The 50,589-nt window shown below is 37.8% G+C and overlaps 1 protein-coding gene across 1 annotated transcript; it reads right to left on the bottom strand.

The window, feature by feature from the left end:
• Positions 1 to 315: 315 nt before the first annotated feature.
• On the bottom strand, positions 316 to 32,589 carry LOC143271027 (killer cell immunoglobulin-like receptor 3DL1). The gene is made up of 7 exons (XM_076562950.1): positions 32,460 to 32,589; positions 23,722 to 24,006; positions 22,266 to 22,571; positions 20,286 to 20,579; positions 4,062 to 4,184; positions 2,431 to 2,736; positions 316 to 614 (listed from the first exon to the last, which is right to left on the bottom strand). Exons 1-7 carry the CDS (start codon positions 32,587 to 32,589, stop codon positions 316 to 318), a joined length of 1,743 nt encoding a protein of 580 aa, XP_076419065.1.
• Positions 32,590 to 50,589: the final 18,000 nt, after the last annotated feature.

The following is a 50,589-nucleotide window of genomic DNA, read 5'->3' as shown; positions in this document are numbered from 1 at the left end:
CTGAAAATTATTGTTATGTATATGTCTAAAGATATGCATGTTCACATGTATATGTACACATGTCATATATACACACACATATATATTTATATACATACATGTGAATATATACATATCACATATGTATACACACATATAAATAACACATACACACACACACACACACACACACACACACACGACATTAGCACTCACTGCAGTCCTTCCCTGTAGCTCCCAGTGCTACTTTCTCTCTATTATCAATTGGAAGATTCTGAGACATGGCTTCAGTATTTAATTAGTCACAAGATATGAGATATATATATATAAAGTTCTCTAACCTGTGACAAGAAGGTACAAGGCATCACTTGGGGATGACCACAAATGGGAAGTGTTCCTGAAAGAGCCATAGCATCTATAATTCCCTGCCTGGACCACAGGACCAAGAAGGAAGTTGGCCTGGAATGTCCCATTGTTGTTCTGCACTGAAGGCAGCTCATGTCGCTTGGTTAACCCTTCCCTGGACAGATGGAACATGTCAAACTCAAGGTCAGAGGTACAGGTCAAGGTCATGTTCTCTCCTGACATCACCACAGGACCCATCAGGGCTGACAGAGAAGGTTTCTTGTATAAACCTGGAAGAAAAGAGCCAGAGACAGTTAGATAGTTACCAGTGTTCATTCACTCCTCAGTGTTCCCTCTACATGCATCTATTTCTTTGATTTCTCTGCCTCATTCCATCTCCCTCTATCTATTTCTCCCTTTCTCCTCTCCTCTCTTTCTCTCCTTCTCTTTCTTTATTTCTATGTTACCATCTTTAATCTATGACCTCACTCTGTCATAGACTATTTTTTCCCAATTTTTGCTTAATGGCATTTTCTACCTCTATTTGCATGGGTTCTTTCCATCTGTCTTTTAAACTTTATTTTTGTGAGCATAATTAATTTTATCTAGGACTCAATTTCATTATGAAATATTCCTATGAAAACATAATATATTTTTTTTTTTCTTTTTCTTTTTTTTTTTTGGTTTTTCGAGACAGGGTTTCTCTGTGTAGATTTGCGCCTTTCCTGGAACTCACTTGGTAACCCAGGCTGGCCTCGAACTCACAGAGATCCACCTGCCTCTGCCTCCTGAGTGCTGGGATTAAAGGTGTGCACCACCACTGTCCGGCTAATATATTTTTATGCTTGTTTTAAGTTTTGAAATTGAACTATATATCATTTAATATTTTTAAAAATTATAGTTACATATATAATTATAGATGTACAATATTAACAATATTAAGGCTAGTATTCTTTATTGCACTTCTACTTCTAATAATTACATTCATTTATTTTAACAATTTGTCTTCTCTATATTTCAATTTTTCCAATTGTTTTGCAAGTCAATGGGTTCAATTAGAGTTAATAATGATTTTGTTTTAATTGGCATATCAAGTAAAATTCTTCATTATAACATTCTCATACAGCTCCTTTTGTTAATTTTTCTCCTCTTCCCTCCCTTGTACCAGATTTACTGATCTCTTTACTCCTCTCATTTCCTCCTCCATGCCCATACATCTTTCATCATGACCTATAATATTGCCATCCTATATATAATAAAATTCTAGAACCTAGTAACTTTCATTTTTCTTTGTAGGTCTTGTATCTGTTTACATATCTGTGTTAATTAATCTCTCTTTTCAAAGTACAGAATATTCCACAAATATCTATATTTCTCTTGAACAATGGCCATGGTGATTTTCCCTCTATTGTTACTCTTAGTGTGTGTACTGCTCAAGTGTGATCTGTCATCTACTTCTCAAGCACTTAGTTAAGAATTTGTTTTTTGCTTCTACCTTTATAATACTTCTACCAAGAGAGCCAGGCATATCATGTGTCAGAGAAGCTCTGTCTTGACATATTTAATATCTGCTATAATTTTTCCATCTCTGCTTTCAAAGTTTCCATTTGGGCTTCTGTCTTTTGTAGTTTTTCTCTTAGCACACATTCCATGTTTACTAATTCACAGTCTTTTCTGGTTTCCACCTGTGTGAAGGCATAAGGATTCATTAATAACCAGCCCAATTATGTATTTGGACTCAGGTCAGACACATGATCTGTCTGTCTCTCTTGACAGACTTCTTATTGAGGTAGAAGTAAAAAAATTTCTGAATGTTAGTAGAAAGACTTCATTCTCTCTGGTTCATATTATGCTCACCTAATTGCCTTTTTCTGTTTACCTCTACTTATGACTCATTTGCACCTCCCTGTATCTATGCTTTATGTTATAACCAAGGGTCTGTTCTTGTGTATTTCTGTTCATTCTCTATATCAGTAAAATATTCACCAAGGTTGCCTTCATGTAAATTTCCCACACTCATTTTCTTGAGACCTCCCACAGCTCTTAGTGTATAGAATATTTTTCTGTATCACAAAGAGAATGAAAAGAGTGTATGCACCCTCTTACCTGTGATCTTTATATCAATGGGGTCACTAGAGTCTGACCACTCATATGGTGAGTGATTGTAAGAACCATAGCATTTGTAAGTTCCAGCATGGTCAGGTATCACAGGACCTATTGTGAAGTTGGCCTGGTACCCCCCAAGATGATGTTCTACAGAAAGCTTGAAAGAGTCCTTGATTGTTCCATTTTTATGTGAAGTCAAAACGAAGGTGTCAAACATAATCTCTGATCGACACTCCAGTGTCACCTTCTCTCCTAAATTCACCAGGGGAGGTTGTAAGGCCAAAAGGAAAGGCTTCCTGTAGATGCCTAGGAATAAAGAAATTGTATGAACCTGATCATAATCCCTGTGTCCCTGAAGACCTATGGTTCTCCCTCAATTGGTCTGTGCTCCCTGTTAGTGCTCCAGGGCACTTGTTCTTGTCTATTTCAACTTTCGACACAGACTCCTCCAACTTTGTGTCCATATCCTCCTTATCTGACTCTAGGATTGCCACAATATTTTCCCACTGGCTTGTTGTGAGAATGTGTCTTTTGAACCCTACTTCCATAGGCCCTATTGTCTTTTTCTAAGACGGTAAAGTGCAGGAAACATGGCAATTTTCACACCAGGCTGCTCTATGTGTCCTTTCTATGCAACTTTGGATAAAGTATAATCCTTGGCAGAATGAAGGAATTAGTAGTGAACATGGTTATCAGGGAAACACTTCTACCCCTATGCTTGGTTCAAACCGCTATAAGGCATTCCTGATCCAGAATCAAAAGCATTGTTTCCTCCCAACATGTTGATGGATTAGCATCCTGACCTTACTGCTCTCAGAGCATCCCTTCCATGCTTCTAAAATTGTTCTTGACATGAGGTCCTATATTACTTTCCAAATGCTAACATAACAAATTACCACAAATTTCATTCTTAAAATGAATACAAGTATTGTGGAGATCAGAATTCTGAAAAGCCCAAATGGCATAAATCAGGTTTCTTCAGGGATAGTAACTACTGAAATCCCTAGGAAAGTATCCATTTTTTGTCTTCTAGCTTCTAGAGCCTCATGCATTTTTTTGCACTTGTACCCTTCCTCCATGTTCAGAGTTTGGGACACAGTGTCTCCCTCATGATGCTTGTTTTTCCCACAAATGGATTTTCCCCTATTTTCTTATATCAACACTTATAGTTCTACAGACCTGAAATAATTCAGGATATTCTTGCATCCTGATATCAACTTGTTAAGATCTGAGTTCCATTTTCCAGCCCAATTTTTTTTGACATATTTAACACACAGGAAGCCTTAGGGACTAGAAAAAATGCATGAACTTTTATATTTTATTCATATTTTATTATGCCTAGAACATTATATATTTCTCTGTGTTGAATATTCCTTTATAAGTCCAAACTTCTTACTAACACTGTTTCTGAAAATTCCAGGGTTGGGAGATTTGGGGAAATGAAAGGCACTCAAAACATCATTTCTAACCTGAAATTATGATCTTCAGAGGGTCACTTTTGTCTGAAATTTTAATAGGGTAATGAAAATTCAAACCATAGCATCTGTATGTCCCTGCATGTGCTGATGTCACAGGATTCAATAAAATTTTCTTCTGGAATGATCTTCCATGGATCTGAGGGATAGGATTACCATTTTCTTTGTACACCTTGAATTTGTAATAGGCACTATGAGAGTCACATCGAAGTTCCACATGCTGTCCCAAAGGAACAATATGGCTTGGCCAGGCAGAGAGTATAGGCTTGTCATGATATCCTGCAGAAGGATGCACAGAGAAAATATTTAATGATACTCCTTCATCCCTGAGAGCTGAGACTCAAATTTTCTCTTCTTTGGGTTCCTTTGTATAACATTTTTCTCTGAATTGACACATCCCTGCTTCAATGTAAGAGGCTGAAATTTTCAGGAGATCCAGAAAGTAAACAAACTTTCTCTGTCATGCAATGGTGAAACATTCAACGTTCATCAGTTGTCCTTCTCAGCTCTATAGAAAGAGTGAGACACTGGACCAGCTGAGTTCTGCATGCTAAATTTGAAGACCTGTTTGGCTGCCTGCAAGTTGTACACTGAGCTCCAGGGTTTTGGCTTCATGAAAATCACACATATTGGGGAGTGCTTTCAGTGAGGTTTCAGTCACACTTGCTTCTGTGAGTATCCCCTAATCTACAATGTTATGAGTAATAGAGTAAATCTATAGATTCACAGAGTTGTGCTTTGGTGCAATTATTGCTTGGTCTGTCATGGATTTCTTTCATGAGTTGAGTAGATTTGTATGTGTTGTACTCAACAGAGTCATTTTAAAATGGTGAGTGTAAAAGACTGTGGTTTTTTGAATAGTTATGGTCCACATAGACTCTTCTGTTTAATTACATGGCACATAGGGAATATCACTAGTAGGATGCATGGCCTCATTGGAGTAGGTGTGGCCTTATTGGAGGAAGTGTGTCACTGTGGAGACACACTTTGTGGTCTGTTTGCTCAAGCTATTAACAGTGTGAAACACAGTCTCCTTCTTCTGCCAGTGGATCAAAATGAAGAAATCTCTGCTCCTTCTCTAGCATCATCATCCTGACTGCTTGGTTTTCTACCGAGATTTTAATTGAGAAAAACTCTGAACTGTATGTCAGCCTCAATCAGATGTTTTCCTTTCTTAGAATTTCCATGGTCATGGTGTCTCTTCAGAGCAATAGAAACCCTAAGACAAAGACTGTAGGTGTTATCCAACATACTATATATATATATATATATATATATATATATATATATATGATATATCTTTCATGTTAAGATATTCTAGCTGAGAATTTTGAGTTTTGAATAATGAAGCAAATTTCATCATGAAAATAATATAATTTAAAAAGAAATTACAACTGAAGTGTAGAAGGAAAGATGAATGTGATTGAGATGAGAGATCAGAATTGATGCCATCAAGGGATCAGAAAATGACAGTTCTTGATGCACCAACTCCAGAATTCTAACAATATTCCAGTGAGAAGTATATCGTGAATGTTCTTAAACTCATGGATGAGGGAGAGATAGCCAACAGGACCACAGAATTGAGAAGATCTATAACAATGATGAGGAATGAGTCTTTTGAACTAATTTGCCTGTTATGTACTTTTCTAAAAGTTTTCAGTTAATGAGGTTATACAGGATCATGTTTATACACTAAGCATGATAAACTAGAGGCTGATATATACATAGTTCCTCCATCATTTCAAGGCTCCTTTTATGTGAAATATTGGGAGTCTAGTACTGCTCAGCACCTTGTTTATGTATATTTAGAATGGATTTGGACTGATAATTGCCAGCTCATGAAACTTGTTAATTTATCTGCATCCAACTTGTAGATACTCCTGAGGAAGGAGACAACAGCTACTCTCTGTATTCACAACTATGTAGACTCCAAGCTATACTGCCAGTCAGCTCTGGTGCACATCTTGTAACACTGGCCACCCAGCAGCCAACATAGACCCTAGCCAGAGACTGTTCTTTATTTCAGAGTGTTTTCAGGCCTCTTAAAGCACCAGGAAGTACATCCAGCAACAGCATCTGATCTCAAAATACAGGAAGGAACCTAGCCGAACTATAGAAGCTGACACCAAATTCATTCAATCCAGGGTTGCAACAAGTTTACCTGACTACTATCACCAGTAATACTAAATAGTAAAGGACTATTTAGCAACATTGAACTCCTCTACATAGTAGAGGAGTTCATTATTATTAGTGCACAGACCCAAGTGTAAGAGCGTAAGCATTAAAATCAGAGATGTAAAACATTGCAGAGAACAATGGTGAGACTCAAGAAGAAAACACAAAAAAGGGAGACCTATAAACCTCATGATGAATGATTCCCAGAGTGTTTTTAATTAAGTTACAGAAGTATAAGAAACCACCACCAAAACATGAGCATATATTTGCTGCTCATGGACAGGCCAGAACAGTCAGAAGAACAGGTGAAGACTCCACCAGCATGAAGAGCAGATAGGCTGCACTCCACCACATGTAGTTCTCTAACTCAGTAGGTTCAGTTTCCCAAGATACAATATGCTGCCACTGTTCTTGACCTACCATCCAACAAAACTTTCAATCACCATATATGGGAAAAGCAACATATTCCAAGATAAAATCCAATTTGAACAAAATCTGTCTCGAGATCCAGCCCTACAGATATACTAGAAAGACATCTTCATCCCAATAATATTAACTACACCGATCTAAAAACAGGAAATAAATAATTTCACACTAATAAAGGCAAATAATGGAAGAACATGTATGTTCATGTACTTGCCAACATACATACACATACACACATACACACACACACAGAGAAAGAGAGAGAGAGAGAGAGAGAGAGAGAGAGAGAGAGAGAGAGAGAGAGAGAACCACTACCCCCACCAAAATAACAGGAATTAGCAATCATCGGTCACTAATATTTTTCAATATCAATGGACACAATTCCTTAATAAAAAGATCCAGACTAGCAAAATAGTGTGAAAACAGGACCCATCCTTTTGTTCCATATAAGAAACACCCCTAATATTGAAGGTAAACATCAACTCATTATCTCAGAATAAAGCACTGGTCCAAGAATTTCTAAGCAAATGGATATAAGAAGCAGGTTGGTTTTTCCATTCTAATATCTAACAAAATAGACTTCTGTGGTGAATTGAAAAGCAATGGCCTGAAAGGGAGTGGGCTATTAGGAGGAGTGGCCTTGTTGGGGTTGCTGTGGTCTTGTTGGAGGAAAGTAAACAGAGAAACACTGGACCTAAGAGACATGGTGTCCCAAATGAACATAATAGCTATCTACATCACATATCACCCAAATGCTAAAGAATGTACCTTCTTCTCAGCAACTCATGAATTTTTTTTTCCAAAAATTGACCACATACTCTTTCACAGAGCGAGCTTCTACAGATACAAGAAACATTAAATAACGCCTGTATTATATCAGACCACATTCCAGATTGAAGCTGGAATTCTAGGAAACAGAAATAAAAAAGCCTACAAACTCATAGAAAGTTAAGAATGCTAGGCTGAAAGAAAACTGGGCCAAGACCAACATAATAAAGAAATGAAAAACATTACAGAGTTCAATGAAAATGAATGCACAACATACCCACCCCAATGGGACACAATGAGAACAGTGCTAAGAGAAAAGTTCATAACTTTATGTGCCTACATATATAAATTAAAGAGATCTCATATTAGCAACTTAACAGCACACCTGAAAGATCTAGAACCAAAAATAGCAAACACATCCAAGACAGCAGGAAATAATCTAACTGAGGGCTGACATCAAGAAAGGAGAAACAAAGAAAATAATATAAAGAATCAGTAAAATGAAGAGTTCATTCTTTGAGAAAATCAACAGACTTGACACCACCTTGCTGTGTGATGTTCTGTATGCTGTGAATATTGTTGCTCCAACTGGTTGATAATTAAAATGCTGATTGGCCAGTGGCCAGGCAGGAAGTATAGGCAGGATAACCAGACAATGATATTTTGGGGAAGAGGAAAGCTGAGTCAGGAGATGACAGCCTGCAGTCCAGGAAGCAGCATGTAATTGCACACAGGTAAAGCCACAGTGCACATGGCGACAAAAAGATGAACAGAAATGGGCTGAGTTTCCATGATTAATTTATAATCTGCTGTGGGGTCTGTGGGTTTGGGCAGGACCAGGGAAAACTTTCAGCTACACCACCTAATTCGTACTAACTAAAAGGCAGGCAGAAAATACACAAATTAACAAAATCAGAAATGAAATGTGGGACATAACAAGAGACATCTAAGACAACAAAGGCATCACTAGGGTACACATTAAAAAACTGTAATCCACAAAACTGAAAAATCTAAAAAAATGAATTATTTTCTCATTAGCTACCACTTTCAAAAGTAAATCAAGGTCAGATAAACAATATAAATAGCCCTATAACCCCTAAGGAAACAGAAGTTCTCCATAAAAGTTTCCCAAAGAAAAAAGTACAGAGTCAGTAGATTCTAGTGAAGAATTCTTACAGACTTAAGAAGAGATAATGCCAATATTCCTCAAATTATTCTTAGAAACAGAAGTTACATTGCCTCATTTTATGAAAGCACAGTTACCTGATACCCAAATCATGCAATGTTCAATAAAAATATAATTACAGGCCAATATCTCTCATGAACACTGACGCAAACATATTCCATTAAACACTTGCAAAATACATCCAAGAACACATTAAAGGATTTCCACAGTGATCAAGGAGACTCCATCACAGAGATGTATGGGTATTTCAATATATGAAAATCTGTCAATGCAATCCACCATATACTCCTGAAAAAAAATCCACATAATTTTATATTAGATGCTGAAAAACTTTGAACTTAATCTAACATGGCTTAATGATAAAGGGATATGAGGGATACAAGGAACATACTTAAACATAACAAAAGCAATATACAGAAGTCCTTTAGTTAACATCAAACTAAAAGGAGAAAAACTCAAAGCAATTCCACTAAAATCAGGAAAAACACAAGGCTGTCGGCTTTCTCTGTATGTATGAAATTTGGCACCACAACTACACAAATAAACACTGTCTTAAAAAACCAAACCAAACCAAACCAAACCAAACCAAACCAAACCAAACCAAACAAACAAAAAAACCAGAAAACAGAGAGGTTGATCAATACAATGTAATTGAAGACAAAATGTCAATCAGCAAAGCTATGAACACCTGATTGTTGATAAAGAAGACAGAAATATACAATGGAAAAAACAAAGAATCTTCAACAAATGGTCTAACTGGATGTCAACACGCAGAAGAATGCAAATAGATGGCTATCTTTCACCATTCAAAACCATTGTCTAAGTGGATCCAAGACCACAATATCAAACTGGATATATCAACAGATGGCAGCTCATACAGAGATCCACAGCCAAACATTAGGCAGTATTTCTGGAAGCCCATGGAAGATGGGAAGAAGGGTTGCAGATGCCAGAGGGTTCAAGGGCATCATCAGAACATGACCTAAGGATTCAACTAGGATGAGCTCATGGTCTTCAGTTACAGAGACTGAAGAGTTCATCAGGGAACCTGTATGAGTCTAAGATAGGTACTCTGCACATGTGTTATGGATGTTTAGCTTGGTGTTCTTCTTGGACTCCTAGAATTGGGACTTGGTGCTGTCTCTGATTCTTATACCTCCACTTGGTATCCTGTTCCTCCTACAGAGTTTCCTTGTTTAGTGTTGATACAAGCATATGTGCTAGACTGAGTGTTACTTTTTGTGCTTTGATCTGTTGATATCCCAGGGAGCCTTGCTCTTTTCTGAAGGGAAATGAAGGAGGGGTGGATATGGGGAAGATAAGTAGTGTGTGTGTGTGTGTGTGTGTGTGTGTGCTGGAGAAGTGGAAGTAGGAGAATCTGTGGTAGGATATAATATATGAAAGAAGAATAAAAAATTCTTGTCAATTGTTAGGAAAATAAAACACACAAATAAAGCATTGGAGCTATCAGGCACAGACAAAAGAGAAAATATACCATTTGTTTTTCTGGGCCTGGGTTATCTTGTTCAGTATGAGATTTCCTAGTTCTATCTATGTCAATGCTAATTCCATTGTTTTTACCTTTGAACAGAATTCCACAGTAACATGTGTTAAAATTTCATTATCCATTCATCAGCTGAAGGACATTCAGGTTGTATACTTGTCCTGGCTATTGAAAATAGAGCAGCAAAGAACATAAGGTAATAAGCATTTATGTCATAGGACATCACGTTCTTTGGATACATTCCAAGGGTGGAAATGATGTAAACAGAATAGTTATGTATGGAAATCTCCATATAATTTACAATGAAAAATATCTTTTATAAAAGTAAAAATATGCAATCTAACTATTAAAAAAGAAACTCTGGGTAGAAAATGTTTTGAAATTTTGAAATGAATCACCAACAACATAAAAATTTTGTAAACCACCCCCACAGACAAAAAATCAGCTATTGAATTGGAACAATATATGGGCCAGCTTGATGTCTAAGTGGGCAAATGCTCTTTCTGCCAGTCTTGACTCTCTGAAAACCATTGCCAGGATGCATATATGCACATGGTAAAAAGAGAAAATTGATTCCAGCAGGTTTTCCTCTACCTCCACACTTGTGTCATGGTGAATGTACACACACACACACACACACACACACACACACACACACACACACACACATATACAAACTCACTCACTCACACTCACACATTCACCAAATAAATATAAACATTAAAAAGTTAAGAGAACATTCCAACAGTTTCCTTGATTATAATATAGGAAAGTGAGTGAGCTTAGATCGTGAATTACATGATCTGACATGTAAATACAAAACCTGAATGAAAATTCAATGAAAATAAATTGAAACCATTCAAATTCCAAATTGTATGTAATAAAAATTCAAGAAAGGATAAAGGAACATTGAGGTTTACTTGGGAGGATGGAGGTGGCATTTAGAATGAGTTTTTGGAGCAGAATGAATATTATTAAAATATTATATGAAATTCACAAAGAAATTTTATAATATTTACTGAAAGACAGAAAAATAAAGCTTAGAAAAAAGGAGAGAAAAACTTACTTAGAGAAAATTCTGTACAACTCTCTTGAGACATGAAGAAAACTGAAAATGGTCAGGCAAAAGATGGTCAAATGACATGAAACAAATTCAAATCCAATCATCAAGATCACCAAGCATATAATTGTCATGAGAGATCCTGACATCAGATTGACAAAGAGGAAAAGAACATGAGTGACTTCCAGTACAGCTAATGTCAGACTTTGGAGCAAACACCTGCAAGACACAGGAGACTATGATGACCAGCTGAGTGGAAAAAAGAAAAACTCTGCCTACAAATGTCAACAACAGTCTCCTTCAGAAATAATAAAAATTTTCTCAGAAAAACTGTAGCAGACAGAGTTCCTAACAATAAACTCAGGGAAGTGTGTGGAATCCCTCAAGCTGAAAGAGTGTCTGGTCATGAGTTACTGGGTGTTATGGCCCACACTTTTAATTGCAGCACTTGGGAGACAGAGGCAAGTGAATATCTGAGTTCATGGTAGCCTGGTCTACCAAGTAAATTCTAGGATAGGCAAGGCAACACAGAGAAACCCTGTGTTGAACAACCAGAAATTAAAAGTGTATCCAATAAAAGTTGAAGTCTGATTCAGCCAAGAACAGTATCTGGGACAATCTATGAAAGAACTGAGTGACAGGTTTTCAGAGTCCTAATTTCAAAATTCAGAAGGCTCACCAACAAGTCACTCACATAAGCCACCAGCCAACACCCTGTGATGCCTGCTCTCCTGTTAGAATGAAACCTATCTATTGCAATGGATAGTATCTCAATATTTAATTTTTTTTGGTTTTTTGACACAGGGTTTCTCTGTGTAGCTTTGCTCCTTTCCTGGAACTTTCTCTGTAGCCCAGTTTGGTGAACGCCTTTAATCTCAGCACTCAGGAGGCAGAGGTAGGCAGATCTCTGAGTATCTCGATATTTAAAGATGGACTCACCTTCTTGTGCCACTGTCCTCAGGAATAGCAAGAGACCTGGAAAGAAAAACTCATGATTAACTCATCTTTGTTTTTTCATTAGCCTGGCCATCTGACATCCCTGTCCCTGTTGGGCCTCTGTACATTAGAATGAGAGTTTACTTAGTTAAGATGAACTCATGCACTAATATAAAACATGGAAGCCAGTGTTTCTGCTGTAGTCAGATTCAGTCTCCCAGGATGATATTTCCACCCTGTTATTCCATGCCATCTATTCCCAGCAGGACTCACCAGTACAGATCAGCTTTAGGAGAACAGACAGCATGGTGCTGCTTTGGATGGCAAGTGGCAGAAGCAGAATAAAACATATTGGGTGTCGTTAGAGGTTTACGGTGTCTACCTGACCACAACACGGAGGGCATAACAAGAGAAACATCCGCCCTCGCTGCTACATTCATTATTTTTTTGGGTGACAGTCTTTCTCTGTTGCCATGGCTATACTGGATTGCACTTTGTAGACCAAGCTAGGTCGAATTTAGATTCATTTGCCTCCCAAGTGCTTTGATTAAAATGTATGTTTTCATACTAAGTTAAAAAATCTCTTTTGTCATTGACTTTGTGGATCATAACTTCTTGGAAATTGTTCAGACTAGCTTTTCATCAAAAGTAGTTATCATGTCTACAACTGAGCTGCATCTTGAACCCACTTCATTTATTCAAAATGGTTATATCTGATTATTGTACTAAAAGTTTTGACGTGTTCCTTTGCTTTTTAAATTCGAGACTCGGTGTTTTCTCTGGCATTCTATGCAACATGTCAAATAATTATTTTTCATATTGTAAGAACAGTCCTAATGTGTCAGTTGAAATGACTATACTGCTATTATTCCAGTTTCAGGTTATAGTTATTCATTTTCTTAATTAATCATGTAGTTATTTAGAATAATAAAATTCCACTTTTTAAAAATCAAACAAACAAAGCAAGTAAGTTTTTGCTGTATTTGAAATTTGGTTTTAGAAGTTGAAAAATATCAAAAGATGGAGAATCTCTCATGCTCATGTATCAGTAGGAATAGCATAGAAAACAAAGCCCATCCTATCAAAAGTAATCTAAAGAATCCCATCTACACAGTCACATCAAAATTTCAACACAATGCTACACAGATCCTAAAAAGACAATTTCTGGATTTAATGTAAACACACAGAGAAACTATCATGAACACTAACAGAACTGTTGGAGGTCTCACCACTCCTAACTTCAAGTCATACTATAGACCTATTTGAATAAACACACCACAGTGTTGGTGGAAAGGCAGACAGGTTCATCAAAGGAATCAATTTGAAGACCCAGACATAATTCCAGTCATCTTATATAGGATCATTGTCGAGAATAGTGTATGTCCTACTGAAATAAAGAGCAAGTGCTGTAGAGTCAGGAAAGAGCCGTGTAAAATAAAAATGTCTGAAAATTGGCAACAACAAGTTGTCAAATTGTACATATTAAACATTCTCAGATATCTCCATGTCAACCGTTCAACATTGAAGTGAAACAACACGACATAAAAATACATTTCTGGTGTCTTGGTAAAGAATGGTGAGTGTACAGGGCTAGAGAAATCACTTATCCATTAAGAGTGTGTTCTGAACTTGCAGAGGACCCAACTTCAGTTCCCAGTGCTCACAGCAGGAGGCTCACAACTGCCTGTGACTCCAGCTCCAGGGGATCCAATCAATGCCCTTTCTTCTCTTACAAGCACCAGAACTCACATGCACATATTCACACATCGTTTTATCAGTGTGTGCTCTCATACCTAGGTAAAAAAATTCCCTCTGTCTTTCTGTATATTCACAACATGTTTTCTCTTCAAAATAATCACAGTCTTGAGGGTTCAAATATTTTTTTTCTGTCCCTCAGTCTCTTCTCAATAATTTTCATTCACCCTGAAACCCAGAGAGTATGTCATTGGTTGAAGAGAGGCAGCCAAACCCCACAGCTCCAGACAGTTACAGTCACAATAGCAGAATGCTTAGGAGGTATTCCTTGCCTGCCACTAAAATAAGTTAGTCTTCCTGTTAAGAGAAAGTCTAGCTTTTGTGGGAGTTCTGTCTTCCTTGATAACTTGCTTTCATTTAGGACACACTGGGAACACAGGAAGGGTTTTTTTTTGTGGTTTTAAATGCTGATATAGCTGCAGTCCAGTTAGCTTTCTTTTTGTGTGCATTCAAAACCATAGGTAATTGTGACGTAGTAGGACCCACAGGATGTGTGAGGTCTCAGTTACTGACCACACTTTTCTAAATTTGTTACATCAAATGAAAAATAAGCAGTTCCTTTTTGAAATACTTAGTTGGTCTTGTGGGAAATTGCAGAAGAAACAAAGAATCCTTCTGTTTATATTTCCAACATGAAAGGAAGTTTTCCCTAAAAATGTTTAAGGTTGCTCAAATTTCTGTCTCTCTTTGCATCTTAAATTTCTTTTTATATTTTTTCCTGGCAGCCTATATTAAGCAGCCCAGGTTATACCAGAATTCAGTCATGAAGCCCGAGACTGGCCTCAAACTTGAGTTAATTCTTCTCCATCCTGCCCAATTCTGGGAATATTGGTGTTCACTACCACACCTGCCTGTAAACATTTTTATCTTTATATTTATTTTTGAAGGAGCAAAGTTTTGTTTCACTTGCAATTTCATCTTTGTGGATGAATCAAAAGTACTGTCACTCAAGAGACAGTGGTCACATTGTATCTACAAATAAAAATCTGATCAAGGAATGTATGCTTATACTCAACTTGCTTACTTGACTCTTAAAACTTTAAGGACTTTCTACTTAGGAAATTATGCCACTCACTATATATTGAGCAGATCTCTTTATACCAATTATACTGAATCAGAAAATTTTCCTGCAGGCATGCCAATATGCAAACTCTCTGTGGTTTATTCAACTCTTTGATATTTGAAATAATTGTGGATTCTGGCAAGTTGACATTTTAAATTAAGATTCACACTAGCAGATATATCAAGATAATACTGACATTTACAATTGCCTAAAACATTTAGAAACAAGATGTACACTTCTTTTCAGAATATTTATGAAGGACTGTAAGTTATCAGCACACCATGGATACAGTTGCACAATCATTTTGCTGATCCACGAGGTAGTTTTACAGCTGTGTTGCTTTCATTTGTATAACAGCTTTGTCATGTTCAGAGACCAGCCTCTCACTGTACTCCTTCCCATCTTCTATCTCTTATGCTCTCTTCAAAGCCTTCTTTTGTGATAATTCCTGAAGCCTGGAAGGGGTTGCTGTAGATGTTCCAATATGGCCGTTTGTCTCTATATAGTGTTTTAGGTCTGTGGGGCTGATGTGTCTGAGAAATGCCTGAATTTGTTCTTGGAAGACTTTAGATCACACCCATTGCTCCTGCTGGTTTTCTTTCTACTTCTAGCTTGGTCTCTCTTCTGCTTTCCTGTTACATGCACTTCTCACCCACCATCCTTTATTCTCCACCCTTTTTATTCTCCTCATCTTCTCTGTCACATCTGCCTCTACAATTCTCATGGATCATCATAAGAGACAGCAATGTTTCTCTCTCTCTTTCTCTCTGTCACACACAAACACAATACAGTATAATATATATATATATATATATATATATATATATATATATATATATGCCATAAGGAAATGCTATATTTTGTTAGGTAACATAAAAATTAATAATAATTAAAAATATAGAAGCATAATTTTTAATTTTATTTAACATAACGAAATATATGTTATTTTATCTCTCTGAAACTTGCTTATTATATTAAACTATGATTTCCAGTTGATTCCATTTTCCTGAAAACTTTCTATTTATTTTTTCATGATGAGTACATGTTAGGAAAACAAAATATTTGTGCCCAATGACCACTAGGGAAGCCAAGAAGTTCAAACATCCATGGTTGTCTTTTTCAAAAAACAGATGTGTAGCCTGATTTTTTTCCTTGACATCTAGAGATTAAAAATGATCAATAACCTTTTGATCTCTGTTGTCTGAAGGTTCAGAATCTATTAATCTCCTATAAGCAGGTCCAGAAGCAGCTAATAGTCTGTATAAACTCTGTTCTCTCTGAAGCCAGGCTATATCATGCTCCAAAATGAGGACTGCAGATGCTTAATAGTGTTTGAATCCTTTACAGTATCTGCATAGCCAGGTACTCCCTCAGGCTCCAAGAACCAGTTACAGAGTTGGTTAATAGTCCAATGATCACTAAGCTATTTGTGTAATAGAGAACACATAAGAGCCTACCCTAGACTCTTAAACTAATACAGGTAGCTTATCTCTACAGTCTATCTTTGGAACAAATTACATGTACAATGTTTTGGCTTTTGATGCCATTATACTTCCTTTTGCATTAGGCACTGCATTATATCGGGATACTTTTTTCCATTCAAATTATACTGTTTTTATGTGCTTGAAACAAACTGTTTGTTTTCAGACTCAAGAAGTTTGCACCAGTCAGGAAAACTAAGTCATGCTGAACTGTGTTTTCTACTTGTCTTTCAATGTTTATTTCTCTGATACCCATAGCATTTGCAAGGATCCCCACAGCTGACAACCAGTGTGAAGGGCTAAGTCCTCAGTGAAGGTTAGAACACTTTTCCATTGTAGCTTGAATCCTAATTGGTATGAAAATAAAGACTCAGAGCTAGATATCAGCCTAGATGCTGAAAGATCAGAGAGATAAAGGAGCTAGTCACATCATCTATCTCACCAAATCCACAGCCTGGATTGGGAGCCAAGTTCCTGTCTCCACCCCATCTTATCACTTCCTCTGTGAGTAGTTTCACTTCTTGCCAGGTCATCATAAATTTCAGAGTAATGCAGGCTGACCAAGTCATAAAGAACATTCAAGTATGTGGTGAAACTTCATTGCATCTGCTTCAGTTCTTTCATCCATGTTCCTGCCTTGGCTTCCCTCAATGGATTGTGACCTGGGATATTAAAAATATGTTAGCCAAATAAACCCTTTACCTCAATTCACTTTTGATCATGGGTTTTTATCACAGCAACCAAAAACATATTTAAGATTGTTAGTGTGTACAAAGGTTGTGTGAATCTTTCTGGTAAAACATGAGCATATATCTCTTGATTCTAGCAGATAGGGCACCAATGACAGATCCAATAAATTATCTAGACAGGTCTATTGTATTGAACTAAGAAGGTTATTATGATTACTTACAGGATCATGATGTTATGGGTGTGGGTCATTCAGAGATTCACCTCTCTGATCATTAATAAATTTCAAGAAAGCAAAGGCTTTTATTCACATGCTGACACCACATATATAGTTGAGTCTAGGGGCTCTCAAAGTCAGCCCCAAGATACTTCAATCAGGGGATTTTAAAGGCAGAGTACCTAACATTATATTCTATGTTCAAGCAAACAGAAGGTCATCTGGCACAAAACAAGCTTTAATTTACAGAAACATGCAAATAAGTTTTGTTAAAGTTGTGCAAGATTAGGAAAATACAAAATGAACCCTTAGCAGGCTTTAACATTTTAGGTCTAATTTCACTTTATAGTTTGATTTCTGTCCACAGGAAAATTGAGAACCATAACATTTAAATATAGAAAATCCACATTCAGATCCATTTCAGAACAATGACAGGTGGCACCAAACTTAGAGATTTCTATCTTATGATTTCAGGAATTGTTTCACTGCATCTATTCATTTTTGCTTCCAAAAGGGCTGTGGTCTTTACAGAAGAATTCCTGATATCTTTCTTTGAGTACTCATAGGGTACCAACAATCTATGATCTCAGCTCATCATTTCATAACTTCCATGCACACCCTGATATGTATGGAGGCTTGACTGGGCTGTGAGGAACTGGTCTTGATAAATTGCTGTTTGAAGATCCACTGATCAAATTCTGTGCGTGTCACATTCTCCGTTTATTTTCCTTCAGGGTCCTAAAAAGAGGCAAATGCTGAGTGCTTTTCTATGAACATATTCTTGTGCAGTATGAGGGGATGTAGGAAACCCTTTATGGGAAAGTGTGAGTTCATGAGGACCTATCTCTTCCAAATTCTTTTCACTTCAGACCCTTGGTCATTGGTGTTGCATTTTTAGAGGAGAGGAGTAATTAATAACACCTAAGAAAGCACTTCTGCATGATCATTTCAAATACCAATTTATTAATTAGAGATATGGTAAAACCCAAGGTTTCTCTTCTCCCACACATCAGAATCAGATGTTCTGTATCTCTATGTTCCAGCCCCATCTCTTTCTTCCTCTATGCTCCTAGTTCTCTCTTTAGTGCTCTGTCTTTCATAAAACCTTCATCTAGATATTAGTCTGCTTTGAATGTGAATATACAGTGAAGAATTAGTCACTGCTCTGAGAGCTGAGGGAAAGAACAAGGGCTCAGCTGTTCTCTCTGCAAAGACCCACATCAATGTCCCTGTCCTAGGTCAAGTAAATGAAGACCACACACCTGTATTCCTCCAGGTTCAGTTTCTCATGCTACTCAGATGACACTCACTGCCTTCTTGATGTACATTCCTTTTTGCATGGCACCAAGAATGGATGAGGAAAATGAGCAAAAAAACCATCATGTAGAATGACAGTCTAATCAGAATATACAGGAGCCCATGATTATCTGATGGAACATATGAATGCAATAAATAAGATGACAATCATAAATTTCCTGTAATAGATTGACTAACATTTATTGATAGATGGTTAACTAATAGAATATTAATCTTTAGGACAAGATTCTTGATGAAGAAACTACTATTCTCATTCTGTTAAATGCACACAGTATTAAACTGGCTCCTATGACATTCTTTTGGATCCCTATATTAATGCATCCCTCAAACTCAGCAGGGAAGTTTATATTTGCAATATATGGTGATCAATACAGGTACCCACAACAGGTACCAAAGTGCAGTGCAACATGAATCTTAAATAATCTTATTAATAAAAACAAGGGACAAGAGAGGGAGAAAGGTCATCAAGAGCCTGTCTGCCTTCATCTATGGAGTGTTTTTTGAGTTTGGACAGTGACCAGCACCTACTAAACCCCTTAGTGTGGAACCTTTAGAGTTATATGGTACCATTATGTGGTTTGCTTCTAGGTATAGACTCTCTCTTTGGATTTCAAGTTGTTATGATTCAAGAAGAATGTTTGTGTAGTGGCATTCCTACTGAGTTCCTGGCTTGGCTCCAGAGATTCCTAATCCTTTCTAATCCATCCTAGCCCTAATCCTTCCTTAGTTTAGCCACACCTTTTGTTTCTCTTACCTTTTGTTTCTCTTATTGCCCTATGTGAATCTTGTTTGAGAGTCAAGGATCAGAGAGTCCCCCAAGGATCAAAGGCCTATGCAAAACTTGGTCCAGGAAACCCGGAAAATCAAGGTACCTGATAGTTCAAGTATTTTGCACCTGGCATTTGGTCTCTGGGAGCTTCTTTTGGGTTTCTTTGAAGGTATGGAAATTTATTATCTAAACTGGAAAAAGGACAAATAAATTTGTCCTAGGTGAAGGGAAGAGTGCTTCAGTCCTTTGAGGCTAGACGCCCCTGCAGCCACGATAGGCTATATTCATTCATAAGATGCCTTTGTGTCTTCATTCCACGGACCCGTGTGAACCCACACACTCATGTAGGGACCACACACCTACAAGAATGCTATGGGGAGATCTGTGTAAGTGAGATTTCACGTGGGCTTCAACATTTCTGCTCTTCCCAAACTGATTTGAACTTCATCCTTAATGAGTCTGTCCTGACCTGTTTCAATATCTGCCTGGACACACAGATCTCCCAGTTCAGGTGCAATCATATAAGGAGTGTTTGGGAGTTAAGGAGTTTTGTAATCTGATACCATGTCTCAAGTTCCATGTCTTTTATAAAAGATTTTCAACTGAAATATAAGTGTATTCCTTTCTTCCTCTCTTTCCTGTTTCTAGCCCCTTCCATTTACCCTTCTGCCAAGCTTTTGCATATCCCCACAGCACTCTTACGCAGATAGACTCTTTTTTTCTGATAATTATTGGTATATGTATATCTACAGATATGCTTATTTACATATATATATGTGTATGTGTCATATATACATAAACATATATACATATTTATCTACATATACATACACACACATATATATACATATGAGTGTATAAATATCTTACACACACATACAGACACACATGTACATATATGACTCTAGGATGCACAGCAATCCTTCACTGTAGTTCCATGATACTTTCTGTCTATCATCAGTTGGATGGTTCCCAGATATGGTTTTAGTATTTCATTAGTCACAAAATATGAGATCTCTATGTGAGGCTTTCTTACCTGTGACAGAAAAGTACCATGGGTCACTTGGGGATGACCACACATGGGAAGAGTTACTGAAAGAGCCATAGCATCTATAGTTCCCTGTCTGGATTACAGGACCAAGAAGGAATTTGGCCTTGAATGTCCCATTGTGACTCTGCATTGCAGGCAGCCCCTGCCCCAGAGGCACCCCTTCTATGGACAGATGGAACATGTCAAACTGATGGTCAGAGATGCAGGACAAGGTCACATTCTCCCCTGATATCAACACAGGGCCCAACAGGGCTGACAGAGAAGGTTTCTTGTATAATCCTGGAAGAAATAAGAAGATGTAGTTAGTTACCAGCGTTCATTCACACCTGAGTGTTTCACCTATCAGCTTCTTTTTTTTGTTTTCTCTCTGCCTCTTACCATTCCTGCCTCTCAATTTCTCCATTTCTCCTCTCCTCTCTTTCTCTCATTCTCTCTATTTCTGTGTTACCATCTTTAGTCTATGACCTTACTCTGGACTCAAATATTTTATGCCAACTTTTGCTTATTGACATTTTCTGCCTCTATTTACATTGGTGCATTCCATCTGTCTTTTAAAGTTTGTTTTTATGAGCATAATTTTATCTAGCAATTACCTTCATTATGAAATATTCATATGAAATCAAAATATATTTTTATGCTTATTTGAAAATATTTCTTAATTTTTGAAATTGAACTATATCATTTAATGTATTTATATCATTTAATGTTTGTAAAAATTGTTGTTACATATATTTATAGATGTATACTATTAACCATATTAATGGTATTATTCTTTCTTGCCCCTCAACTTCCACTAATCACATTCATTTTTCTAATTGGTCTTCTATATACTTTCATTTTTTTTCAATTATTTTACAAGTAAATGGGTTCAATTAGAGTTACTTATGATTTTGTTTTAATTAGCATACCAAGTAACAGTCTTCATTATATTATCCTCATACAGCTCCTTTTGTTCATTTTCTTCTCTCTTCCCTCCTTGTACAGCATTGCTGATCTCATTACACCCCTCATTTCGTCCTCCATGTCATACATCTTTCATTTTTTTCCCATCCCTCTCTATGAAAATATTTCTTCCTCTCATGGTCAATTGCTAATTTCATGACCTTTAACTTTGCCATCCTATGTATAATTAAAATCTAGAATCTAATATCATTCTGTTTTTCATTCTTGTATCCATTTACATATCTGTGTTAATTAATCTCTCTTTTCAAAGTACATAATAGTCCATAAATATCTATATTTCTCTTGAACAATGACCATGGTGATCTTTTCTCTCTTGTTCCTCTTAGTGTGTGTACTGTTCAAGTGTGGTAAGTCATCTGCTTCCCAAACACTTAATTCAGAATTTGTTTTTTGCTTCTAACTTTGTAAGTCTTCTACCAAGAGAGCCAGACATATCATGTGTCTGACAAGCTCTGTCTTGAAATATTTAATATCTGCTATAATTTTTTCATCTCTACTATCAAAGTTTCCATGCAGGCTTCTGTCTTTTTTTAGATTTTCTCTTACCACACATTCCATGTTTACTAATTCTCAGCCCTTCATGGGTTCCACCTGTGTGAAGGTTTAAAGACTCATTAAGAACCAGTCCAATTAAGTATTTGGACTCAGGTCAGACACATGATCTGTCTGGCTCTTTTGGTAGACTTCTTATAGAGGTAGAAGTCAATAATTTTCTGAATGTCAGTAGAGAGTCTTCATTCTCTCTGGTTCATATTATGCTCACCTAATTGTCATTTTCTGTTTATATCTACTTTGCACCTCCCTGTATCTGTGCTTTATGTTATAACCAAGGGTCTGTTCTTGTGTATTTCTTTTCATTGTCTATGCCAGTAAAACACTTAACAAGGTTGCCTTTATATAAATTATTTACACTGCTTTTTCTGGTGACCTCTCATAGTTTGTAGTGTATAGAATAGTTTTCTGTATCACAAAGAGAATGATGAGCAGGTGACATGCTCTTACCTGTGATCTTTATGTCAATGGGATCACTGGATTCAGACCACTCATATGGAGAGTGATTGAAGGAACCATAACATGTGTATGTCCCAGCATCATCAGATGTCACAGGACCTATTGAGAAGTTGGCTTGGGAACCTCCATGACAATGTTCTGCAGAAAGCTTGAAAGAGCCTTTGATTGTTCCAGTTTTATGTGAAGTCAAAATGAAGGTGTCAAACATAATCTCTGATCGACACTCCAGTGTCACCTTCTCTCCTAAATTCACAAGGGGAGTTGGTAAGGCCAAGAGGAAAGGCTTCTTGTAGATTCCTAAGAATAAAAAAAATTGTATGAACCTGATCAAAATCTCTGTGTCCTTGAAGACCCGTGGTTCCCCCTCAATTGGTCTGTTCTCCCTGTTAGTGCTCCAGTGCACTTGTTTTTGTCTACTTCTACTCTGGACACAGACTCCTCCATCTTTGTGTCCATTTCCCACTTATTTGAGTATAGGATTAGTACAATATCTTCCCACTGGCTTGTGATGACAATGTGTCTTTTGAGTACTACTTCCATAGAACCTATTGTTTTTTCTAAGCCTGGAAAGTGCAGGAAACATGGCAAGCTTCACACCAGGCTGCTTTATGTGTCTTTTTTATGCAACTTTGGATAAAGTATAAACATTGGCAGGATAAAGGAATTGGTATTGAACATAGTTATGAGGGAAAGACTTCTAGCTCTCACTGTGGTTCAAACCCCTATGAGGCATTCCTGATCCAGAATCATGAACATTGTTTCCTCCAACACATTGATGAATTAGCATCCTGATTTTACTGCTCTCAGAGCATCCCTTTCCTCCATCTTAATTTGCCCTTGACATGAGAACCTATATTATTTTCCAGTTGCTAACATAACAAATTACAACAAATTTGATTCTTAAACAGAATACAATTATTGTGGAGATCAGAATTCTGAAAAGCTCAAATGGTATAAATCAGGTTTCTTCAGGAATTGTATCTACTGAAATCCCTAGGAAAGTGTTTGTTTTTACCTTCCAGCTTCTAGAGTCTCATGCTTTCCTTGACACTTGGACCCTTCATCCATGTTTAGCGTTAGTGACAGGGTGTCTCCTTCATGATGATTTCTTTGGCCCACAACTGAATTTTTCCTTACTTTGTTACATCAACCCCTGTAGTTCTACAGACCTGAAATAATTCAGGATATTCTTGCATCCTGATATCAACTGTTAAAAATCTGAGTTCCATCCTCCAGCCCAATTTTCCTTGACTTATTTAACACACAGGAAGCCTTAGGAACTAAAAAAATGTATGACCTTGTATGTTTTATTATGCCCAGAACATTATCTATTTTTCTGTGTTGAATACTCCTTTATAAGTCCAAAACTCTTAGTAACACTGTTTCTGAAAATTCCAAGGTTGGGAGTTTTGGGGAAATGAAAGGCATTCAAAACATCATCTCGAACCTGAAATTATGATCTTCACAGGGTCACTGTTGGCTGAAATTTTAATAGCATAATGATAATTCAAACCATAGCATCTGTATGTCCCTGCATGTTCTGTTGTCACAGGTCCAAAGACAAATTTCTTCTGGTATGGGCTTCCCTGGATTGGAGGGATAGGATTACCAAGTTCTTTGTACAATGTGAATGTGTAATAGTCACTAGGAGAGTCACATTGAAGTTCCATATGCTGTCCCAAAGGAACAATATGGCTTGGCCAGGCTGAGAGTGAAGGCTTGTCATGATATCCTGCAGAGGGGTGCACAGAGAAAAAATTTAATGTTGCTCCTTCATCCCTGAGAGCTAAATCTCCAATTTTTCTCTTCTTTGATGTACTTTGTATAACACTTTTCTCTGATTTGATACATCCCTTCTTCAATGTAAGCGCCTGAGATGTTCAGGAGATTCAGAAAGTAAACAAACTTTCTATGTCATGGAAAGGTGAAACATTCAAGAGTCATCAGTGGCCATTCCTAATTCTATAGAAAGAGTGAGACCCTGGACCAGCTGAGCTCTGAGTGCTAATGTCTAAGACCTGTTGGGCTGCCTACAAGTTGTGCACTGAACTCCAGGGTTTTGGCTTCATCATAATCACTGATAATAGGGTGTGTTTTAAGTGAGGTTTTAATCACCCTTGCTTCTGTTAGTAACCCCTAATCCACATTGCTATTAGTAACACAGTAAACCCATAGATTCACAGAGTTATGCTTTGGTGCAATCACTGTTTGCTCTGCCATGGATTTATCTCATAAGGTGAGTAGATTTGTATGTGTTGTACACAGAGGGCCATTTTGAAGTGATGAGTGTGAGAGACTGTGGTTTTAGAATAATTATGGTCCCTATAGACTCTTCTATTTAATTGCATGGCACATAGGGAATATCACTAATAGTAGGTATGGCCTCATTGGAGTAGGTGTGGCCTTGGTGGAGGAAGTGTGTCATTTTGGAGGCATGTTTTGTGGACTCTTATGCTCAAGCTATTAACAGTGTGAAACACAGTCTCAGTCTGCTGCCAGTGGATCAAAATGAAGAAATCTCTGCTCCTTCTCAAGCATCATCATGATGACTGCCTACACACTGCTAGGTTTTCTACCATTATTTTAATGAACTAAAACTCTAAACTGTAAATTAAGCCCAATCAGATGTTTCCCTTTATAAGAATTTACATGGTCATGTTGTTTCTTCACATCAATAGAAACCCTAAGACAAAAGACTGCACGTGTTATCTAACATACCATATATATGATATATCTTTCATGTTAAGTTATTCTAACTGAGGATTTGGAATTTGGAATCATGAAGTAAATTTCATCATGAAAACATTATAATTAAAAAAAATTACACCAGAAGTGTAGAAGGAAAGGTTAGTGTGAGTGAGATGATAGATCACAATTGATGCCACAAAGGGAGCAGAAAATGACAGTTCTAGATTCACCAACTCTGGAAATCTAACAATATTGAGATGAGAATTATATCATGAATATTCCAAAACTCATGGATGATGGAGAGATAGCAGCCAGGACCACATGATTGAGAAGATCTAGAACAATGATGAGGAAAGAGTCTTTTGAACCACTTTGCCCATTATGCACTTTTGTAAAAATTTTTATTCGCAGAGTTTATACAGGATCATGTTTCTACACTCAGGTGATAAGCTAGAGGCTGATAGATATTTCCTTCTTCATCTCAAGACTCCTTATGTGAAATATTGGGAGTCTAGTATAGCTCAGCACCTTGTTTATTTGTATTTAGAATGGATTTGGACTCATAATGGTCAGCCCAAGAATCTTGTTCATTTATCTGTAACCACCTTGTGGATATTCCTGAGGAATGAGACAACAGCTACTCTCAGTATTCACGACTATGTAGACTCCAAGGTATACTACCAGTCAGGTTGGGTAGACATCTTGCAACACTGGCTACCCAGTAGTCATTGTAGACCCTAGCCAGGGGCTATTCTTCATTGCAGAGTGTTTTGAGGCCCCTTAAAGCAGCAGGAAGTACATCTAGGAACAGCGTCTGATCTCAAAATACAGGAAGGAACCCAGATGAAATACAGAAGCTGACACCAAAGTCAGCCGATCCAGGGTTAAAACAAGTTGACCTGACTACTATCACCAGTTATACTAAATAGTAAAGGTCTATTTACCAACAGTGAACTCCTTTATATGGCAGAGGAGTTCATTATTATTAGTGCACAGTCATCCAAGTGTAAGAGCATAAGAATTAAAATCAGAGACGTAAAACATTACAGAGAACAATGGTGAGGCTCAAGAAGTAAACACAAAAGAAAGAGAAACCTATAAACCCCATGATGAATAATTCCCAGAGTGTGTTTTAATTAAGTTACAAGTCTAAGAAACCACCAACAAAACCTGGGCAGATATCTGTTGCTCATGGACAGGTCAGAACAATCAGAAGAACAGGTGAAGGCCACACCAGCATGAAGAGCAGATAGGCTGCCCTCCACCACATGTAGCTCTCTGAATCAGTAGGTTCAGTTTCCCAAGATTCAATATGCCACCACCGTTCTTGACCTACTATCCAGTAAAACTTTCAATCACCATATCTGGGAAAAGCAACATATTCCATGATATAAGCCAAATTCGAACAATATCTACCTGAAGATCCAGAAATACTAGAAAGACATTTCCATCCCAATAACTTCAACTACACCCATGTAAAAACAGGAAATAAATAATTTCACACTAGTAAAGGCAAATAATGGAAGAACATGTATGTTCATGTACTTGCCAACACCCCCCACACACAGAGAGAGGGAGAGGGAAAGGGAGAGGGAGAGGAAGAGGGAGAGAGAGAGAGAGAGAGAGAGAGAGAGAGAGAGAGGGAGAGAGAGAGAGAGAGAGAGCCAGAGCCAGAGCCAGAGACTATCACTACCACCACCAAAGTAACAGGAATTAACAATCATCGGTCATTACTGTTTTTGGTATCAATGGACACAATTCCTCCATGAAAAGATCGGACTAGAAGAATGGTGTGAAAACAGGACCCATCCTTCCATTGCATACAAGAAACAGCACTAATATCAAAGGTAAACATCACCTCAATATCTCAGAATAAAGCATAGGTTCAATAATTTCTAGGCAAAGGGATAGAAGAAGCAGGCTATTACCCTTCAAAACTAAAGTCTAAGTGGATCAAAGACCTCAATATCAAACCAGATTTATGAACAGATGGGAGCAGATGCAGAGATCCACAGCTAAACATTAGGCAGTGCTCCAGGAAGCTCAAATAAGAGGGGAAGGAAGAATTGTAGGAGCCAAAAGGTCAAAGGCATCACCAGAACATGACCCAAGGATTCAAGTAGAAGGGGTCATGGCCTTCAGTTACAGAGACTGAAGAGTTCATCAGGGAACCTGTATGGGTCTCAGATAGTTACTCTGTATAAGTGGTATGGATGTACAGCTTGGTGTTCTTCTTGGACTCCTAGAATTGGGACTTGGTTCTGTCTCTGATTCTTATACCTACACTTGGAACCCTGTTCCTCTTATATGGTTTCATTGTTCAATGTTGATACAAGCTTATGGGCCTTGGCTTAGTGTTACTTTTTGTGCTTTGCTCTGTTAATATCCCAGGGAGCCTTGCTCTTTTCTGAATATGAAATGAATGTAGGAGAAACTGTGGTAGGGATATAATGTATGAGAGAAAAACAAAAAATAATACTTGTCAATTGTTAGGAGAATAAAACTCACTGATTCAGCTTTAGAGCTATCATCCAGTGACAAAATAGAAAATATGCTATTTGTGTTTCTGGGTCTGGGTTACCTTGGTCAGTATGAGATTTCCTAGTTCTATCTGTGTCAGTGCTAATTCCATTGTTATTTACCTTTGAACAGTATTCCACAGTGTATATGTGTTAAAATTTCATTATCCATTCATCAGCTGAATGACATTCAGGTTGTTTCCTTGTCCTGGCTATTGAAAATAGAGCATCAAAGAACTTGGCTGAAAAAGCATTTATGCCATAGGACGTCAAGTTCTTAGGATACATTCCAAGGGGTAGAAATGATGTACATATAATAGTTATGTATAATTTTCTCCAATATATTAAATTAACAAAGAAAATCATCTTTTATAAAAGAAAAGAGATGCAATCTAACTATAAAAAAAGAAACTCTGGGTAGAAAATATTTTGAATTTTGAAATGAATCAACATTAGCATAAAATTTTTGTAAACCACCCCCACAGACATAAAAAATCAGCTACTGAATTGGAAGAATATATGGGCCAGCTTAATGTCTAAGTGGGCAAAGGCTCTGTCTGCCAACCTTGACTCTCTGAAAACCATCGCCAGGATGCACATGGTGAAAAGAGAAAATTGATTTCAGCAGGTTTTCTTCTACCTCCACACTAGTGGCATGGTGAAAGTACACACACACACACACACAGACACACACATACTCACTCACTCACTCACTCACTCACTCACTCACTCACTCACTCACTCACACACATTCCCCAAATAAATGTAAAAATTAAAAGTTAATAGAACATTCCAACAGTTTACTTGACTATAATATAGGAGATGAGTGAGCTTAGATCATGCATTGCATGATCTGACATGGAAGTACAAAACCTGAATGAAAGTACAATGAAAATAAATTGAAACCATCCAAATACCAAATTTCAAATCATAAAAGTTCAAGAAAGGGTAAAGGAACATTGAGGTTTAATTGGGACGATGGAAGTGGCATTTAGAATGAGTTTTGGGAGCAGAATGAATATTATTAAAATATTATATGAAATTCACAAATAAATTGTATAATATTTACATAAAGACAGAAAAACAAAGCTTAGAAAAAAGGAGAGAAAAGCTTATTTAGAAAAGTTACTGTACAACACTCTGGAGACATGAAGAAAACTGAAAATGGTCAGGTAAAAGATGGTCAAATGACATGAAACAAATTCAAATCCAATCATCAAGATCACTGATCATATAATTGTCATGAGAGATCCTGACATCAGATTGACAAAAGAGGAAAAGAACATAGGTGACTTCCAGTTCAGCTAATGTTAGACTTCTGAGCAAACACCTACAGGACACAGGAGACCAGGATGATCAGCTGGGTGGAACAAAGAAAAACTGTGCCTATAATTTTCAGCAACACTCTCCTTCAGAGATGAAGTATATAAAATTTTATCAGAATACATGTAGCAGACAGAGTTCTTTGCAGTAAGCTCTGGAAAATCTGTGGAATGCCTCATGCTGAAATAAAGGCTGGTCATATGTTATTAGGTGTTTTAATTGCACCACTTGAGAGACAGAGGTGAATATCTGAGTTCACGGGTAGCCTGGTCTACCAAGTAAATTCTAGGATAATCAGGGCAACACAGAGAAACCCTGTGTTGAACAACCAGAAATTAAAAGTTTATCCAATATATGTTGATGCCTGACTCAGCCAAGGGCTGTGTCTGGGACAATCTAGGAGAGAGCTGATGGACAGGGTTCAGAGTCCTAATTTCACAATTCAGAAGGCTCAAAAACAAGTCACTCATGGAAACCAGCAGCCAACACCCTGTGATGCCTGCTCTCCTGTTAGAATGAAACCTATCTATTGCAATGGATAGTATCTCAATATTTAAAGATGGACTCACCTGCTTGTGCCAATGTCCTGAAGACTAGGAAGAGGCCTGGAAAGAAAAACTCACGTTGAACTCATCTTTCTTTTTCAGTAGCCTGGCCATCTGACATCCCTGTCCTGTTGGTCCTCTGTACATTAGAATCAGAGCTTACTTAGTTAAGATGAACTCATGTACTAATATAAAACATGGAGGCCAGTGTTTCTGCTGTATGAAGATTCAGTCTCCCAGGATGATATTTCCACCCAGTTATTCCACACCATCTATTCCCAGCAGGACTCACCAGTGCAGATCAGGTTTAGGAGCACAGACAGCATGGTGCTGCTTTGGCTGACAAGAGGCAGAACCAGAATAAAACATATTGGGTGTTGAAAGAGGCTTGAGGTGTCTGTCTGACCACAGCTCGGAAAGCTTAACAACAGAAACATCTGCCCTTGTTTCCACGTTCATTAATTTTGTGTGTGACAGGGTTCTCTGTAGCCCTGGCTATACCGGAATGTACTTTGTGGACCAAGCTACATTGGCTTTGAATTAAAAGCCTCACCAGCATCTGCCTCCCAAGTGCTTCAATTAAATGTGTGTGTTCTCATACTAAGTTAATGAAATCTCTTTTGCCATTGACTTTGAGGATCATAACTTCTTGGAAATGGTTCAGGCTTTAGCTTTTCAGCAGAAGTATTTACCATGACTACAATTGAATTATATCTTGAATCCATCACCTTTATGCAAAGTGGTTAAATCTGATTATTTTTCTCAAACTTTTGATGTGTTCTCTTTGCTTTTTAAGTTCAAGACTCAGTGTTTCCTCTGGCATTATATACAACATGTTCCATAATTATTTTTCATATTGTAAGAATAGTCCTAATGTTTCAGTCAAAGTGATTATACTGAATTATTCCAGTTTTATGTTAAAGTTATTGAGTTTCTTAATTAATCATGTACATATTTAGAAAATAAAATTCCACCTTTTAAAAATCAAACAAACAAAGCAAGTAAGCTTTTCTGTATTTGAAATTTGTTTTTAGAATTTAAAAAAATATCAAAAGATGGAGAATCCCTCATGCTCATGTGTCAGTAGGAATTGTATAGTAAAAATGCCCATTCTCTCAAAAGTAATCTAAAGAATCTCATCTATGCAGTCACATCAATATTTCAACACAATGCTATACAGATCATACAAAGACAATTTCTGGCTTTTTTCCCCTTTTTTAAATTTATTTTACAATACTATTCAGTTCTACATAATAGCCACAGATTCCCTTGTTTTCTCCCTTCCTGTCCCCCTCCCCTTCCTCCCAGCCCCCCCCAATCCCACCTCCTCCAGATCAAGGTCTCCCCCGAGGACTGGGATCGACCTGATAGACTCAGTCCAGGCAGGTGGAGTCCCCTTCACCCAGACTGAGGCAAGCATCCCTGCATAAGTCTCAGGTTTCAAACAGCTACCTCATGCAATGAACCCAGGACCTGGTACCACTGCCTAGATGCCTCCCAAACAGATCATACCAATCGACTGTCTCACCTATTCAGAGGGCCTGATCCAGTTGGGGGCCCCTCAGCTCCCTATCCCTAACCCTAACCTTAACCCTAACCCTAACCCTAACCATAACCATAACCATAACCCTAACCCTAACCCCTGAGGAGAATATACAAGGAACTCAAGAAATTAGACATCAAAACGACCAACAGTCCAATTGAGAAATGGGTTTTAGAACTAAACAGAGAATTCTCAACAGAGGAAACTCAAATGGCTGAAAGACATTTAAGGAATTGCTCAACATCCCTAATCATCAGGGAAATGCAAATCAAAACAACTCTGAGATACCACCTTATGCCTGTCAGAATGGCTAAGATCAAAAACACTGAAGACACTTTATGCTGGAGAGGATGTGGAACTAGGGGAAATCTCCTCCACTCCTGGTGGGAATGCAAGCTTGTACAACCACTTTGGAAATCAACATGGTGCTTTCTTAGAAAATTGGCAATCAATCTCCCCCAAGATCCAGTTATACCACTCCTGGGCATATACCCAAGAAATGCTCAATCTTACCACAAGAGCACTTGCTCAGCTATGTTCATATCAGCATTGTTTGTAATAGCCAAAACCTGGAAACAACCAAGATGCCCTTCAACTGAAGAATGGATAAATAAATTGTGGCACATATAGACAATTTCTGGCTTTAATGTAAACAAACAGAAACTGACAGTATAGTTAAACTATCATGAACACTAACAGAACTGCTGGAGGTCTTACCACTCCTAACTTCAAGTCATTCTGTAGACGTACATTAATAAACACACCACAGTATTGGACAAGACAGACACATTCATCCATGGAATCAAATTGAAGACCCAGACATAATTCCAAACATCTATGCATATCTGATCTTTGATAAAGAAACTCAAAACATTCACTGAAAAAAGACAGTATCTTCAACAAATAATTTTGATCAACCTGGGTGGCTGCATGTAGAAAAGTGCAAATATCTTCATACTTATCAATTGCAACAAAACCCAAAACAATTATATCATTCTAAAGATGTACATATTTTCCTTCTAGATACATAGAAATGTAGCTCTCACACCTGAAGGGAAAAAATCCTTTGATTAGCATCAAACAAACACCAATAAAAACCCCAAAACAAAAAAATAGAGAGAACAGATGATTATGAGGTGTCCAGGCCTAGCTGATCTATTACAACAGAACATCTGCACCTAAGGCACAGTCAACATCATGCAAGAAGGGAAAGAAAGAGTGTAATAAATAGAGCAAGAAGATGTTTGCTGTGAGGTGGCATCTGCTAGAAATGTAAATATAAAATCATGTAAATATAAATAACATTATACACATTAATTTGATTACATTCATAAAATTAGGAATATATGTAGATATTTAAAAGTAATTAAAAATAAAGATGAATTTGAGAGAAGAAAATGGTTGTATATGAGAGGTTGAGAGGAGTAAGGAAAGGAAAAATGGTTTAATAATGATTTTTTGATTTTATTAATAAAAGTTTTATGTTTAGAAATGTAGATTAATACATAAGAAAAAAGCCTAATAATAAAATAAAACATTGCAGATACTAAATATTACATATGCATACTACACTCCTTGGATTTCTGTCCTATTTCAAATATTCTCAATTCTTTGCAGTGTTTTGCAGCTTCTTGGCCTCTGACATAATCTTCTAGAAATACATCATGAGAATATTGATGTTTCTTGTCTATGTTCATTGTCGAGAATATTATATGTCCTACTGAAATAAAGAACACATGCTGTAGAGTCAGGAAAGAGCCGTGTAAAATAAAAATGTCTGAAAATATTCAAAACCATGTTTTCAAATTTTACATATTAAACATTTTCAGATATTTCCATGTCAACCATTCAACAAGGAAGTGAAACAACACGACATAAAAATACATTTCTGGCTGGGCGGTGGTGGCGCACCCCTTTAATCCCAGCACTCGGGAGGCAGAGGCAGGCGGGTCTTTGTGAGTTCGAGTCCAGCCTGGGCTACCAAGTGAGTTACAGGAAAGGCGCAAAGCTACACAGAGAAACCCAGTCTTGAAAAAACCACACCAAAAAATACATTTCTGGTGCTCTTGGTAAAGAATGGTGAGTGTACAGGGCTAGAGAAATCACTTATCCATTAAGAGTGTGTTCTGAACTTGCAGAGGACCCAACTTTAGTTCTCAGTGCTCACAGCAGGAGGCTCACAACTGCCTGTGACTCCAGCTCCAGGGAATCCAATCAATGCCCTCTTATGCCTTTACAAGCACCAGAACTCCCATGCACAGATTCACCCACCATTTAATCAGTGTGTGCTCTCATACTATGCTAAAGCAGACTCCCCTTTTACAATTGCCTTTTGCCATTTACCAAGGACCATAGCTTGGTTTGTGTATCAGAGTAATTGTGGCCTCAGAAAAAAACCCTTTGTTGATATTTGTGGAATAACTTGAGTAATATTGGCATCAACACTTAGAGATTTTGTTAGAATTCTGCACTAAATCTATTTCTTTTTGCAGGGGAGATATTTTATTGACTGCTTTGATTTCACTTAAATTGCTTATCTAATCTTCATTTAATCTTTATTTTTTGTAAGTGGTGTGCATAGAGATAATTATCCATTTCTTCTAGATTTTCCAATTTGGTGCAGAACAGGTTTTTAAAATATGTCCTTATGATTCCTTTGATTTACTTTTGTCTGTTTTTTTATGTCCCATGTTCGTGTCTTGTTTCTTAATTTAGATATTCTTCCTATGGTTTAGTTAAGTTGCATAAGGGTTTGTGAATGTTATTGATTTTTCCAAATGACTAAAATTGTTTTTATTGTTTCTTTGTATTTATTTTGTTTGTATTGCATTAAATTCAACCATGAGTTTGATTATTTCTTGCCCTCTACTCCTGCTGTGTGTGATTTCTCCTTTTTGTTCTAGAGCTTTCTGGTGTTGCTGTTAACTTCCTTGTATTATACCTCGCCAATATTTTATTTATGTACTTAATAAGTTTGGGTATATCCATTATGTATGTAACTGTGACCTGTAATCATGTTTGTATCTATTTTTCTAACACCTATTATATATCTATCATCTATGAATCTATTATTTATCTATCACATGTCCAGTCATCGTTGTATTTTTTCTATGTATGTATGTATCTATCTATATATCCATCTATCATCTATCTCTATATCTATCATTTAATATCTATCTATTTTCTGTCTACATATATATATACCTATTAACTATCCATCATCTTTTTTCTCTTCTCTTCATTCTATCAATCAGATGATCTGTCAGTCAATTATTTATGTATTTGTGATTTATTAATCTATCTTTCAATTATCTATTTTTGCACATCTTTCTTCTACCCATTACCTATTTACATCTGCTTGTCATTCTGTCTGCCTATTATATTCTTTTAAATAGCTCTAAATATCATGTTTTTCTGTATATTCAATACATATTTTTCTTTTCAAAGTAAGCACAGTCTTGAGGATTTCCATGGAGTTTTCAGTCCCTCAGTCTCCTCTCAAGAATTTTCATTAATCATGCAACCAAGACAGTATGCCATTGGTTGAAGAGAGGCAACCAAGCTTCACAGTTCCAGACACAATTACAGTCACCTTAGCAGAATGCTAAGGAGATTAGACTATACTTGCCTGCCACTAAAATAAGTTAGTATACTGTGGTGGTATTGTTTTCCCCAAAATATTGTGTACTCTAATAAACTTATCTGGGGTCAGAGAACAGACAGCCACTAGATACAAAGGCTAGAAAATGGTGGCACTCACACCTTTAATCCTAGCATTCCAGAGATAGAAATCCCTCTGGATCTCTGTGAGTTCAAGGCCACATTGGAAATAGCCAAGCATGGTGACACACGCCTTTAATCCCAGAAAGCCAGCCTTTAATCCCAGGGAGTGGTGGCAGAAAGCAAAAAGATATATAAGGCGTGAGGACCAGAAACTAGAAGTTTTTGGCTGGTTAAACATGTGGCTGGTTAAGCATTCAGGCTTTTGAGCAGCAGTTCAGCTGAGACCCATTCCGGATGAGGACTCAGAGGCCTCCAGTCTGAGGAGACAAGACCAGCTGAGGAATTGACAAGGTGAGATAGCTGTGGTTTGTTCTGTCTCTCTGATCTACCAGCATGGACCCCAATAACTGGCCTCGGGTTTGATTTTATTAATAAGAACTTTGAAGATTCATGCTACATCTGGCGCCCAACGTTCGTGTTACGAATTCATGAAAAAGCTATTTGCCTGTGGCCTTGTGAGCCCCAGCTCAGGCCCAAGCTACACTCAGGCGGTTGTGGTGGCGCACGCTGGTTGGATTTGCTGAAGGAGGCAGAGGCAGGAGGATCCCAATTTTGAGGCCCGCCTAGGAGGCTTGGGAGAAGAAGTTTTGGCCCGGACTGAACCACAAACAGTGGTGGGACCATGGAAGCAGTGGCTACTCCTCCACGTTGCCAGCTCCTTCTCATCGTGTTGGTGACTACGGTGATGCTGCTACCTGGAGCGAAGGGTTTACTGCTGCTGGTTCAGAGAAGAATTGCCAGGACCATCGTATTACAAGAAAGCATCGGCAAAGGTCAGTTTGGAAAAATTTGGCAAGAAAAATGGTGGGGAGAAATTGCTGTGAAGATTTCCTGTACTAGGGAAGAACATTCATGGTTCCAAGAGACAGAAATTTATCAGACTGTGATTGCTCCAAACCACAGAGGAGGCAAAAAAAAAAAGTGTGCATGGAACCATGACCACACCTAACAGCAACTTTGAAATCTTCAAAAGGACTATGGTAAAGCCATTAAGCTGAAAGATCTGCTTTGGACTACAAACTGCTTAGGACAATTTTGAGATGGCTAGCTGAGATGATCCAGCCTGACAGACTACTTGAACAAAGACTTGAAACAAGCCCTGAACTTTCATTTTATGCAGAGACTGGACAAATGATAGAGGACTTGATAATTAACCCAAAAATTTTCTTTTCAAGATTCCCTAAAGATATCTTCACCCCTAGAAAGCAAAAAGAAAAAGAGAATATAGATATGAGATAGATCATCGAATCTACTCTGAGAAAAAAGATAAAGAAATAATAGGATAATAGGATAAATAGGATAAATAGGATAAATAGGTGGATCATTGAATCTACACTGAAGAAAAAGGGGAAGATATAAAAATGACAAAAGGTAGACTACTGAATTTATTATGAAAAGAAAAAAGAAAATATGGATATGATAAGATAAAAAGGGAGATTATGGGATCTACTTTTAAAAAGGAACTACTTGTTTTAAATAAGATAAGTAATGAAAATTTTTTGGTCTGAGTTTATCAGATGTTACTGGACTGGACATTGTTAATATATATAATGGAGTTTTTATCTGAATCTGTCAAATGTTAATGGACTAGACATCATTAATGTAATTTTTGGCTGTATATATTGTATATGCTTATTGGATAGTTTTTCTTGTATTAGTTATAAGCTTTTTTAATTTTAGACAAAAAGAGAGGAAATGTGGTGGTATTGTTTTCCCCAAAATATTGTGTACTCTAATAAACTTATCTGGGGTCAGAGAACAGACAGCCACTAGATACAAAGGCTAGAAAATGGTGGCACTCACACCTTTAATCCTAGCATTCCAGAGATAGAAATCCCTCTGGATCTCTGTGAGTTCAAGGCCACATTGGAAATAGCCAAGCATGGTGACACACGCCTTTAATCCCAGAAAGCCAGCCTTTAATCCCAGGGAGTGGTGGCAGAAAGCAAAAAGATATATAAGGCGTGAGGACCAGAAACTAGAAGTTTTTGGCTGGTTAAACATGTGGCTGGTTAAGCATTCAGGCTTTTGAGCAGTAATTCAGCTGAGACCCATTCCGGATGAGGACTCAGAGGCCTCCAGTCTGAGGAGACAAGACCAGCTGAGGAATTGACAAGGTGAGATAGCTGTGGTTTGTTCTGTCTCTCTGATCTACCAGCATGGACCCCAATAACTGGCCTCGGGTTTGATTTTATTAATAAGAACTTTGAAGATTCATGCTACAGTATACCTCTTAAGAGATAGTCTAGCTTTTGTGGGAGTCCTTTCTTCCTTGATAACTTGTTTTCTTTAAGGACTCACTGGGACACAGGAAGGTGTTTTTTGTGGATTCAAATGCTGATATAGCTGCAGTCCAGTTAGCTTCCTGTTTGTGTGCCTTCAAAACCACAGGTAATTATGAGGCAGTAGGACCCACAGGAGGTGTGAGGTCTCAGTTACTGACCATACTTTTCTAAATTCATTACTTCAAATGCAAAATAAGCAGTTCTTTTTTGAAATAATTAGTTGGTCTTGTGGGGAATTGCCGAAGAAACAAAGAATCCTTCTGTTTATATTTCCAGCATGAAAGGAGAATTTCCCTAAAAATGTCTAATGTTTCTCAAATTCCTGTCTCTTTTTTCTCCTTATATTTAGCCTAGATTATACCAGAATTCAGCCATGGAGCAGATGCTAGCCTCAAACTTGAGTTAATTCTCTTCAATTCTGCCCAATCCTAGGAATATACATCCTCATTCTAACACTTGTCTGTAAACATTTTTATCTTTATTTTTATTTTTAAAGGAGAAAAGATTTGTTTCACTTACAGTTCCATCACCTTAGGTGAATCACAGGGACTGTCACTTGAGAGACAGTTGGTTAATTTGGACCCACAATTAAAAATCATATCAAGGAGTATTTCCTTATACTGAACTGTTTACTTCACTCTTCAAGATTTAAGGACTACCTACTTAGGAAATGATGCCACTCTCTAAATGTTGGGCAGGTCCCTTCACACCAATCAAACTAAACAGGAAAATCTCCCCCTAGACATGCCCATATGCAAACTCTCTGTGATTTATACAACTCTTAGACTCTAGAAAGTATTCTGTATTCTGGCAAGTTGATATTTTAAATTAAATTCACACTAGCAGATATACCAAGATAATACTCCCATTTACAATTGCCTAAAATATTTAGAACCAAGTGCTACACCTCTCTTGAGAATATTCCTGAAGGAATTTATTATCAGCACACCATGAATACAGTTGCATATTCATGTCTGTTGATCCACTAGGTAATCCCGGCTGCTGTGAGTTCATTTGTAGTATTGCCTTGTCATATTCAGAGACCAGACTCTCACTGTTCTTCTTCCCATCTTCTAACTCTTATGCTCATTTGAAAGCCTTCTTTGTGATGATCCCTGAAGCTGGAGGGGTCATTGTAGATGTTCCAAATGGCCATTTGTCTCTATATAGTGTTTTAGAACTCTTTGGCTGATGTGTCTGAGAAATGTTTCAATTTTTCTTGGAAGACTTTAGATCACCACCACCCCTACTCCTGCTGGTTTCCTTTCTACTTCTAGTTGGTTCTCTCTTCTGCTTTCCTGTTACATGCTCTTCTTACCCACCATCCTTTATTCTCTACCCCTGTTATTCTCCTCTTCTTCTCTGTCACATCTGTCACTACAAGTCTCATGGATTATTGTAAGAGATAGCATTAGTCCTCTCTTTCTGTCTATCTCTCTCTTTCACACCTACACACAGACATACAAACATACACACAGTATAACATATATGTGTAAAATGCCATAAAGAAACTTTTTACTTTGTTAGCTAACCTAAAAATGAATAAAAACTAAAAACATAGAAATATAATCTTTAATTTGTATACCACATAATGAAATATGTGGTATTTATCTTTCTGAAATGTGCTCTTATGATAAACTATAATTCCCATTTGCATCCATTTTCTTGTAAACTTTCTATTTAAGTTTTCATTATGAATACATGTTGGGATAACAAAAATATTTGTGCCCACTGATTACTAGGGAAACCAGGAATGTTAACCATCCATGCTTGTATTTTCAAAAAAACAGATGTATAGCCTGATTTTTTCCTGGATATATGAGAATTAAATATGATTAATACCTTGGTGATCTGTGTTGTCTGAAGGCTCAGATCCTATCAATCTCCTACAAGCAGGTTCAGAAGCAGCTAATAGTCTATATAATCACTGTTTTCTGTGAAAAATCAGTACATATCAAGCTCCCAAAATGAGGACTGCAGAAACTTAATAGTCTTTGTGTACCTTACATTATCTGCACAGCCTGGTACTCCCTCAGGCTCCAAGAACCAGGACCAGAGTTGGCTAATAGTTCAAATGACCGCTAAGCTATTTGTGTGATAGAGAACACACAAGAGTCTACCCAAGGCCCTTAACCCAACACAGGTAGCCTATCTCTACAGTCTATCTTTTGGAACAAACCATGTTCTGACATAGATGCCATTGTACTTCCTTTTGCACTAGGGATTGTATTATATCAGGATTTTTCCCTCAAAGTGTACCGTGTTTCAATATACTTAAACTTCTTGGTGTCAGACTTCAGAAGTTTGTGCCAGCGGGGACAACTAAGTCATGCTGAAACGGGTTTCCTTCTTGCCTTTCAAGTTTAATTTCTGTGCCACCCATAACATTTGCAAGGATCCTCACAGCTGACAACCAGTGTGAAGTGCTAAGTCCTCAGTGAAGGGTAAAACACTTTTCTAGTGTAGGGTAAATCCTATAATGGTATGAACAGAGTTGAGTATGTATCCCTGTGGTATGATTGAGTATTCCTTGGATATATGTCCAAGAGTGGTATAGCTGGGTTTTCAGGAAGGTTGGTTGCCAATTTCTGAGAAAACGCCACACTGATTTCAAAAGTAGCTGTACAAGTTTGCATTCCAACCATCAGTGGAAGAGTGTTCCTTTTTTTCCACATCCTCTCCAACATAAGCTGTGTTCAGTGCTTTTGCTTTTAGCCATGCTGACAGGTGTAAAATGATATCTCAGAGTTGTTTTAATTTTCATCTTCCTGATGATTAAGGATGCTGAGCAATTAATTAAATGCCTTTCAGCCATTTGAAATTCTTCCTTTGAGCATTCTCTGTGTGTAGCTAGCTCTATAGCCCATTTCTTAATTGGATTGTTCATTATTTTGAAGCCCAGTTTCTTGAATTCTTTATATATTTTGGAGATCACTCTTATGTCAGATGTAGAGTTGGTTAAGATCTTTTCCCATTCTGTAGGCTGACCTTTTGTCTTATTTACTGTGTTCTTTGCCTTACAGAAGCTTCTCAGATTAAGGAGGTCCCATTTATTAATTGTTTCTCTCAGTGTCTGAGCTACTGGTGTTATATATAGGAAGTAGTCTCCTGTGCCAATGCATTCAAGACTACTTCCTACTTTCTCTTCTGTCAGATTTAGTGTAACTGGGCTTGCTATAAATTGTCTTTATTATGATTAGGTATGTTCCTTGTATTCTTGATCACTCTAAGACCTTCATCATGAAGAGGTGTTGGATTTTGTCAAAGGCCCTTCTACCATCTAAGAAAATGATTATGTGGTTTTTGTCTTTCACTTTGTTTATATGGTGTATTACATTGACAGATTTTCATATGTTGAACCATTTTTATATCTCTGGAGAAGCCTACTTGATCACGGCGGATAATTTTTTTTTGATGTGGCCCCAGACGGACCCCATCCCTGGGATCCAGCCACCACTGGGAACACCTGCCCAATTTTGCCCCAGGTTCTGGCCACCGGACAGATCACCTTCTGGTCCCACCAGGAAGGATTCCCTTGTCCAAGTCCCTGGCAGCCCCTGCAATCTCCACGCCCTGCCCCCACGCCCACCCATCTGCCTGAGATCCCAGCCACTTCCTGAGACTTAGAGACCGGCCCCCAGCTCCCATCCTGCCCCTGACTTCCCTTCTGGACCAGAGGTGAGTATCCGGGCCCATCCCGGACCCCATCCCTGGGCACCAGCCACTTCTGGGAACACCTGCCCAACTTGGCCCCAGGTTCTGGCCACCGGGCAGGTCCCCTTCTAGCCGCACCAGGAAGGATCCCCTTGTCCAAGACCCTGGCAGCCCCTGCAATTTCCACACCCTGCCCCCATACCCATCTGCCCGAGACACCAGCCACTTCCTGAGACTTAGAGACCGGCCCCCAGCTCCCATCCTGCCCCTGAATTCCCTTCTGGACCAGAGTGGGCTCCCATCCTGCCCTGGACTTGCCTTCTGGACAAGAGCGCATATCCTGCCCTGGAATTCCCTTCAGGATAAGAGCACCCATCCTACCACCCTACTTCCTGTCTGGACAAAAGCTCCCATCCTGCCCCAGTTTCCCATCCAGATAAGAGCTTCCATCCTGCCCCGGAGTAGCCAGTTGGACAAGGGAGCTCCCATCTGGACAAGAGAGAAAGAATTCCTGAATCTGTCAGCTCTGTCTGAAACAAGTGCACTGATAAGGCCAAGAACGAACCATAAGGAGATGGGCAGACGTCAAGGCAGAAGTACATACAACAAAATGAAGAGCAATACAGCATCACCAGAACCTAGCCCGCCTCCAACATCTAGATCTGAACATCAAAAATTGGAAGAAGCAGAAGAAAACAGCATTATGAATAACATCATGAAGAAGTTAAAGCCTTGGGTAGAGAAAAAGACAAAAAAAATGGGAAGAACGCAGTAAACAACCAGCGGAAAGGGCAAACAAATTAGAAGCAAACAAAGTCCTGGAAGAAAACAATAAAGTACTGAAAGAAAATCATGAAAAAGCAATGAAACAAATAAAGGAAAAAGTCCAAGACCTGAAAAGGGAAATGGAAAAAATGAAGAAGACACAAACAGAGGGAATGCTGAAAATAGAAAATCTGAGTAAAAGACCGGGAACTTCAGATGCAAGTATAACCAACAGAATTCAAGAGATGGAAGAGAGGATCTCTGGCATTGAAGATACAATGGAAGAAATAGTTTCATTAGTCAAAGAAAACACTAAAGCCAACAAAGTCATGAACAAAAATGTCCAAGAAATTTGGGACACCATGAAAAGACCAAACCTATGAATTATAGGGATAGAAGAAGGTGAAGAATACCAACTCAAAGGCACAGAAAATATATTCAACAAAATCAGAGAAGAAAACTTTCCCAACTTAAAGAAGGAAATGCCTATGAAGATACAAGAAGCCTATAGAACACCAAACAGACTAGACCTCCCAAAAAAGTCACCTCGACACATAATAATTAAACAACTAAATGTACATAATAAAGAAAGAATATTAAGAGCAGCAAAGGAAAAAGGCCAAGTGACCTATAAAGGCAAACCCATCAGATATTTTTGATGTGTTCTTGGATTCAGTTTGCCAATATTTTATTGAATATTTTTGCATCAATGTTCAAGAGGGAGATTGGTGTGTAATTCTCTTTCTTTGTTGCATCTCTGCGTGTGTTGGGAATCAGAGTAACTGTAGCCCCATAAAAGGAGTGTGGTAACATGTCTTGTTTATCTTGTGTGGTACAATTTGAAGAGTATTGGTATTAACTCTTCTTTGAAAACCTGGTTGAATTCTGTGTTGAAATGGTCAACTCCTGGGCTTTTTCTTCTTTTTTTGGTAGGGAGACTTTTAATGAGTCTTTCTAATTCCTTAGGGGTTATTGGTCTATTTATATTGTTTGTCTGGTCTTGATTTAACTTTGGTATGTGGTATCTGTCCAGAATATTGTCCACTTTGTTTATATTTTCCAATATTGTGGAGTACAGGTTTTTGAAATATGACCTGTTGATTCTTTGGGTTTCCTCATTGTCTGCTGTTACATCTCCTTTGCATTTCTGATTTTGTTAATTTGGATGCTCTATTTGCCTTTTGGTTAGTTTGGATAAGGGCTTGTCTATCTTGTTGGTTTTCTCAAAGAACCAACTCTTTGTTTCATTGATTTTTTGTTTTGTTCTCTTTGTTTCTATTTTATTGATTTCAGCTCTCAATTTGATTTTTTCTTGTATTTATTCCTCCTGAGTGACTTTGCTTCTTTTTGTTGTAGAGTTTTTAGCTGTGCTGTTAAGTCACTAGTGTGAGATTTCTCCACCTTCTTTATGTGGGCATTTAGTGCTATGAATTTTACTCTAAGCACTGCTTTCATAGTTTCTCATAAGTTTGGGTATGTGGTGTCTTCATTATCATTACATTCTATGAATTCTTTAATTTTCCTTCCTTCCTTCCTTCCTTCCTTCCTTCCTTCCTTCCTTCCTTCCTCCCTCCCTCCCTCCCTCCCTCCCTCCCTCCCTCCCTTCCCTCCCTCCCTCCCTCCTCCTTTCTTACTTTCTTTCTTCTTGACATGTTGGTGATTCAGCTGGACATTTTTCAGTTTCCATAAGATTGTATGCTTTCTGTAATTTTTGTTGTTGAAATCTAACTTTAAGCCATGATGGTTCGATAAAATACACGAGGTTATTCCATTTTTTTTGTATTTGTTAAGATTTGCCTTGTGACTGAGTATGTGTTCAATTATAGAGAAGGTTCTATGTAGTGCTGAGAAGAAGGTATATACTCATTTGTTAGGGTGGAATAATATATATATATATATATATATATATATATATATATATATATATATATATATATATATATGTATGTATGTATTTGAATCATAACATCTGTTAAGTCCCTTATTCATCTGTCAAGTTTTGATCTGGCAGATCTGTCTAGTGTTGAGAGTTGAGTGTTGAAGTCTCCCACTATTAATGTGTGGGCTTTGATATGTGATTAAACTTTAGCAATGTTTCTTTACATGTGTAGGTACCCTTGTATTTGGGGCATAAATATTCAGAATTGAAACTTCATCTTGGTGGATTTTTCCTGTGGTGAATATGTAATGTCCTTCTCTAGCTCTTTTGATTGATTTCAGTTTGAAATCTATTTTGTTAGATATTAGGATAGTTGTACCAGCTTGCTTCTTAAGTACGGTTGATTGGAAAGTCTTTTCCCAGTCTTTTACTCTGAGGTAGTGTCTGTCTTTGAAGTTGAACTGTGTTTCTTGTATGCAGCAAAAGGATGGGTCATGATTTCTTATCCCTACTTTTAGCCTCTGTCTTTTTATAGGTGAAATAATTCCACTGATATTAAGGGATATTAATGACCAGTGATTGTTAATTTCTGCTAACTTTTGGTGGTAGTTTGTGTGTATTTCCCTTCTTTGGGATTTACTGCTGTGGGGTTATCTATTGCCTGTGTTTTCATGGGTGTATCTGCCTTCTTTAGGTTGGAATTTTCCTACTAGTATTTTCTGTAGGGCTGGATTTGTGGATAGGTATTGTTTAAATCTCATTTTATCTTGGAATGTCTTATTCACTCTGTCTATGGTGATTGAAAATTTTGCTGAGTATATTAGTCTAGGCTGGCATCCATGGTCTCTTAGTGTCTGCATTAAATCTGCCGAAGAACTTCTGGCTTTCAAAGTCTCTATGGAGAATTTGGGTGTTGTTATCATGGGTATAACTTTATATAACTTGGCCTTTTTCCTTTGCTGCTCTTAATATTCTTTCTTTCTTTATTATGTAAGTTTAGTTGTTTAACTATTATGTGGCAAGGGGACTTGTTTGGAACATCTAGTCTATTTGGGGTTGTATAAGCTTCTTGTATCTTCATGGGTGTTTTAAGTTGGGAAAGTTTTCTTCCATGATTTTGTTTTATATATTTTTTGTGCCTTTGAGTTGGTATTTTTCTCCTTCTTCTATCTCTATTATTCTTAGGTTTGGCCTTTTCATGGTGTCTCAGTTTTCCTGGACATTTTGTTATGACTGTTTTCGGCTTTGGTATATTCTTTGATTGATGAGTCTCTTTCCTCTATTGTATCATCTACACTAGAAAATTTCTCTTCCATCTCTTGTATTATTTTGGTTATGCTTGCATTTGTGTTTCCTGTTCACTTACTCTGATTTTCTATTTCCAGCATTCCCTCTGTTTGTGTCTTCTTCATTGTTTCTATTTCACTTTTCAGGTCGTGAACTGTTTCCTTCACATGTTTAATTGCTTATTCGTTGATTTCTTGGCTTTCTTTAAGGGATTTATTGGTTTCTTCCAATTTTTTGTTTTTCTTTTCCTCAATTTCTTCAACAGAATTTTTCATTGCTTCTATAAAGCTTCTGGCATCTTCATTAAGTTCTTTTAAAGGCTGCTTTTAAGCCGGGTGGTGGTGGTGCATGCCTTTAATCCCAGCACTCGGGAGGCTGAGGCAGGCAGATCTTTGTGAGTTCGAGGCCAGCCTGCTCGCCAAAGTGAGGTCCAGGAAAGGTGCAAAGCTACACAGAGAAACCCTGTCCCGAAAAAAACAAAAATAAATAAATAAATAAATAAATAAATAAATATAAAAAATTAAAGGCTGCTTTTCTCTGCTTTTTCTAAATTGTGATGTTGAGCTCTTGCTGTTGTAGAAGGTGATGCCATATTGCTCTTTTTTGTTGTATGTATTTTTGCATCGACGTCTACCCATCTCTTCCTCCAATAGGAGTAAGATGTGCTTATGTCTGACTGAGCTGCTATTTGTCCAATCTGTGCTTGCTGTTTCTGTGTCTCAGGGGGCCCCTCTGGGTCCATTCTTAGCTCTTGGTCTAATTGGATTTGGCAGATTCTGTATCTCAGGGAGCTGCTCTTGGTCCAATTCAAGCTAGCTGATTCTGAGGCTCGTGGAGTTGCTCTTGGTCTTATCCAGGGTTCTTGTTCCAGTCATCGCTGGCAGATTCTTTGTCTCAAGAAGCCTCTCTTGGTCCAAAGAGAGCTGGCAGATTCTGTGTCTCATAAGCCACTGATGTTGCAGGGTGATGAGTATTGGTTTGGGGTTTAGGGTATGGGTCTTGTAGATTGCTGGGTCCAATGGGTAGTTTTGGTGGAGAAGCCTGCCTGTAGGAGATATCCCTGCTGACCAGCTTGTGAGGCAGATTTGGGTAGGGGTTCCCTAAGACTGGTTATGTCCTAGAATTGGTGTCCTAGAAGTTTGTATAATTTTTATACATATGAATTTTTCTTTTTTGAAATCAAGTTATTTTCTTAGTGTATAAAAGAATGGGATCATGATATTTTCATAGTACACACTGTACCATGTTCTTGTCTCCTCCCTCTAATATCTTCTTCACTCTTCTTTTGCACCTCAGTTTTCTGCTGCCTATTCCCAAAACATCTCCTGTGTTCTTCTGATTTTACACCACAGGCATATAAATACAATTGTCTAATTTCACCATGGGAAAACACACATTTCTTGTCACACATTCATATTTAAATCATGATTATGCCTTTGAAAGAAAATGTCAGATTCTTCTTAAATATCCTAACTTATTTCATTTACCTTGAGGATCCCCAGGGCTATACTTTTTTATTTTTATCCATGTGCATGTGTGTCTGTACGCTCACATGTGTGTTAGATACCCTCAAATGGGAGTTCTAAGTTGTGATCCAGCACACATGAGTAAGAAGAACTGAACTCAGGCCCTCTGCTATAGCAAAGCACTCTTAACTGGTGAGCCATTTCTCTAGCCCTGTTGTTCTCAGCAGTTTTGAAGCCATCACTTTTAGTCTGCATGTTTTGCACAGCTTAAAATTCAACCCTGGGTCTTGTATAAGTTATCTGTGCACTCTACAAATGAACCACATCCCCAGCACTTTTTAGAAGAAGTTACCTTCTATGTAGCAAAGGCTGGTCTGTGTATTCAAAGTTGTCTATTGCTTAATGCCTGGAAATAGTCTTTGTGTCTTAAATATATTTTTAATTCCAACCCACCAAGTGCAATCAGCAAATGTGGTGTATCTGAAAAGAGATTAAATAGGATCAAAGAAAAACCAATATACAGGTGGTGTTTTTTGGTACCATTTTCCTCTATTATCATGTAACTACATTATGGACTTCCCAAATTAACTCAATATCAAATTATTAAATTCAGATGGGCAAATGCATCAAGATGGTCTGAATGTCTAGAAACTCCCATGGCCTTCAGAGCAGGGCGGTAGCTCTGATAATGGCTAATTCTCCAGCAGTAAGGCAAAATCACTAGATAATCTTAGAGCTGGATGGGACCTTTGACATTGTCCCAGCATTTTTTCAAACTGAAAGAGATGTTGAACTAGAATTTAAGCCTTCTAAATCTCCCCTTATGTATGACACCTTATCTTTTAAGGCCATCAGGTGAGTGTGATAAAAAATAAGTGCTGTGGGATGTTCTGTATGTCCTGTGGGAGCCCTTCTTGGGTTCTTTGTGGCGTTACCCAGCAGGTCCGCATAGAGGATGATTAGGACCATGGGCCTGAGTGCAGGTGTCTGAGATGGTCTGCACTTGGCTGTGCTGGGGGATGGTCTGTATGTCAAGTTGTTCTGATTGATCAATAAATAAAACCTGATCGGCTGTGGCTAGGCAGGAAGGATAGGCGGGACTAACAGAGAGGAGAAATAAAAGGACAGGAAGGCAGAAGGACTGGCTGCAGCCGCTGCCATGACCAGCAGCATGTGAAGACGCCGGTAAGCCACCAGCCACGTGGCAAGGAATAGATTTATGGAAATGGTTAATTTAAGATAAAAGATTAGTTAGCAAGAAGCCTGCCACGGCCATACAGTTTATAAGTGATATAAGCGTCTGAGTGATTATTTTATAAGTGGATTGTGGGACTGCAGGGCTTGGGGAACCTGGAGAGAAGCCCTCCAGCTACAAATAAGTATAGAACTCACAATGTGAGGCATAATGTTCTATTTGGTTGTTTGATTTCTCTTTTGTTCTAACATCCATCTCTCCATCTTTCTCTCTGTATCTATAAAATATCTATTTGTATGTTTGTATGTACCTATCATCTATCTATCTATCATATCTCTATCTCTCTATCTTTCATCTATTTATCTATTACCTATCTATGTAATATCCATCCAATATCTACCATCATTTGTACTGTCTAGTCTATGTCAACTTGACACACAAACTAGTGTAGGCAAATTTCAAAGCAGTCTTATTTAATAAGAAACATGGAGCCAAATGTAGGGGTGAAAGCCTTAGAGTTCAGGGAAATAATGAGAGCCACCACGTAATCTAAACTCACCACACTATAGTGTGGTATTGCTGCCTGACTTTTGTATTAATGGCTTGCTATTTCCTCTGATCCCCAGACAAATTTTACTTATTAACATACAAATAAAATATCACCACAGTTCAGCACAAATAAAGTATCACCACAAACTAGAGTTGTCTGAAATTAGGAAACCTTAAATGAGAAAATGCCTCCATGAGATCCAGCTTTAAGGCCTGTTCTAAATTGCTTATTGATGGTGATGGGCCCAATCCTTGGTGGATGATGCTGTTCCAGAGCTGGTCGTCATGGGCTCTATAACAGAGCATGTTGAGCAAGCCATGAAAAGCAAACCAGTAAGCAGCACTCATTCAAGGCCTCTGCATCACCTCCTGCCTCCATGTTCCTGCTCTGTTTGAGTTCCTGTCCTGACATCCTTTGAAGATGAGCATCAATATAGAAGTATATGTGAAATAAACCCTATCCTCCTAAACTTGTTCTTTGGTCATGGTGTTTCATTGCAACAATAGAAACCCTAGCTAAGAAATTATCTACGAACCTTTCATCCACCTACACAATTCTGTTCCCTCCTATTTACCTGTATATACACATGCATGTGCCTTATAAATAAAAACATATAAAAACTAAATTGCCTAAAGTCCATTCTGATATAGTTGGAATGAGTTCTTTCCTTTTATTAGATGCTCACCAACTTATGTTTCAAATTTTTATTTTTTGTAAATGGGTGTTTTACCTGAATGTATGTCTGTGTACAGTGGAGACATCTGGTACCTGAAGACTCCAGAAGAGAGCACTTGATTCTCTGAAGATGGAATTACAGGTGGTTGTGAGCTGCCATGTGGTGCTGGGAATTGATTCCAGGTCCCATGGAAGAGTATCCAGTGCTTTTTCCCACTGGGCTATTCTCCAATCCTGCAAACAACTTTTTTATAAGCAAAATATTCTTAATTTAATATTACCAAATTATTCTCAAAATAAATACATATCTCCTTAATTTAAAATTATGTAATTATTCTCAAAATGAAGACACTTGGGGTCAGTCATAACATAGGGGTTAGAGTTTTACTTGGATGGGTAAAATTAGTTTTGTTTGTACTAAATAACATGAACTTACTGGACAAAGCAGGTGAGTAGAGGGTCTTTCTTTTTCTATCTCTTCTCTTCTCCCTTGCATCTTACTGGACAGTGTCATCATTTGAGGATACCTATACTCTTATTTATATTTTAAATTCATTCACTAGTCTTTTCCAGCCCAATCACAGTGTCTTCTCCCTCTTTTCTAGCGTTCATTCATCTAACCTTCCTTCTTCCTTCAATCCACTTCTCCTGTCTCTTCAGAAAAGGGTAGGTTTTCCATGTATATCACCCAGACATGGCACATCAAGTTATAGCAAGCCTATGTATCTCCTTCCTGTTAAAGGCTGATTGGCAACATAGTAGGAGGAAAGGGTTCCAATAGTAGGTAACAGAATGGGAGACAGCCCCTGCTTCCATTGTAAGGAGTCCCACAAGAAGATCAAGTTATAGAACTGTCACATATATGCAGAGGGCCTAGATCAGTACCATGCAAGCTCTCTGGTTGTCATTTCAGGCTCTGCACGCCTCTCTGAGTCCAGGTTGTTCATATCGTGGGCTTTCTCGTGGTGTCCTTTAGCTCTCTTACTCCCACAATTCTTCCTGCCTTCTGCAACAGGATTCCCTCAGATCTGCCTAATGCTTTGTCTGTGGACCTCTGTGTCTGTGTGTTGACAAATTTCTAAATGATCTTATTAAATAAAAAATGTGGAGCCAAATATAGGAGTGAAAGCCTTAGACCAGGAAAATAGTGAGATCCACCAGCCAACCTACCTCACCTACTCTGCAGCTTCCAAATGCCACGACTTCCTGTCTACCCAGGCTTTTATTGACTTGTTGTTCTGCCCTCTCATTGGCTATCTAGCCCAGATACCTCATTTCCTCTTCCTACACAGCTCTGTCACTTTCTGTCCATCTGCACAGACCTTCAGATCTCTATGGTTGGTACTGAAATTACAGGTATGTGTCACCATGCTGGGCTCTCTTCCCTAGTGTGGTTTTGAACACACAGAAAATCTGCCTGCTAAGTGCCTCCACTGGTGGTGGGAATGCAAGCTTGTACAACCACTTTGGAAATCAATATGACGCTTTCTTAGAAAATTGGGAATCAATCTCCCCCAAGATCCAGCTATACCACTCCTGGGCATATACCCAAGAAATACTCAATCACAAGAGCACTTGCTCAGCTATGTTCATATCAGCATTGTTTGTAATAGCCAAAACCTGGAAACAACCTAGATGCCCTTCAACTGAAGAATGGATAAATAAATTGTGGCACATATACACAATGGAATACTACTCAGCAGAGAAAAACAATGACATCATGAGGTTTTCAGGCAAATGGATGGATCTAGTAAAACTTTCCTCTTAACACTGCTTTTATTATGTATCATAAGTTTGGTAGTATGTGTATTCATTTTCATTCATTCTAGGAAGTCTTTAATTCCTTTCTTCATTTATTCCTTGACTCGGTTGTGATTAGGCAGACAGTTATTCAGTTTCCATGACTTTGTAGGCTTTCTGTTGTTTTTGATATTGTTGAAATACATCTTTAATTCATGGTATTCTGAGAGGATGCACGGGCTGACTTAAATTTTTCTGTATCTGTTGGGAGTTGCTTTGTGACTCACTATAAGGTTAATTTTGGAAAGATTTGATGGGAAGAAGGTATATTCTTTTGTGTTTGGGTGAAATGTTCTGTAGATATCTGTTAGACCAATTTGATTCATAAAGCCTGTTAGCACTATAATGTCTCTTTTTG

Source organism: Peromyscus maniculatus, chromosome 1 (assembly GCF_049852395.1).
Source record: "Peromyscus maniculatus bairdii isolate BWxNUB_F1_BW_parent chromosome 1, HU_Pman_BW_mat_3.1, whole genome shotgun sequence".
Lineage (NCBI taxonomy): Eukaryota > Metazoa > Chordata > Mammalia > Rodentia > Cricetidae > Peromyscus > Peromyscus maniculatus.
The sequence above is the reverse complement of the archived record's forward strand: the minus strand, read 5'-3'. Positions and strand labels throughout refer to the sequence as shown.

Excerpts from the sequence above, each read along its gene's own strand:
- LOC143271027 (XM_076562950.1), bottom strand. The coding sequence starts at position 32,589 with ATGAACATAGACAAGAAACATCAATATTCTCATGATGTATTTCTAGAA. Across the intron at positions 4,185-20,285 it reads ATGGTACTTTTCTGTCACAG|GATATCATGACAAGCCTATA; the intron begins GTAAGAAAGCCT and ends ATCCTTCTGCAG. Across the intron at positions 2,737-4,061 it reads CAAGGTGTACAAAGAAAATG|GCATCTACAGGAAGCCTTTC; the intron begins GTAATCCTATCC and ends CTTTATTCCTAG.